General features: G+C 33.9%; 1 protein-coding gene across 4 annotated transcripts; it reads left to right on the forward strand.

Moving 5' to 3' along the window:
- Nucleotides 1-31,045: 31,045 nt before the first annotated feature.
- Nucleotides 31,046-44,183, forward strand: LOC105794440 (putative 1-phosphatidylinositol-3-phosphate 5-kinase FAB1C). Of its 4 annotated transcripts, none has more exons than XM_012623613.2 (13): nt 31,046-31,238; nt 31,604-31,658; nt 37,703-37,984; nt 38,145-38,945; nt 39,060-39,213; nt 39,314-39,658; nt 39,967-40,701; nt 40,787-41,118; nt 41,200-41,326; nt 41,411-41,560; nt 41,668-43,131; nt 43,245-43,511; nt 43,619-44,183. In XM_012623613.2, the coding sequence occupies exons 1-13, from the start codon at nt 31,229-31,231 to the stop codon at nt 43,871-43,873; spliced, it is 4,977 nt and encodes a 1,658-aa protein (XP_012479067.1). In that variant the 5' UTR covers nt 31,046-31,228; the 3' UTR covers nt 43,874-44,183. The 4 variants fall into 4 exon arrangements, with proteins under 4 accessions (XP_012479067.1, XP_052484385.1, XP_052484386.1 ...); XM_052628425.1 differs by having other exon boundaries at nt 37,754-37,984; XM_052628426.1 differs by having other exon boundaries at nt 37,763-37,984.
- The last annotated feature ends 27,906 nt before the right edge of the window (nt 44,184-72,089 follow it).

The following is a 72,089-nucleotide window of genomic DNA, read 5'->3' on the forward strand; positions in this document are numbered from 1 at the left end:
TGAGGTAAGTTTGTATAGATTATGGTATTAATGATAGTTTGATTTGATTATCGGTTATATCGTGTTAGTTATAAACTGACTTGAAAATGCATGTATAACGATGCTTTGAGTAATTAACGAATAACGAATCCCGTTTGAAGCTTAAGAATTCTTAGGATACAAATGACATGTCATAAGGGATTTCATGTTTCGGGTGCTGGTCTTGAATGTCCTACCAATGGTTGAAGTCCTGCATTTGTTGCAGATTCTCCACAACTTGTGTGAGCAACATCGTGTAGCTAACATTCTGACCCGCAACTCGAGTGAGAAGACCCATTTCACAGCTCGTGTGAGCACTATTGAAAAGAAAATGTTACGGTTATATGGAAAGGCACACTATGTGTGAGCATTCCCGAGTATCCGATGCAATTCTAGATGGTTCAACAGGTAAGTAAAGGAAATGACATGGTATGTATACAATTGAAATGGTTCATGATATTATGAAAAGTTTGACGAGTTAAATGATGTGTATATGAAATCTACTAATGATATGATTGAATGCATATGTATCATGTAGAAACTTACTAACTTGTGAGTTTGATGATGCTTGTATAGGATTTTATTAAGCTTATGGTCTTGGTAATGATATTATGCTTATTCTATAAATTGTGCTAAAGAAATGGTAAGTTATGTTTGAGTTTATATGAGCTTACTAAGCACTGGTTGCTTACGAAGTTACTTTCCTTTGTTTCATAGATTATTGGAAGCTTGACCGGTTGGAGGCTTGTCGAAAATCTATCACACTATCCAACAACCAATTCGATAGTTTTTGAGTATTTTAACTAAGGTTATAAATGACATGTATAGGACGTTTTATAATGATAGTTTTTTTATTGTGTTAATGGTCAATTTGGTATGTATTTGGTTTTGATGTCCATGTTTTGTTGATGGACTTTAATGTCTTGACAAGTTAAGTTATTTTAGTCACTTTTAGGTATTAGTTATATATGTTCCTTTTGATATGCTTGTAATGATATGTAAATGGTTATATGTGATGTTATTTGGTAGTTAAAGGAACTAGGTTTTATGCTTGAAATATGGCTATATTGCTTTGATTTGATTAATAATGTTTTGGTATAAATGTATGCTTAAGTTTATTGAAAGTGTGCACAAATGGAGTGGTTGAGTAGGTATGTTTTGTCCTTGAAATGACTTGATTTTAGGGTTAAATTATGGAGCACACGGCCTGGGACACAGGTTGTCACATGGTCTTGTGACACACCCGGCTTGATGACATGGCCATGTGTCACTTGTTAATTTTAGTGTATCAAGTCAGTGTGTTACACAGCCTAGTGCATGGCATGTGACACGACCGTGTGTTACAAGTCAAAGAGTTACACGGTCTGGCACATGGCCTGCGACACGACCGTGTGACCCAACTCAGTGAGTTACACAGGTTGAGACACGGGCTGGGACACGACTGCGTGTCCTTTTGTTAGATTGTTACACGGCCTAGGCTATGTCACACGGCCTGCGACACGATCGTGTGACCCAACTCACGGGTTGAGAGAAGACCAATGTCCTTTTGTTCGATTGTTACACGATCTGGGATATGTCACACGGCCGTGTGACCCTTGTTTTCAAAATTTGCAACTACTTCTCAAATCTTCTGATTTGTTTCAAATTAGTCCTGAATTACTTCTAAACTATTTTTAAGGTTTCGAAGGCTCGATTTAGGATCCAAATGCATATGTTTGATAGGTTTTTAATGAGATTTATTTAATTAATGTTAAATGATTTTATTAAGATGTTTTGATGTTAAATGTTGTTCTGATTGTTCGGTAATGCTCCGTAACCTTAATATGACGACAGAGATGGGTTAGGAGTGTTACTGACTAAGCCTGATATAATAGATTGGCACAAAGCCTACTAGGCACAATGCCTGATATAATACACCGGTACAAAGCCTGTTGGGCTCAAGGCCTGATACACTATCTCCAGTACAACTCAATTTCATTATTAGTTTTCATCAACCAATATTCAATAATTACAAACATCACAATTGATAGAATAAAACAAATCTCAAGGAATTTAATATGATATATTACATATAATACGAACTTACTTGAACTCATAAACGATTTCTAACACGAACCGATCACTATTCCACTACTTTGACTTTTCCGCCATTTGTATCCATTCAAGTTGTTTCCTGATCTAAATAAATATTTTTATTCAATTAATCCCATTCCAAAATTTAAAATAATTAATTCAAGCCTAAAACTCTTATCCTTGTGAATTTACTAAATTACCCTAATATTTTAACATTTATGCGCTTTTGTCTTAAATCCAAAAAATTGATGAATTATCCACATTTAATCAAAATACTAGCCATCCAAATTTCATATAATTTATAATTAGCCTATATCTATTATCGTTTCCCAATATTTACATAAAATTTTACTAATTTAAAAATAATTCCTTAAACTTAAAATCATCAAAATTACTTAACAAAATATGTCTATTTAACAACAAAGCTTAACAATCTATCATAAAACTTCAAAAATATATCAAATTCATCCACGACATAATCTATAACACTTAACAATTTTACAAAATAGTCCCTAAGCTAGCTAGATTAAGCTACAACGATCTCAAAAATATAAAATTTACTAAAAGCAGTGCTCAAAATTACTCACATGCAAGATGAATAGCTTGACCAAAAATTGGAGCTTCAAAAATGGCAATTTCGATTGATGAAGAAGAAGAATGAAAGTGGAAATACGTTGTTTTCTTATTTTAACTTATTTTATTATTAACTTAATAATATTATAACATATAAAACCTTTAAAATTTTAGGTACTAACCATCCAACTATATAAAAGTAGTTTAATTATCCTTTAGACCCTCAAAAAACTATTAATTATGCATTTTAATTAATATAAAAACAATATTGATTAACTTTTGTAACTTTACGATTTAGTCCTTTTTTACTTAATTAACTATCTAAATATTAAAATTTCTTAACCAAATTTTAATATAACCCTAATAACACTCCATAACTATTTAATAAAATATTTACGGGCTCGGTTTATAGAAACGAGGTCCTAATACTTCATTTTCTAAAACCACTTGAATTTAGGGACATACCACTTGAACCTAATTATTTATTCAAGTAACATAAATTATCAAATCAAAATTTATTATAATGCTATATTGGACTCGTAAATCTTAAATAGTAATATTTACGGATTCGTCGGATTTGTGGCCCCGAAACCACTTTTTCTGACACCATTGAAAATTGGGTTGTTACATTGACCAACCCCTTCCAAAAGTCATTTAGAATTTTCTCTACCTTGCGAAGTGAAAAGCATGTGGAAATAATCAACAAAAATTTTCTCCAATACCCTCTATTACTCATGTGCATAGCCAAGTGCATCCTCTAACCTGTCAATTCTATTCCACATTTTCCTTGAACTCACAAAATCATGAAAGAAAGTTGTATTTGTCTCCGTTTCAAATCTAGTTCACCCGTGCTCGTTGTTCCCAATAATACCCAGATTTATTATCCCCAAGATTCGGTTATAATTTTAGGTATGTTATTTTCCCATAACTATCCTCATGTAGATTACCTTCACAAAGTTCAGAAAACCATCGCTAAGGATGTCTTGCCTTTGAACCCTCTGCTAATCTTCTATTACAAGCAGGGGCGAAACTAGAGGGGTTGGTAGGGGCCCTAGGCCCTTCTAAAATAGAAAATTTTCCATTTAGGCCCTTTAAATTTTTAAAATTTTTACCCCTTAAAAATACAAAGATTTGATTTAATCCTTTAAAAATTATAAAGATATAGGCTATTAAAATGGTGAAATTGCATTTTTGCTATCGTAAAAATTACAATTAAATTTTGGCCCCCCTAAAAAAAATTTAGTTTCGCCCCTGATTCCAAGCCCAACCATGTTGAAGCTTATTAACCAAAATAAGTTTCTCCGAAACCAATCCAACGACAAAGGCTCATGTCCTCTTTATCTCCTCTTCACAACTAGGTTCCAGAAGCTAATGAACCTCAAATTGATACTAGTGAATCTTGCGATCCCTACTTTGACCTCCACCTCCCATTTCTACAAGAAATGAGTAATGATAAAAAAATTGGAATGTCACAAATATTTAACTTTATGAACTGAAAATAAATCAGTCTAACTCAGATTTGCAACACATATATCTAAATGTTCTTTGATGTTATTTTCTAGTAACCTGCCACGCTCCCAAGTAAAACAAGGACCTTAGAAGCCTAGATCAACCAACCAACAATCACCTAGAGCTGCTCGAAAATCTGACATGCACCTTTCATTACAAGTCCAACTCACGCACTTCTCAAAAGAGTAAGCAATTTCGTTAAAATCCCTATAAACTAACTATCACATATCTATATTTTAGTAAATTTATCTTAACAGATCCCATGACTCCCTACGACGATGCTCATCTGAGGCACCACAAAACTCTATCAATCATCCAAATCTGCTCGAAAATCCACCATGCACCTTTCATTATAAATTTGACCCCTGCGTTTCTCAAAAGAGTAAGCAATTTCGTTAGAATCCCCAAAACTAACCACGACTTATCTAAATTTTAGCAAAGTCATCTTAACAAATCCCATGACTACCCACGATGATGCTCCTCCGGGGTACCATAAAACTCTATCAATCTCTAACTACATTAATCTTCATGTATATCAACATCGATATGACCATGTGAGAAACTCCTCAAAGTAATCTGGTAATTTTGTTTCCAAGCCAAATATAAACCACCTCTACTACAACTGAACTTACATTAAAACCATTAATATAGTCACACTTTCTCCTAAACTTTTCCATCCTTGTAGCCTATAGCTTAGTTCCTATCAAGAACATTATAGTGGGTTGACATGCCTGAGTAAAAATTGAAGTTGACGGATTGTCATAAGATTCCCCAATCCCTGGACATTCTAGCTAAGGGCCTTCATGGAGTTTAGTTAGTTTAGCTCTCCGGACCTACCTATAACTCATTATGATGTGCAAAAGATTGCCAATTGGATGCTACAGTTGAAGCATCTTTATTGGCCCTTGAAAAAATACAAGTCGAGACCCTTAACTACTTTTTCCCATCAACAATCTCTATAGGCCTATCTTTCGAATCAAGGCCCATTTTTTGGTTCCGACCCATCTCAGCCCCATCCTTATCTATCTCCTTACTATCTCCACATTTAAGATGACCCCCTAAATTTAATCCTAGATTGATGCTAACTTCATGCATAAAATTTCATTTTGGAAAAACCTCTTTGATCTTCTCTTCAGTCAATTTTATCCCCCAAAATCTAGGAGCAATCTGTCTACTTTCCTCTCGCAACCAACAACTAGATAGCAAGGTAGCTCTCTAACTTTAAGCCCTTAATGAGATATCCTATTTGAAAATTGCTCTTTTGGCTTGATACATTTTGGGCAAAAATTTCCTCGTGTCCAAGACAACCACGCACAAAGCAAAACAAAGTAAATCTTTTATATTGAAAGTTGAGATAGACCTCTTAAGTTTGTGAAAATGCAATCTTCTTCTTTCTCTTTAGCGAAAGACATACATCCACATGAACTTGAACTCCCATATACTTGCGATACCCAGAGCTTATAGATTTCAAATCATAACCGATAAAAAGTACCAAAAGGTCTTGAAATTGAACCCAAAAAACAACAAGAAATAACGAAACTCTTAAATGATCTTCATGCTTTTCAACCTTCTAAACCAACAAAAGGTGATTATTGAAAGTCCAAGACCCCCTTCCATAATCCTATTGATAACAAAATCATAATAAAACTTTTCTCCTCGAGATTCGATTTTGAAACACCACCCCCCCGAATGTCACAAATTAACCAATGTGTTCCTCATAGACTTAAAATGAATAACACTAGCCGTAAGAAAGCGCCCTACAAAGCAACAGTCAAGATCCTGATTAATATCTTCACCATCATATCAGTTTGTCAAGCCTTATCCTCTCCTTCTTTGATCAACAATCATGCAAGAGCAACCTCTATCATGAAGACAACAAGATCCCAAAAAGAGAAAAACCCAACAAAATGACAAAAAGAAGAGAAAATGGAAAAAAGTGTGCCACAAAAATAGATAAAAAAATGTACCACAAGAGAAAACGGAGAAAATATGTCACAAGAGTAGACTCTAATATTTAAAATTATATAATAACTACTCATTCATTGTTTTTATCCAACCTAAGTAATAAACTTACTTTATTATTTAAAAATTAAAATTAAATTAAAATTTATATTTTTTAATAAATTGAAATTCAACCTTGAAATATTTATGTTGAGTGGTGAGAATGAAATTAGATTGAAAACCTAAAATGTTAACAGATATATAAAGGAATTTACATAAATGGTTACAAGTGCCTTAATAGTCCACACCACTGTTTTATCATCTGGGATTTGGAAAAATCACAAATATAGTAATTTGACCCCATCACGCAATCATCAAATTTAATGAAAGAGTGATTCTAGAGACCCTTCCCATTGTAATTTACCCATTAAATTGCTGGTTGCTTACTCTAGTCATAGCATTTCGGTTCCTATGATCCAAATCTCGTCAGCTTTGAGTTGGCATTTGATTTACTTTTTGATTCAAAGCATGGAATTTGGGTTATGAATTTATGAGTCTATCAACAAAGGAGGCAGCAGAAAGAGAAAGGAAAGTGGAGATTTTAGCCAACACCACCACCGCCCAATCACTATTCTATAACAAGGCTTTATTCTTTTGTTTGTTCTAACACGTAATTTCTTCCTACCAAAGCAATTAGGCTGATTATTAGGATTTTTTCTTTTTTTTGTTGGGGTGGGGCGCACTGACTCCACTAATACGGTTAGAGGTAGTTTTCCTTTAAATAATAATAAAATTGTAAATTAATATACGATAAAATTATTTTAATTTATTAAATATAAAAAAATTATTTAATCCTTTAAAAATAATGAAATTATATCATATTGCACTTTGGTATCCTCTAAATAAGAAAAAATCTATCTAGTCCCTTTAAAATAACAAAATTATAAATTAATACATGATAAAATTACATTTGAATCTCTTAAAATTTTCATAATTCAATTATGAATCCTTAATTTTTTTTTTGAGAAAATTATATTCAAACTCAAATTATGGTTTGCACCTAATGACTCGTTTACCGTTCATCTATTATAAAATATTAAATAATTATTTTTATATTTTTATAATTAAACTTAAATAAAAATTTAAAATTATTTTAGTTGATTTCAGACCAGACCAAGCCGAAGTCAAGAGCCTAGCTTACTCTACTACTAGATCAGGTGGTCAGCTAAGACTTAATCTTAACCTCAAAAGTGTGATCAGTTACAATTCTAATCTAACCTAAACAAAATTTATATCTTTTTAATTTTTTTGTCACAATTATTTTTAAAATTGAAGACAAGCAATATTCTTTTGTGTTAATGAAAATTTCAATCCATATCAGTCATATCAGTCGGTACATGAAGTGTGTTTATTCTCATATTTAATGGAACATTTTAATTTTTTAAATATTGATAAATTTGAAACAAGACATCAAAACAAATCATTACTAGTACATATCGGTTCCGATAGAAAACAATACATCCAAGATAAAATTACTTTTAGTAAATATGAAACAAGAAATATCAAGAAGCTCATAATTGAGTAAGTAATTACAAAAATTGAACTATTATTATTTTATATATAATATTAAAGATATACAACTTAAAGTCATATTAAATGGAACATATGACAACAACTTGAACTATAAATTTAAAATATTTCCATTACCTAGTTTAAATTTTAAATCAGCTTTAAAATCAAAATCGTAAAATCAATCCGAGGCCACTAAATAATAGCATAACCATTGACTTTTATGTTATTATTTCATGATCCTTATTAAGCTAAGCCATTAAGGTCTCACGTGATGTTGTGTACTTTAAAGGGCTCTTTGCCGGCTGCCATTATTCTCACTCATGCCAAACTGACTTGCTTTTCAATGGCTTACTAATCGTAATTTGACTTTTTTTGCCTTTTTCACTAATGGATCACACGATTTCACTAAGAACTTAATTACTCGAATACAAAATGAGATTAAGACATTTTAACCACAGGTAGATAAACTTCGTCAAACCACCACTTTGCTGAAGTTACTTAAAACCACGAATGTAGAAAATTTTTTGGAGAGGTGGAAATAAAATTATAATTTTTTAAAGTTTAAAATATAATTTAATTATATATTAATTTATGGTTTTATTTTTTGAAGAGGTTAAATAAAAAATTTATTTTAAGGGAGGGGCAAAGTGGAATTTTATCATATATTAATGGGTAACTACATAGTTAGTAGTAACTCTAACTAGGGGTTGTTAATATTTTGGTCATTCAAAAAAGAAATTGATCAAATTGGTCATTCCACCATTAAATGGTAATGGAAGACTAATGGTGCATTTGTATAAAAAAATTTTGAGGTGACCAAACTAGGAATTACCCCTATTTATAGTGACTAACAAGTAATTTTTCCTAATTTTAAAGTGACTAACGTGAAAATACACTATTAGACTTCCGCTACCATTTAACACTGAAGTGATCAAATTAAAAAAAATTAGAGTGACCAAAATAGGAATGATCCCTATTTAAAGTGACTAACGAGATAATTCACCCTATATTAATTTATAATTTCATCATTATTAAAGGAATTGAGTTACAAATTTTTCATTTTGGGAGGGCAACGAACCCTGCTTACATTGCCTTCTATTTGTCTCTGGCTTTACTTCGCCAGAGAACATGATTGTGCCAAGGTGGCAAACCTCGCCAAACTATTGATATGTATGAAATGAGGTGGTAAATGTAATGGTATGAAATGTTGATATGCTTGGATGATCATATTAGATTGATTAAGCAAAATTGGTAGGTTTTGATGTTCAAATAAAGACATGTTGGATAGAATGAATTGAAATGCTGTAAGGTCTTTGGTAAGAATTATGGAACGTTTTTAGATGTGCTAATAAGCACCAAATGTGCTAATGATGTGGCTTGACATGGAGTAGGTACCAAATGACCTATTTTTGCTCCAAACAAAATTCTTGTCCCGATGTTAAACTTCCCTCAACACGATAGCAGCCAATAATTTGTGATGTCCCGACGTCAAGTGGTTCGACGTCGTGACGTGACACGCTATTTTGGTTGTGGCATCCTATAGTTTGTACTCGACAGTCGAGTTGGGCAAAGTGTGTTAAGATCAGGCACACAAAATTCCAACTTTGATATCCATGCAAACCAATACGAAGATTAGAGACAAAATCCCCAATATCAAACTCAAATTGCCTATGACCAACCTTGTTAATCCTACTAGCAACACACATGCCACCTATATGATCCGTGCAATCCATACAATCCACATTATCCATTTTATGTTGCATATTCAAGCTACCCCTACCCAAGTATTAACCTGCATACCTGAACCAACAATCGTATCCCCCTTCGGCTCAATCTCACCTTTATTCCACCCTTGAGGAGTAAACCCCCTTCCCCCCTAAAAAAATTCCAAACACTAGCTCCTAACAATTTATGAAAGTGTAAGAGAAAATGAAAATTCTTGAAGAACAACTTTTAACTTAGCAGAAAGAAATAAACCAACAAAATAAAAAATATATATATTAGAGGGTTGTAAGCAAACCAGAATCCTCGACTACAAGCTTGACAACCGGAAAAACAACATAAAGAAACTACCCAATCATTTCCTTTTAGACAAAGAAACCCAAGAGCACATACCAGCCTTAAATGATAGACCCTCAGGAATATGGAAATTCTTTTAAGACCGGTGCAAGTCTTGAGAAAGAAAATGCAACTTTTCCCATAAGTCGAAGGCAACAGAAATTGAATAGGACTACTCTAACTAGTCATTGTCCGCAAAAATAATACCTAAGTGTACATCTCCAACTTGTAAGTTACCTAAAAACAGACGTATGATGGCCAAAAGGACCCTCAAGACCATCTTATCCAATATAACAACCGCATGAATATTCTAGGTGCTTCTGATGCCCTAAAATGCAAAGCCAATAATTACGAAGATGGCATCACCTTAAACTGCCAGTTTTTTTTTTATCAATGTTGTCATTCTTTACTTCCTTTTTACGCAAAAAGCATCTGAACAAGGTCATCTAATGATAGTTCCCAACGAATCTAGCTTTCTCTTTTCACTCGTCAAAAAACTAAATTAAAAGCGAAACTCAAAAGAACAAAATTAAAACCACTACAACTTAAAAAAAAAAAAACAGTGTGATTAAACAGAACCAAAACTAAACTAAATCTACCCCAACTTTCAGAGAAAATATAATGAACTTTTATTTATTTACATACTTGCACTTGATGGTGCTCAACAAATTTCTTCTGCCATGGGAACTACCAGAAAAGTGGCTGGACACAAGATTCCTTATATTTTCTCAATAATAAATTTTATTTTGTTATTTTATCTTTTTTCACAATTTAATATTTTAAAAAATGTAAGTTGATATATTTTAGGACGTATTTTCTAATATTGATAATTTATTATTATAAATTTTTGCCAAGAATTATAAATTTTAATTAATTAAATCTTACGGTTAAAACTCTTTATTACACTTGAAAGGCTTCCCAAAATTGTAAGTACTAAAAATTATAGATTAATCTATAAATTGATATCTAAATTATATTATTTTTTAGTTTGATACGTATACTTTTTGACAAAAGTAATATTTAAAGTATTTTCTTCCAAGTTGATACATCCATTAATCAATCGCTAAGTTTGTAAAAAAGGAAAGAAAAAAAACATAACTAATTAAGAACTACCATGCGACAGAAGAAGACAAACCGTTCATCATCGTTAACCATTGTTGCCGGCCATCGTTGTTGATCACCATTTGCATTGCGTTCTCAATATTCTTTTAATTAATCTGTTGGATCTAGTTACTTTATAAATTCTTCATTCTTGGTAGTTTTGGATTGTATATATACACAATATCTCATATTTGAGTTTACAAATCTACATCTTTATATTAGATAGTTAGTTTGTTCAACTGTTCAAGTACTCGACGATGTCATAGCTCAAACACTTTATGCTTGGTGGCCAACTTTGTATTTTGAAGAGACATCTCAGCAACTTGAAGGGACCCCATGTTGACGAAAAATATTGCCGAAGAGAACCGATACAATCCCTCATGTGTGTGGCCTCGGAGAAAAATTTCCTGAGTCTATATATCCTTTATAAGACAATGAAAATGGTGAAACTCGAAAAGACATTATTATCTCGAGCAAATTGAGAAACCGAGAGAAAATTTTTCTGAATCTTAGGTACATGTAACACATTTGTTAAATACAACCATTTACAGGATGTAGAAATTGTGCTATGACCCAAATTCTCAATATTGACACTCGTACCATCACCCATAAGCAAAGGAATATTACCTGAATATTTAATTAAAGAATTTAATACCGAGGACTCTTGCACATGATTGATGGCATCCGAGTCAGGGTACCAAGTGGATGACTCAATAGATGGATGGGGAAATGAAGAATTCGACCCAATAGAAAATTCAACAGGGAAACCGGGCCTAGTGGAGTGAGCATTTAGTGGCCCAAAAATAGTCCCAAACCCAAAAGTATTCGGTGGCCCAGCAGAATGAAACACAGATGAAGTATCAATTTGATGCAGCGTATACCCAGCCTAAAATGACATTGCAACATTATTACACGAACACTCCCACACAATGGCCTAATCGAAGAACTAAACGAGGCACGCCCAAGTGAATACCCAGCAAACTAAAGACCAAATGATCCATCATGCACAGATTGAGACAACCCAAAACCAAAGACATTTGAGTGAGGCAAATAAGTGACCTGATTGGCCACTAGGCCTGAAGTTGGAATCGAGCCGGATTGAAACCTATTAGTGTAACAGTTTGTTTTTAGTGATATCAGAATAGTAGTTTTGAGACCACAAATCTGACGAGCAAATTATTATTTTAATGTTTACGAGATTTTATTAAGGTCATATTAAAATTTTGTTAAAAAATTTTAATGTTTAAATGGTTAATTAAGTAAAAAGAACTAAATTATAAAAATGTAAAAGTGGAGTTTTATTAGTTAAAAGGGTCAAATGGCTATGAAACCTTAAACTAAAGGACTTGAGCGGTAAATATACCAATTGAGGTGATAGTGGATGTTTATGGACATGGTTTTGATGAAATTATTAAAGTTTTTTAAAGGTTAAAATGGTAATTTGGTAAATTAAACTTAAACTGAAATAGGTAAAAATTGGTATCATCTTGTACATTGTTTTTTCTCCACCTAAATTAGGGAAAGAGGAAGCCACTTTTACATTTTGAAGGTTTGGTCAAGTTTGTTTATTGCATGAAAGTGATTTTGAGCCTCGTTTTTAATATTTTTTTATATTTTTGAGTCTGTTTTAGCTTAATCTAGCTAGCCCGGGGATCAATTTGTAAAAATTTTAAAGGTTGAGGGTTATGCCATGAATTTTCTTGAATGTTTTTTTATGTTAAATGGTAGATTATGAATCCTTGTTGAAAAATAAACAAGTTTTGTTAAGTGATTTTTGTTGAATTTTAGAATTTGGGACTGATTTGTTTAAGGTATAAATTTAGGGTTTTATTATGAAATAATGATAAATATGAGTTGTTTCAAGGTCCCTTGTGTGTTTTATTCACATGGATTTTGATTAAAATGGTTATGTATTAAGTTATAAGCTTAAGGACTAAATTGTGAAAAGTTAAAATGTTAGGGGCAAAGTAGTAATTACATAAATAAGAAATGTGGATTAAATTGGATACTATAAGTATTAAATTGATTGAAATTGAGTATTTATATCAAGATAAACTATGTACGAACCTAGATCGAGGTAAAACAAAAGCTTCGGATTAGCTCGATTTAACCTTCATGCCCTTAGTTGTCGAGGTAAGTTCGTATAAACGATTATCGTATTAATGATATTTAAATTGTATATTAATATGTTATTTATATTTTTAATTGAATGATGTATAAACAAATCAATGCTATGACGGTTATTGAGTCCCGGTTGAACTTTAGGAATTCGTAGAATACAAATTACATGTCTTTAGGGATTTCATGTTTCGGGTGCTGATCTTGAATGTCCTACCAATGGCTAAGGTCCTGCATTTGTTACGAATCCTCTACAGCTCGTGTGAGCAGCATCTTGTAGCTTACTTTCCGACCCATAGCTCGTGTAAGCAATGATGTAAAGAAAAGGTTACAGTTATATGTAAAGGCACACTTCGTGTGAGCTTTTCCGAGTATCCGATGAAATTCTAGATGGTTCAACTAGACCTGTTCATGGGTTAGGCCAGTCGGGAAGGGCTTAAGGCCCGCTCGAAATGTGGGAGGGTTTGGGTAAAAATATAGGCCCAGAAAATGGGCTTGGATAAAAAAATAATGCCCATTTAAAAAACGAGCTGGGCCTCGAGTAAGGCATTTTGGCCCGGGCCCGACCCAAATTCACTAAAGGATAAAAAAATACTTTTTTTTGTTTTTTAATATTATTTTCTTGTTGTTCTCTCCCTATTTTGCTACCATTTTACTATTATGTTACTACTATTTTGTTGTTATTGTTTAGATATTGTATAAAACATATTTTATTGTTAATTTTGTTATTATTTTAAATACATTTGTTAATTTTGTTATTATTTCAGAGGCATTTGCTTTTTAAATTGCATCTATCTTAGTGTTATTTAAGTATACATATTTTTTAAAATTTATTTTCAATTTGTTGGGAAATATTTATTTTGATGTTTTTAGTATTTTTGATGTATTATATATATTTTATAATTATATAAAACATAATATAAAAATTAATATGGGTAGGCTGGGTTGGGTTTTAGCATTTTTATCCGGGTCGGGCTTGGATAAAATTTTAAGCCCATTTTTTGGGTCGGGCTAAGCCCAGGCCTAGCAAACAGGCCTGAATTTTTAGTTGAGCTTGGCCCAAACTCGGTCTGGCCCGACCCATACACACCTCTAGGTTCAACGGGCAAAAAAAGGGATTGAAAACATAAGTATTCAAATGGAATCAAGCACGATCTTATGGAAAGAATGCATGGACTAATTGATGTATTTCATATGGAAAATGACTTATATCATGGTTCATTCATTTGAGTTATGTGCAAGTGTGCTAACTTGTGTATTGATGATGATATATAGGCTTGTGCCAAGCTTGTGGTTTGAGTTATATTATACTTATACTTTATGTTATGTAAATGAAATGGTAAGTTATGTTTTATTTTCTACTAACTTACTAAACATTAATTGCTTACATAGTTTCTTCTTATGTTTCATAGATTATCAGAAGCTCGATCGGCTTGAAAGCTCGTCGGAGATCCATCACACTATCCAGCATAAATATCGGTAGTTTTTGAATGTTTTGGCCAAGATTACAATGGCATGTATAGGGTGAATTGTAATGGCATTTTGTTGAATGTTTAGTTGGTGAATTGGCATGTATAATTTGTGTAAGTTAACTTTGTTGGTACCATTTGATGCCTCACTAGATTGTGTTATTTTGGTTATCTTATGATGCATGTTTTGAATGGCTCATATGGTATGTTTTGAATTGGTATGATTATAGAGAAGTTATGGCATGTTTTGGAAAGTATTGAACTAGAATTTGAGGTTTGGAATTTGGTAAAATTGACATGTTTAGGTAAATGTTGATGAATGCATTTGATGTGTCTTTGAATGACATATTGGTTAGTTAAATTAGGATTCTTGAAATAGCAATTATATGTAGGTTTTGATAGGATTTTGGTGCCTTGAAAATGTGCACAAAAGACCTAAATGTTTGTGCATGAAATAGTATTGGAAATGGCTTGATTTTAAGTAAATTTGGGTCTATACGACCTGAGACACGGGCGTGTGACTCAACCGTGTATGGCACACAGCTTGGCGACACGACCATAGGTCATTTGAGAGTTCTCTTGTATGCAAGTCAGTGAGTTACACGGCCTAGCACACGGCCTGGCACACGGGCATGTGACACGGTCGTGTAACCCTACTTAAAGAGTTACATGAATGAAGACACGGACTGGGACACGGTCGTGTGTCCTTAGTCCGAAGGTTACACGGCTTAAGACTTGGGCATGTGTCTCGGTTTTGTGACTCTATTTCCAAAATTTTGTGACTTTTTCCTAGACTTTCTAAATGATTTCAGTTTAGTTCCAAATAGTTTCTAAGGTATTTTTAGGGCTCGATGGCTCGATTTAGGGATGGTATGTATGTATATGTTTGGTTTATGATTTGTTTATTTTATTGAAGAAAGTTAAGTTTAAATGTTTTTTATTATACGATAATGCTTCGTAACCCTGATTTGGCGATAGATACGAGTTAGGGGTGTTACAATTAGAGTGAGAAGACATCGTATTAGCAGAACCATGAAACCTTTGGCAATCAGAATCCTCATTTGTAGCCACCGAAAATTCTCGAGAAGAGCCAGAGGGGAAAGCCACTAAAGGTTCGTCGAATGACCGGTCAAACTGATAAAAACATCGTTGAGCAAGATGTCCAATAGTTTACAAATCTGACATTGAGGTCTGCCCCAATTCCTCCGATCACGACCATGATAAGATCTTAAAAATCGAGGCTCAGACGCAAGACTTGAAAGAGATGCCATTGTTGGAGCATACATCGAAGGTAAGTGTTGTGCCATATTTACCTGAATCGGGATCTCCAAGACAAACCGGTGCTGTCATCATTCAAACTCTAACAGTATATCCACAAGGCAGTCCATGGCCAGAGGCTTTGCTAAGAAAGATGTAATGGTGAACACAGGCTCAAATTTAGCTGAAAGACCAACAATAACAATCTCGGCTTGCTCCTCAGTGGAAATGTGTGACCAAAGGCACGAAAAAAATCACAGGTAGCTTTAATTTTTGCCAAATACTCTTCGATAGATAAATGCCTTTTTTTGATCGAGTGTAAATCATGTTTCAGGCGAGAGACTTTAGCACAAGAAACTGCACCAAACAATTGACAAGCATTGGTTTAGATTTCACGAGCAAAGGTGGTTATTGTAAAACACGATAGAAGATCAATGCTAATAGTGGATAAAATCCAAGAAGCAAAAAGCTTATCTTGCTAATGATACACTACAAAATCAGGATTGGGAACCAATTTCCTTTCGCTATCGGCCACAAATCTAGACGGGATCGGAAGTGTACCAAGAATGTAACTCGTAAGATCATACCCTTCAATGATAAGCTTAAACTGATGCTGCCATTGAACATATATTTCCTCTTTAAGTTTTACGACTTCATACCTAAGAAAAGACTGTACCACACGAGCGGGGCGAGTACTGATGGACAAGGCGAGGAGGAGCTGTAAATCAGAGCTGGAGACTCATAAGGGAAAGAAGTAACCATCAAGCGCAATAAATTGTAATGTTGTTGTTGATGCTAATAAATTGCGGTATGTTTGTTCTGTTTGTTAACAAAGGAAGTCACACAAATTACCGTTTTTGGATTCCACCATTATGTATCATCATCCATTTGATTTGGTTGTTTTGGATTTGTAGGGACTCACTTCTGTTAATTGTGGGCCCTAGTTGATATTACATTTCTTTTGTTGATGTTTGTAGCCAGTTTACTTAGTTGTTTCTTATTCAAAAGAAGACTCAAGTTATTGACTGTTTTGTTTAGTTTTAGAAAATGGTTAAAGTTCAGTTTGGCAAAGATATCAAGCAATTTCAGAGTGACTAGGGTGGTGAATTTTGCACATTCTCATCTTTGTTGGCTCAGCATGGAATCTTTCTTTGTATTCTGTGCCCTCATACATCCGAATAGAATGAGATTGTCGAAAGGAAACATCATCATATAGTGGAAGTTGGGCTCACATTACTTGCTCAAACACATTTACCGATGAAATATTAGGGCTATGCTTTTTCATGTGTTGTTCATTTAATAAATCGGTTGCCCACTTTGGTTCTTCAACATTAGTCTTCGTGTTTGGTTCTTTATGGTGCTCCTTCGACATATGACCATATTTGTGTTTTAGGGTATTGTTGTTACCCGTATCTGAGGCCATTTAATCAACACAAGTTGGAATTCTGATCTTAACCGTGTACTTTCCTTGGTTATAGTTCCCAACACAAAGGTTACCAATGTCTTGCTCCGAATGATCGGGTGTGTAATGCCCCAAAAATATGAATTTCTGTTTGTTAATTTTGCCATTATTAAGTATCTGTATCATTGGTTAAGTGTCTTAATTGTGTGTTTGAGGTCATGGGTTTAGGTCTTACTTTTGGGGAAAATTCAATTATTTTTTGTTCTATGTTTATCTCTGTTGTTTAGCTTAAGTAATATTTTTGTTCAATATGTGACAATAATGAGCCTATTGGTTTGGTAGTAAGGTGCTTGTGAGCGTACCTATTGTCTTGAGTTTGTATCCCAGTGTGAACAAGTTGGGTTATTTTTGCTTGTTCGTATGTGTGCTGATTTTTTTTGGAGTTTTAGTAAGTTTTGAACTTTGGTAGTTGTTTGTTGAGGGAAAAGTAATGGGGTGGTGGTTTGATAGGATTAGGTTGTTGGGATTGTTTTAATATATTATTGTATTTTATTTGAAATAATCAAGACATTTTCTTCTTTTTCTCAAAAATATTTTTCCCAATTTTTACATTCTTTTTTCTCTCTTAATCCTCATGTTTCATTTTCTTTTTTTTTCTATGTTAGTTTCTTACTCTTCATTATTTTGTTTTTCTTCTATTTTTATTTTCTTCATCGGGTTTTGTGCTTCGGTAGTGAAAGTTGATTGAATAGTGGAAATTAGATTGGTGTGTAAGTAATGTCTTCCATCTTTTTCGTTTCGGAGAGTTTCCTTTCTTGGAAGTTTAGTTTTATTGATAAGTGATTTTGTGTTTAATCGTGTTTATTGATTATTTTATTTAGGGAAAACTTAGGAAGTGAATAATTCATCGGCGAGTTAAGGTTTGGGGAAGTACTGTTCGTTCGAAGGTAGATGTTTTTGTCAATTTGGGACTGTTTTGGCTGTTTAGGGGTTAATCGATTGTGGTTGGGTTAGTATTTTAGGAGAATTGAAGTTGTTAATCACTTAATCATTGCACGGTTGAGGTTTGATTTGCTAAATATTTGATGTTTCTAGGTGTTGGGATACTAAATTTTTAGACTTGCATCAAAATTGGGTCAGGTGTGTAACGAGAAACCCGAAAATTAGCGAATGGAAAAAGCCAAAAAAATGTTCTGTTGATGTCCTATGGTCGTGTGTTGGACCGCGTGAGACACACAATTTAGGCTATTTGGGCCGTGTGGGCCACACTGGCATGCGTGAGATTGTGTGGGCTATGCGGGCTAGCCATTTAGGTCATGTGGGCCACACGGACGTATTGGCCCAAAATTCTAAATTTTTTCCTAGGGTCGTATAAATCATTTGGATCGAATGTAGGCCTTCCGTTGGGTCCATATATTATTAAATAAACAATAAAACATGATTTTCTGATTATTTGTTAGCATAAAATTGATATAAGTATGGTTTAAATTGTGCATGTTTAACGTGCAAGTATTATAAATAGAATTTATGAAACGATATGAAAGATTTGTAATAAGATATATATATATGACTTGTATGTGTTATATGAGTATGTATGATATGCATAATTTGGACATTTGAAATTCTGTATGTGCATTGGGTGGAGATTATGTATTGGAGGAAGTGTGTGCAGTTTGATTAATTGTCGTAACTAATGGCACAACCACATCTATTTCTATAAATGGTGATGATTTGCCTATTGATTTGGCAGTTAAGCTGCAAATACTCTGAAAAGTGCCATACCGACACTAAGTGATGTGTAGAGCTAGATGGGTGTTTCATACCTCATATGGTGAGTTGGGATGGTCGGAGTTGGTGTGTAGCAGATGGAGGTAGAATCATATTTTTGCATCTGTATTGTTTTGATATGATAAGCTTCTGATATATTTGTCTGATTAATTAATGTTGTTCAAATTATATGTTATACACTGAATCTCAAAAACTCGATCTCTGATTGTCTATCACTTTTAGGTAACCCTTAAACTTAGGATGGGTTAATGTGGTGGAAGCTCGGTTAAACTTTTATTTTAATTACGCTATTTTTCATAATTTTCTTATTTTGGTTTTTATGGACTGTTTGGACATTTTGGGACTGTTCTGTTTTGTATTTTGTTTCATTTTTTGTTTGAAATTATTTAAACTTTTTTATTAACGACATTCATTTTATCCGTAAAATGCTAAATTTTCAAACAACAAATTGTGTTTTCCAAAATTTAACATGCTAAAGATTTCTGCTGCAAACCTATTTGTTTTAGAAAACTTAATCATGAAACAGTTTCACAAAGTAGTAAAGAAAGACATGTTTTCAAAAAAAAAATATTTTTACATAACAAAAGGTAATAACGAAATCTTTTCAAAACCAATGAATTTTGGGTTTTCAAGTGATTTGCGGTAACATTTCCAGATCTGACTATAATGTCTAGGCCGGGTTTGGAGTGTTACATTTGGCAGGTGTTTGTTTCTCGACATGTGGTATTTGATGAGGATCAATTTTTGTTCTCTTCTAGTGCCCCTCTTTCTCTTTGGCATCTGACCGAGTCACCACTTCTCTTCTTCTCGTGCACTCCACTTTGTCACACACAATGCCCTCGAATGATCCTCTTTTGGATTGTTTTCTCACTTTTCCTACTGAATCTACTTTGGATTCCACTTGTTCTAGTGAAAATAATGCTAGCCTAGGTCATGAATATGACACTTCCACTCCCACACCAGTACTTATTATTGTTCTAGTTGATCTTCCACCACAACTTGGTAATATTCATTCTATGGTCACTCGGTCGAAGGCTAGAATTTTTAAACCACGGGTGCTAACAGTTAAGCTCGCTGAACATGAGCCACGTATTATTGAAAAAGCTTTTGCTAGTAAGGAATGGACGCTGGCTGATCAGGAGGAATATGATACTTTGATCTACAATCAGACATGAAATCTAGTTCCCTTACCTCCAAGTCGAAAGGCAATTGGTTGCAAATGAATTTTTAAAATCAAAAGGAATTCTGATGGTACTGCTACCCGTCGAAAAGGCCAGTTGGTCGGAAAAGGATGTTCGCAAGTCCCTAGGTGTGATTTACGTGAAACATTCAATCTCGTCGCCAAACCGGCTACAATTCGCACCATTCTGTCTATTATTGTCACCAAATGGTGGTTATTAAGGAAAATTGATGTTAATAATGCCTTTCTCGATAGTGATTTAACTGAAGAGGTATATATGCCACAACCTCCCAGTTATGTTCAAACCGATGCAAATGGGAAACCCCTTATATATCGGCTAAACAAAGCGTTGTACGGATTTCATCAAGCTCTGAGGGCATGGTTTGATAAGCTGAAGACGTTTCTTGTCTCTATTGGTTTTGAGCTTTCCAAATCCAATGCCTCTTTATTCATACGTGTCACTAATTAGTTTCATATGTATGTCTTGGTTTATGTTGATGACATTATTATAGGTGACTCACTTGTTGAGATTAATACGTTTGTTCACCGAATTCACATTGAGTTTTCACTTAAAGACATGGAGTCCCTTCACTATTTTTTGGGTGTTGAGGTGACTCATTCATCAACTGGTGCTTTTCATATTTGTCAACGAATGTACATTCTTGATCTCTTAGAACATTGTTATATGGATAAAGCTAAAGGTGTCCATACACCCATGATTAGCTCGTGCTATTTCTCCAAACATATGAGAACTCCTCCTGATGAACCTCATGAATATCGGAGTATTGCCAGGGTGTTACAATATGTGGTTCAGACTCGACCCAACATCTTATATGTTGTTAATGGTACCTGTCAATTTATGCACGCCCCAACCGGTGTCTATTTCGTGGCAATCAAACACATCTTGTCCTACCTTGGTGCCACCATTGACTATGGGTTGTATATTTGGCTTTCCAAGAGGTTACCTCTAGTCGGATATGCTGATGCAAATTGGGGATTAGACTTTGATGATCGTCAATCCACCACTGGGTATTATGTGTATTTTGGTGGGAATCCTATCTCGTGGTGCTCCAAGAAATAGCAGGTTGTTTCTCGGTCGACAATTGAGGCAAAGTATCTAGGTTTAGTTTTTATAGCTGTTGACATCACATGGTTAGAGTCATTATTACGGGAACTTTGGTTTTCCTCTAATGATTCCTTGACCATCTGGTGCGATAACTCCAACATCGTGGCGGTTGCGGCCAATCTCGTCCTTTATTTAAAATTTAAGCATGTTGAGCTTGACTTGTTTTTTGTTTGGGAGAAAGTTGCTAATGGGTCTCTCATTGTTGGTGAGGTACCTGCTTGTGATCAGGTTGCCGATATCCTCACCAAACCGTTGTCTTCTTCTTATTTTTGCTGTTTTCGAGAGCAACTTTGGGTTTCGGTAATTGGGTGAATATTAGTCAGTTAGTTTGTTCAACTGTTCAACTAAATTTGTTAGTTGTTAGTAACAGTTTCTTCCTCTAGTATGTGTATATATTCACCTATCAAAATCAAGCAATAATTCACAAGTTCTTTCACTAAGATAATATAGTTGGATTTTTCTATTCTTTACTCTTCTTGTATATAATTATTTCACTTTATGTTAAGGCTAAATTAGAATCTATTTCAACTAATAATAGATTGTTACCTTGGATAGGAAAGCATAATTTATTCAATAAAATAATTATTGAGAAAAATATTTTATACTCATTTGAGAAACACTACGGAAGTAGATGTTTTCAAACTTTCTTCTTCTGCTATATCACTGACAAGATTAGAAACCTTTTACTTATATTTTAGAGGGAAAAAGTATGATGTGTTTCTCTTAGATTTTTCGATTTACAGGCATTGTGGGATTCATATTTGCTGCCTTGTGAGTCATTTCTTTTCGTACATCATTGCTAAGGATGGAGAGAAAACATGGGGGAAAAAGAACAAATCATCCCCAATTAATTTGTTTATACTACTCATATTGTTCACAAGTGTTGCTACATAATAACCCAAACTTGAAACTTTAATGTCTATGATTTTGTACAGCGTTTACATAACTTTATATAATTAAATAAGTTTTCATAAATACACTTTTTATTTTAAATTTTGAATTACTTAAATTTTATATAATTCATATACTATAAAATACATTTTCATATTAATATACAACTTTTAAACTTTTATTTTGAAAATTTTATTATATGTAAAGAAAATTCAAAAAAATCAAACAAAAGTTGAGCGATCAATGACAGTAACGTTAAGTTAATGTTAATGAGTCACTAATTAACGCGAAGTGCTTATGTGGCTTGCTATTCAATAAGTCGTTACGTAATTGAACCGCATCACTATTGGTTAATGATTAACTGACGGTTGATCAATGAATATAAAAATTTAGGAAAAATATTTTAAGTATCACTTTTAGAAAATAAAATTTAGATAACAAAATGAAAAATGATATAATATGAATTTGTGAGTTAAGGAAAAAGAATTTATTGAACTCGTTCTAAACAAATGAATGGGCAAAAAAGTAATTACACTTTGAAAAGAAAGAAACAAATACTCAATCTAGAGTAGAAGGCTTTAGAATTAAGCAAATATCTTAAAAATAAAATTACAATTATGACGTTAGATAATAGAGATTTAAGAAAAAAGGAGGAAAATTAATTGAAAACAAAGGCCAAAATACCAGAAAAAGCCAATTTTTTTTTTAAATTTATCGAAATGGGCCCAGTATTTTATTATTTACCGGAATGGGCCCTTTTCCCCTAAATCGCGTCCACGTCAGCGCGATGTCAGGGGATATGTCAGCAAATCGCTTCCACATCAGCGCGATTTGCTGACATGGGAACAAAGCGAGGCCTTGAAAGCGCGATTTGTGTCCATGTCAGCAAAGTGCGCTAACGTGGACGCGATTTCGCGGTGTTTCCCACGTTAGGTTTTTTAGGGTTTTTCATATTTTTAGGGCTTTAGAGAGAAATTAATTAATTAATTAAAATTAAATTATGTGGACGTGAAGAATTTGTGAAATCGTGCCCTCCTAGACACGCTTTTGCTGCAGTTGGTCTTGGAAGAAATAATTTCGAGTTGACGTTTCTGAGAAAATAGTATAAAATCGCTTCTACCAGGATACTTTATGAGAAGAATTTGTTAAATCGCGCCCACGTGGACCCGCTTTTGCTACAGTAGGTCCTGAAAAAATTATTTCGAGTTAACGTTTTTGAGTAAATAGTATTAAAAACGCTTCAAGCAGGATGCTATTTGAGAAGAATTTCTAAAATCGCGCCCTCGTGGACTCGCTTTTGCTACAGTTGGTCTTGGAAGAAATAATTTCGAGTTGACGTTTCTGAGCAAATAGTATAAAATCGCTTCTACCAGGATGCTTTATGAGAAGAATTTAGAAATCGCTACCACGGTATGCGCTTTTGCTACAGTAGCATGTTTGGGCTGAGGCTATAAATGAGGCAAAAAATGTTCTCAGAATGTATAAGTCACAGCAGAAACAATTTAGAGAGGCTAAGAAGGTTAGAGTTTCAAATATGAGTGAACGTATTAGTGCTGTTATTTACTACGATGGTGAGGTTTGCCACACCGAGAATGGTGTTGTTTTTTTGTCGGAGAATACGGTGCGACTGGTTTTTAACCAGAACATAGATTTGACAGAACTTCGTAAAAGAATTAGGCGTAAAATTTTCGGAACGACGCCAATGAAAGTTCTGTCTATCACGTATCGATTTTGTTCTTCTGTTGATCCGGTGACATATGACTCGTTCGACATAAAAGGTGCTCGTAGCTTGGAGGCAATAGTGCAGACTCATCTTGCTAGTGGAGCACCTTATATTGAGTTATATGTACAATTTACATCGCCAAATGATGTACTTGCGACCGGTGTTCGAGATGTATACACAACCCCTGGCCGACACTCAGTTAGCAGGTTACAAAATACAGAGCCCATGTTTGGTAGAGGTGTCGAATGCACATCCCCTGTAAAACACTCTGTCGGTGGATGGGACATGTACGTCAGTTGCTCGATGTTTGATGCTGGAAATACGTACTGGGGAACGGCATCAAGTTCTAGTGGGTGGCAATTTACATCCAATTGGGGACGTTATCAAATGCCTAGAAGAAGGGATGATGTACTCTCTACGATGTCAACCGGTGAGGGGACCTCGTATGCTGCAGATGATTGTGGGTTAGAAGATGACTCCGATGTGGATCCACCTCGAGAGCTCGGGCTGGATGGTGCAGAAGTTGGCTTATTTTCTGAACCGGAACCTATTCCAACAGAACCTGAAGATGTTAAAAGGAGTTCAGATAAAGAAGAAAATCCACGATTCAGAGCATACTCACCTCCAGCCCACATGCATAATGTCGATCTGTCTGCAGATGATGCGTTAGAGTTTCTAGATCTACCACACTGGTTACGTGATCGTACAAGTTCGGGGGTAGATTCCGGTGAATTTGAAGTTGGTAATCAGTTTACCAACAAGGATAGTTTTATTGGTGCTTTGAAACAATATAGCATCAAAAACGGCGTTAACTACCACGTTGTTAAATCCAAATATGATAAGTTTGAGGCGAAGTGTGCGGTCCAAGACGGCACATGTTCATGGAAAATCTACGCCTCGTTAAGGAAAATGATAGGGTTGTGGGAGATTAAAAAGTACAAAGGTTCACATACATGTGCTGCAGGTATAGTATTGACGGTTTCTGAATAATACTTTTATTATGCAATGTTGCATTATTTAATGTACTCGGTTTATAGGTGTTTCACAAGATCATCCCAAGATGGATTCAGCTATGTTAGTTAGCTTGATACTGCCTACGGTTAAAGCAGATCCCAGGACTTCAGTGCTAGTGTTAATTGCTAATATTTGTAGCCAAATGGGGTACACGCCCTCTTACTGCAAGGCTTGGATAGCTAAGCAAAAGGCATTGGAGAAGATGCATAGTGGGTGGGACGCCTCATATAATGAAATATGGCAGTGGTGTCAGGTGCTAGAGAGATATGTCCCAGGTGCCATCACAGACCTTGAAACAGAACATGCATACTACAACGGCCGATTGCTACGTGGATGCCAAGTGTTCAAACGCCTGTTTTGGACCTTTAAGCAATGCCGAGACGCATTTCCATACTGCAAGCTGTTGGTACAAATTGACGGTACCTTTATGTTCGGTAGGTATACTCATCGGCTATTGCTTGTAGTGGCACAGGATGACGGTGGGAGAATTCTTCCAATTGCATTTACAATAACACCGAAGGAGTCATCTGATGATTGAGATTTCTTTCTTTTTAGGTTAAGGTGGCATGTGTGCCCCAACCTGATATCTGTGTTATTTCAGATCGGGGCGTCGGTATACTAGCTGCATTTGATCGACAGGGAAGCTAATGACAGCGCACACACCATAGATATTGCCTAAGACACGTTGCTTCGAACTACTACAGGTAATATCCATCTAAGAGCGAACGACAACAAGTGACCAACATAGGTATTTAGTCTATATCTGTGTTATTTCGTTTGTCAATTTGAATTAGTTTTATTGGTAGAAGTGGTATAAATTATTCGCTATGATCTTATATTGGCAGGGTATGAAATAAATAAAGACTATTTTCAAGAGATGTTGGCAATTTTACGTTCAATTAACGGAGAAGGGGCGAACTACCTTTACAACATACGTTTCGAATAGTGGGCACAAGCATACGACGGCGGCCTATGATATGGTCATATGACGTTGAACCTGGCTGAATGCATAAATTATGTTCTTAAAGGAACTCGCCATCTACCGATAACATTGGTTGTGTGAGAGACATATTTTCGTTTGGCGGCGCTATTTCCAAAGTGAGCAGCAAGTTATGCAGGCCAGATGCAGGGAGGCCATGTATGGTGCAGTAAGGTAGTTCAAGAAATTAACAAGGCCAAGGCGAGGGCAAACACCATGCACATAGTGTGTCACGATCGAGACAATTTATGGTTTCGCGTGACAGAGTTTGACAGACCACACCAAGGTGTTGTTGGCGGGCAATATCGTGTACACTTGCGAAATAGGACTTGTGACTGTGGGATGTTTGATGCACTTTGTTATCCATGCGCTCATGTTATTGCAGCTTGTCAGGATCTCCGTCCGGATCCGATGAGCTATGTGGACGAAGTGTACAAATTAGAAAACATGTACAGCGTCTGGAGATACGTTTTCCCACCAGTCCCAGATGAACATAAGTGGCTGCCCGTATCTCTTGCTCCTTTTAAGCTGTTACCGGATAGAGAATTGCATTGTAAACCAAAGGGTCAACCTTACTCAACTAGAATACGTGACAATATGGATATCCGAGAAACAGCCAGTCAACAGAAGTTGTGCGGATGGTGTAGGAATCCAGGCCACACAAGCCGATCATGCCCTAATCAAAATAGTTGAATGTAATTGTAAATAAATTATATTTTTTCAATTATTTATTGATAATTGTATTAATTGTTAGTAACAGTCAAAACATTTTTTCAAATCTAACATTATGTGAATGTAAAAATATTAACTGATAATTGTATTAATGGTTAGTAGAATTCTCAAATAATATCAAAATATTCAAAATATTTGTACAAATTAATTAAGCTCATGTTATTACATCAAATAATATCAAAATAACTCAAAAAAATTTCTATTTTATTACATAAAATAATATCAAAATATTCAAAATATTTGAACAAATAAATTTAAATACGGCAATCAATATCTATGCTTGGGGGATTCAGTGCCACATGGTTGCCGTCGACGGTTACGCGCTGGATTCCTCTTTTGTCTAGCTTTCGGCGGCGGTTGTTGTTCCTCCGGCGGGGATTCTGGTTCTTCCGGTACGGCATCAGGTTGTCGAACTTGGGACGATGATCCACCTTCAAAGAATAGTGTATGTGGAGGTGTTTGCATCATGAACGGTGACGGTGTTTGAAACTCATACGTTGGTGGAGATTGGTAAAAAGGAGAGCTCCCCGACAGCCCCTCTTGCGATCCCTCGTTCACCGCTGGCCTATACATCGGCGGTCCACTCAGCATAACAGAAAATGGAGATGAACCGGACATTTGGCTCCAACCTGCCATAGGACTCGAAAAATGATACATATAAGGGTTAGGACATATATAAGGGTTAGGAAACGCACCTGGCATCATCTAAAAAGGCGGTTGCGTCGGTATCATCGGTTGAACTGCTGCGTTGGGTGACTGTGTCGGTGCTCTTGTTGGGCCTGGTGATTGCATGGCCGCTGATAATGAGTCGGGTGAATGTCTGGGCCTCGTTGAGGGGCTGCCTTCGTCGTCTTGGATTTAGAGGCCCGCGCCTTTCCCTTAGAACACGTATTTGCCGCTGCCTCTCCTCTGGCTTTAGTAAATACGTCTTGCCATGGATCCTAAATCATGGCATGTATTCCGGAACGCATGCTAACTCCGGAACGATGATTGGTTCCCGAGTAGGTATATATTCATACCGATCTTCCCACATTTCCATATACTCGGACCAGTATCTCGGCCAATCCGTATTCAATTGCCGATTGTCGACTTTGTGTTGATCGTCAAACACCTCAGGATCCACGGGAATCGGTTGTCTACATCCAAACTATCGTAGCACTCTGTCTGACTGGTGCAGCTCCATGGTTGTATAGTTGATCAACATGACTTTCATGTACCAAGCTAGTTTGTAAGAACCCATTCGGAATTACTGCCCGAATTGCCGGATCCTCGTATGGTGTCCCTTGAAACTATATGAACATTACAGAAATATTAGTTATATACATAATACTAAATACTAATTACTAACTACCAATCGACTAGCAAATGATGGAAATATCAATTTTATTTAATACTTACATGTGCTTCCGACTGTTGGTGTAATAGAAGCCGTATATCTTCAAGTTCCGTAGGTAATCGAGCATGACTTACCGGATGGTTCCACCTAATTAAATAAACTTTTAGCATACTTTTATTTTTAAATATCTACATAATAATTGTAAACTCTAATATAAAATTTGCCTCATTCTGAGTGGAAATGTATATGGGCGGTCCACTTGAGGACGTAGAAATGGAAAGCGAAACCGTGCCCATTACTGCAGTAGTGACAGGCAGCCTCCAATTTTTGCTCTCCTCGATCGCGTCGCCCCGCACATCTCCCAATATAATGTGGCTAAGACGGTAGACCCTCAACTCAATTCACTGGCTGCTCTAAAATCAACGAGTTTCAGCAGCCATCTTAGATGTACGCGGCTTCGTGACAAGTCCAGCATCAGATAACCTCCAATTAACAGAAGAATGTATGCCCGAGCATATTGGATTCTTTCTATTTCGGTTGAATCTTCATCCGGATCAGGAAATGTGTCTCGCAACCAGTCCATCTCAATCTTACCTCCGTCCATTTTCTCCGGAATAGCGCCCAGAAGCTCGTAGCACACCGCTGGTCAATCGCTAGATTGGGCAGACCCCGTGACTGGGTACCCGTCCACCGGCAATCCCAATTGCAGGCTGACGTTTTCCAAAATGACAGTGCACTCTCCACATGGAAGATGGAATGTGTGCGTCTCGGGTCTCCACCTCTCGATCAATGCACTGATTAGTTTCGGGTCCACCTTGCATCCCAGGCCTACCGTTGCCATGTGCCAAAAACCCGCTTCCCGCAGGTAGTTCTCTACCAACGGTGATGGAGGAGCATGCATATTCCGGATATTGCATTCCAATACCCGATCTACAGACTTTTATAACAAATAATAAATTAATAATTATCTAAAAATGCATAAATAAAAAATTCTTAAATAATATTTAACACTTACCATTTTCATTTGTTCCACCGATATGTGATGATTATCATGACGAGTCAATTCTCCGACCATTGCTGAAATCGTACAAAATTTTACGGTATAAAAAATTTAAAAAAATAATTTTTTAAAATTATTTAAAAATAGAGATTTAAGAGAAATTTAAGAAGAACTTGAGAGCAAACTGAAATTAAATATGGATTTGAGAGAAATTTTGAAGGAATTTGAGAGGAAATTGAGAGGAAATTTGAGAGAGGATTAGTTTGTGAAAAAAACAAAAGGGTGGGGGTATTTATAGTTTTTTTTTTACCGTTGGGAGAGGGCAACGGTAAAAAATTTGACCGTTGCACTGTTCACGCACGGGTCAGATCGCGTCACGTCGGTAGCGCTTTCGTCGACGTTGACACAAATCGTGCTCCAGAGGACGCGATTGTTGCCATGTCAGCAAAGCGCGCTGACGTGGCCGCGATTTCCTGAAACGTTCCCTAACATCGCGTTGACGTGGACGCGATTTCGGAGAAAAGGGCTCATTCCGATAAATAATAAAATACTGGGCCCATTTCGATAAATTTAAAAAAAAATAAGTTTTTTTTGGTAAATTACCCGAAAACAAAACCTTATTTTTGTTTATAGTTAGATTTGACATCACATCATCCAATAAAAAGGCCATATATCTCTAGTCCCTTTCTCATTAGCAGTGTGATGATATATTATTAATTGAAAATTAATTTATGAAAAGTTTTTAAAACATATCAAAGAATAAATGATTCATGACTTGTGATGTCGCTGGGTTGATGAAGGGAATCATATTTGCAAATACACATATTGACCATCTAATATTAAAAAAAGTAATTATGTATTCTTTCTAATTTCTTTGAACAAATCATTGATACGAAAGCACAACATTTTACTTCAAATTTATGAACCATTCTATTGATGTATACCAAAAGGGTAATGTTTTCACTTTGGGACTAATTATTTCATCATAAAAGTGAATGATGACACCATAACATCGTGCCAATGCTTCCTTAGGAGTTCAACTTGTTGTTACACATCGGATCAAATAAAATTCGAACCGTCTGATAAATTTTAAATGGAGTAAATTTTATTTTTCAAAAGGTAAATGTGGAATGGAATAGGGTAGATTTTTTTCTCTTGGATGATGGGTATAGAGTAAATATGGTAAATATGAAATTATCATTTTATCTTTATATATATAATTATTAAAAGCGTAAAATTGTAATAACATTTTATAAAAAATTATATATTTTATGCTTAAATATTTACTTAACTTTAACCGATTGAAATATTAAAGATAACTAGCAAAATTTAAATTGAAGGGAAACAGGATGAGACGAGATAGATTTATCTAACATCCATGGAGGTGATATTAGTTTTTAAGATTATACATTCATATTGGAGTGGGATGGGTAGTGAAGCAGAACATGCCAACTGTAGAATGATGGTGAATTTAGTAATATTTACTTGTATAATTTAATTATTTTAGATAAATTTATATTAATTTTTTTAATTTGAATATTTTTTTAAAATTCTTTCAAGTTTGAATTATTTCTTTTTACTTTATTTTTCATTCCATGTTCCAAAAGAAAAATAAAAAAATTATCAAAACATAGTAGGGTTAATTTAGGGTTTTGGGGTTTTTTTCTTTTAATATTTTCCCTGTCACTAAATTTCAAATTTTAGAATAAAGGAAATGCAGAAGTGGGGCATTTATTGTCTTGATTTGAGAAGAATAATATTTTAATAGATGGGCATGGGTTCTTACACCAGCCATTGCAAAAGTGAAATCAACCCATGTAGTTATGATGATGGTGATGAAGAAAAATGTGAAGGGTGGGCGGCTTACTCGACTCTTATCCTTTTGCTTTTAAGTGACTATACTTGTATAAACATGATGTAATTGGAGGGGAATCTACTTACTCATTATCACCTTCTAATTTGGCCTCATTATTTTGTACCATGATCATTTTTCAATAATTTTCTATTTAAGTTTTGAATCTATAAAAAAAACACTTCAGCTTTTTAATATTCAACATTATATAAAAAGCACCCAAAGAAAATGCCAACAGCATAATTAATATTATAAAGAATGCAGAAAAAATTGAAAAAAGTAGGGAGGAGAGAAAGCAACATTTATAGGCAGAGGCAGGACATAGTCATACACACCTTTGCAGATGTAATCTTCTCACCAAACCAAATGCTACCAAACCCACCTTACCTGTAATAAACTGAATCTGTTTTTTGGGTTCTTCACTTCTTCCTTTAAGGCTGCTACCATTTAGAAAGAGAGAAGCAATGATCGTGGCAACCCATCATACTATAGTTGTCCCTAACCTCAGTCCAATCTATGATAATAGGTATTGTTTACATAACTTCAACCTTCGTTCAAACCTATACTTTGATCTAAACCGGTTTTCATTGCATGCTTCATTTATTCCTTCTTCTCTGGCAATATCTCTGTTGAGTTCTTTCTCTTTTTTGTTTCTTTTCTTAAGGTGAGCTCTTCTTGAGTTAATGCTTGTTTTCCAAGTTTGGGGTTGTGCCGAAATCAATTAGAGGAATTTTGTATCAAATTTCAAAGTTCCCTTTCTTCCTTCTTCTTGTTATTTGGTGTTTCGATTCTCCCTAAGATTTGTTTCCGCATTGCCTGCACTAATGAATTGATTTAATTTGCTATGGGGAAGTGAAATTGTTTTTTGTTTCTTCCATTCAACTTTTACAGGGGTTGATAAAGAACTCTTTCAGGGGTTGATCAACTGTTTGGATCTAATTTTGAGGTTAGTTAAAGTAAAATATATATATTTTTTGTTATCTAAACCTAGAGATATCATGGTAAAGTTGACAAGTTTGATAATAAAAGATGGATTCGTTCTAAAAATTATTAGCCTACCCGAATGTTGGACTGAATTAAGTGAAAAAATTTTGAGTTAATCGAGTTGAATCTAACTCGATTTTTTTTTTTTTGAATTAAGTTGAGTGAAATGAAATTTAAGTTAAGTCAAACAGTGTGAAATTGTTCGAGTTAAATTAAAAATAAAAAAGATACTTTAGTATGATAAACTTGAATCATTAATTAACCTATATAGGTCCCAAAATTATTATTTTAGAAAAAAATTAAAATTTTAACTTTCTTTATATATATTTTAGAATTTTTTAAAAAATTAGAATTTTTATAAATATTTTGAATTTTAAAATTATTTTGAATTATTTTGTAAATTTTGTTGAGAGACCAATTTGCTCATTTTCAAAATTAATAGGGACCAAAAGGATATTTGCATCAATTTGTTATTCAAATTATTCATGTTATTCAAATTGTAAAATTTAAACTCGATTCGAATTCGAAACTAGAATTATTTATTCAAATTTACTCAAATAACTCGAATTTATTTTTTATTTTCTAAATCAAATTTTACCCACCCATAAGTCTTAGCAAATAAAACATGATATCCGTCTATAATTTATAGCTTGAGCTATCTGGGTCTAGAGGTGCTCATGGGTTGAGCTGGGCTGGGCTCAACTAAAAATTCAGGTCCATTTACTAGGCCCGGGCCCAGCCTAAAAAATAGGCCTAAAATTTTACCTAAACTTGACCCGGATAAAAATGTTAAAACCCGGGCCCTACCCGGCTCGCCCTTATTAATTTTTTATATTATATATATATATATATAATACATCAAAAATACTAAAAACATTAAAATAAATATTTCCCAACAAATTGAAAATAAATTTTAAAAAATATGTAAACTTAAATAACACTAAGATAAATGTAACTTAACAAGTAAATGCCTCTAAAATAATAACAAAATTAACAAATGCCTTTAAAATAATAATAAAATTAACAATAAAATAAGTTTGATACAATATCCAAACAATAACAACAAAATACTAGCAACATAATAATAAAATGGTAGCAAAATAGGGAGAAAACAATAAAAAAATAACATTCAAAAACAGAAAAAAGAGTAATTTTTTTATCCTTTAGTGAATTCGGGTCGGGTCGGGCTGGGCCCAAACAAAAAATATCTTACCCGAGGCCTAACCCGTTTTTTAAAAGGGCCTTCGGGCCGAACCGGTGACTCGACCCATGATCAGGTCTATCTCAATTATCACTCTAGTTAACATTAAATTGATCTCACCAGATCCATGATTAGAGTGGTACAAAACAATAATAATGATGCTTTTGTATAACTAGGTCCGAGGATCAGTAAAATTTACCAATCACACCATACTAATGATGGTTTTATTATTTAAAAAATATCATTCCCATAAGCAACAATTTATGTAGCTTGCTCGGTAGGAAAGTACTAAAAAATCAATTTTAAAAAATTAATAAATATTATTTGAATTATTTTTGTTTTTTTATATTTTCATATAAAGTATATAAGAAAAATACAATTTAATCCCAAAATAAAATCACATATGATAAACATTTGAATTTAACAAATAAAAATTTCAAATCTGCAACCTTACCTAAATAAAATTTTATATAAAATTTACACATAAAATTTGTTTTCCACCCTGTATAATAATCTAATAAACTTTAAATCTAAATAAAATTAATCTTTTACTAAATAAATATTTTCTATTTAAAAAGCTTGTTATACAAACATTAAGGATACATTTGGAAAATCACCGTAATTGAATTTTGGTACAATTGTTTGTAATTACACATTATTTATAATTACACATGTATGACATGTTTAGGTAACCATTGTATTTAATGAGTTTCGATGAATTGAGTGCAATTGGAGCATCTCAAATACACATGTGTTACATGTTTAGATAATTATATATTATTTTATTGGTATCATGTAAATAATCTGAATTTTTCTATTGATGAGAGATAATTTTTCATATATTTTGATCTACTAAATATTTAACTAAATTGTATACAATTTATTATAAATTATTTAAATTAATTTTAACTAAATTACATAGTATTTATTGTTAATTATTTAAATTTGATTAAGGACCAATCGATGATGACAATAAATGTATGTTTAATAGCAGAGAGAAAATAGTTTAACAAATATGGAATGCTAGAGTAATTAGATAAAATTGCATAGGATGTTTATTTTACTTTTTAATTTTATTAGTACTTATATTGTAGTATACTCCATTGCTCTAACATATTAGATATGATTAATGTACCTTTTTAACTTATGAACTTGGCAACTAAGTTCACTTTGGTATAAACTTTTTTTATTTATATTAGTCTTGAAACTTTATAGCTTTCTCAATTTGGTCCTTAAACTTGGATTTTGTTAAAGTGTGATGATGTGACCTTTTAGATTGTATCGCATCTTCACTTGAAAAATTTAAAAATATTTAGATTTTATATAATTTTTTAAAATTTTAGGTGACGACATAGTACAATCTTAGAGTGTTGCGTCCTCACACTTTAATGGACTCCAAGTTAATTCATGGAATAAATTGAAAAAAATTACCAAGTTCCAAAACTAACGTAGACAAGTATCAAAGTGGACGTAGTTGTCAAGTTAATGGGTCAAGAATTTACATCAACTCTATTATATATGATGTTTTGATTTTAAGCTTTGTTATTTGTTTAGAGAAAAAATTTCTCAAGTATTATTGATAATTTTATAATAATTAATATTCTTTTTAGAGTTTAAAATTATGTAGTTGTGTAATTATAATTTATACTATCAAATATGCCACAATAAATTACGATGTAATTAACCTCTCTTAGTTAAACACATCTAGGAAATTAGAAGTTATTATAATTATAAAAAGCCGTAATTACTAAATTTTTAATTACATTTTATTCAATTATTATGTGGTGTCTAAACATACCTTAAAAGATAAATTACTCTTTTTAAGAAGAAAGAAGAACTTTTATAAATGATTTGTAAAATTCAGATAAGTATCCTCTTAAAAGTAATTTTTATTGATAAAACTTAAAAGTAAATTACTTTATTCAATATTTTCAATATAGAGTTGGTATCACTTTTAACCGAGTCCCAACTAAGTTGTAAAATTACCAAAAGCTCAAAATTTTTATAAAGCAACAAATATAAGTTTTGAATTTATTTTTGTCTTTTATATAGAACTTGAAAAATACATGCACATAATGAGGTTTGAACCCAACCACATTTAATTTTCATATCAGTCTTTTATAGGTTTGTTACATAAATTTTTTTACCTAAATTATAAGTGTGTGAAGTCCCAAACAAGGGAGTCCTTTATGTTTGGTTGGCCAATAGGAATTGTAGAATTGATTCTATCTTCTTTTTAATCAAAAAGCTCATCGATCTTCCACTCACGATCTTCGGGACAAAGACTGGTCCATTTTTCTCTTAAAGGTGTCAAAGTGACTTCAGAAGTTGGCCGACGAAGGAGCCATTTATCATGCCATATTAGGATATTCGAACCATTTCTTACATCCCGTCTAGTGCCTAAGCTCAAAACTTAAATACCTTCGTATAAGCTTTACGATCCCCTTGATCCTTTCCGGGATTTTTTGCTTGAAGCAGTTCTTTGTTTGGGAAATAGACAAAAGTAAGGTTTCATACGGGTAGCCAATATCCTAGAAATGATCTTATAAGCATAGCAACAAAGGCTTATCGGCCTAAACTGCAACGCCATTTCGGGGGCTCTTTGTTCTGGTATTTGGACAATGCTGGTGCTATTAAGATCTTTTGGAAGTGTCCCTCTTGTTACCAATTTGAAAATATCTTCTGCAATTAAGTCCCAAAATTATTGAAAGAAGAGTTGGGGAAAACCATTCGGCCTTGGGGCTTTGTAAGCTCTCATCCCAAAAATGCCCTATTTAATTTCTCCTTCGAGCTAAGGTCATTGTTAGCCTCATCCATTATGACTTCACTTACGAATTTAAGAACTTCATCATCAATCACTGCACCTTAAAATAATTTTAGATACGGGCAGAAATTTCTTCTTGTTTTTCAACCCATCCACCGTTTTCAAATTTTTAATCTCTAGATTCTATTTCTTCGTTGATTGAAGACTGTAGTGGCATGGAAAATTTCACTGGTGCCAATGCATTTCCTCCTTTTTCCATCTTTTATCAAGATCCTCTTTGAGCTCTTCTAATTCTCCCCTTATCTCGCTAGTAATCAGGCTTTGTTATAGGGTGTTTATTCATTTACAAATATTATCTATTTCTTGGTTATTACGGAATTTATTAGAGCTCCAATTTTTAAGAGAGTTTCTTATGTTGTTGAGTATTTCCCAAACATTCTCAATAATATTGGCACAATCATTGCCCACAGACCATTTTGGTTCAACTCCAAACACCCTCTTTCCTTGTCAAAGCTCAAAATAGGTCGGATGCTATAGCAACCTCCGCTATTCCCGCCTCGTGTGGAAAGAGAACTCCAGTGCACGTTGCAAAGAATTCTACACTAATGAAGTTTTCTTCAATTCCATTGTCTGCCCAAGTAAACTCCCCTCCTTATATAGGGATCTTAGAGAAGTTGCAATCATCTTGCTCATTTTACTTGTTGGGATTGAATTCCGTTGAAATCGCCTAGGCAAGGGACTATTAGTTTAGGAGATTAGATATAAGTTGAATATATTTGTAAAAGGATACATAAGAGCAGAGGTGGGGTCAAAAAGACTGGCCAACCTGGCCCAGTAGAAATGTAGAATGGTCAATTTCTTCTGGACGAAGTTAAGGGAAGGGCGTTAAAGCTGGTTAATTAATCACTCAAATCCTGCTTTACCACCACAAGTCTTAATCCTTGTAATCCATAGACTTTAAAATACTAAATTCTATTAAATGATTGATTTTTTAGTGTGTTAATATAAATATGTAATTTTGAAAAAGTATTTGTACTAATGTTTTCAAATAACTGCATCATAACAGAGGGGCGAAATTCTAAAATAGAAAAATTTCCATATTTTAAATTAGTAAAGTTAAAATTGTACTTTGTCCCCTACAAATGATAAAAGTTTGATTTAACTTTTAAAAATTATAAAATAGAGACTACTAAAATGAAATTGTATTTTACTATGCCCTCCTAAAATAATTTCTAACTTAGCCTGCATAATAGTTCACTTACAACTAATAAATGCTATGTTAAGTTGTCTTTGTATTTTTAAAAATGTAATTTACTTAATTCATTTAATTTTAGTGAATGAAATTTTGTTGAATGGTAAAAAATACATTTTATTAGTAAAACATATAAAATATATTAAATATTAAAAGTTAAAATAATAATAGATAATAAAATGCATAAGAGTTGTACAACATTGAAGCTGACCAATGAAAAGAAAGCTTTTAGATAGAGGGTTTAAAATAAACAAAAAGGAAAAAAGAAAAGAAGGTATGGTAATGGTATTTAATATGATGGGCTAATCAGGAACCCTTTTTCTGAATAAAAATATAATACCCATAAAAATTCCTAATTAAATCAAAAATTAAAATAAAAGGATAAAAGAATAGAGAGAAATAATAATATTATAGTATTGAGAGAGAGAGCGAGGGAGAGAGTGGCAATAAGAAAGGAATGAGCTAAAGAGAATTATAGTAAGAAAGGGAACTGGTTATGGTAGTAGAAATAGTATTATAGTAAGCAAAGAGGAAAACAAAGAAAGTGATGCTGTTAATGTTGTTGCGATACAGAATTTTTGAGCTTATATTTGTTGTGGGAATTTCAATTTTTTTGTTTTATTATTGATATTATTTTTGTGAATTTGATGTGTAAATATTGATTTCATGATTAGTTTGTGTTGAAGTTGTTTGTTTCCTTAAGGAGAATATTTTGTATTTCTTTGGAGGATTTTAGTTTCATTTCCTTGTTGATCAATCATATAATGTGAAGATTAATATTTATTCTAGGATGATGAGTACTAAATTTTGCAAGTTTTGTTGTGATGGGGTTAACGTGAGGTGTGAAAGTAGAGGAATGAAGTACTGTGATAAAGTGCATCCCTCTCTCTGTGAGAGCTCGGAACCACCGTCCCCATGTTTTGTGAATCCCGAAACCATCAAAAGTGATAGTCTTGCCCCATATCTTGAAGCTTATGATTGTGAGTTTACAATGCAATCGGTAACAAGCAAGAGTATAACTTCTTTTAGTACTCATTCTTCTCCAGTATCTATTTGCCGATCTGCCTGCAGGTATGTATTGGTTTACATGACAATAAAGATGTTGAAACATTTTCCTTTTTTTATGTAAAATAGAAGAAACCCAATCCTCCTAAAGTTAGTTGTTTTTTTTTTACCTTATGCTTCATAATCTTTACCCTAGTAGTTAATGTGCTTATTTGTGTATTTACAGGTGTAGGAGTGATGAAGAAGATGCTCATGATTTTGGTAAGCATTTTTTGAGCCCTTCAACCAAATATTGTCAAGATGTTTCAAATGTAGATTCACATAGTCTTAGTGGTAGACATGACTTTTATAGTTGTAAGTCTGTGGGATCAAGTCCTTCAGTTAGCCCCTTTAGGAACAATTTTACTCCTTATAGAGTTGGGATTTCTCTACAGAAGAAGCAAGAAGGGAGCCCGATGGCTCAATATGTTGGTCCCTTTTATCAAGAAAACATGGATGCTTTAAGAAAGCCAAATATAGGGACCGAGGAACCTGATAATATTTATGATTACTCTGATGATTTTATTTTCCAAAATCAAAATGAAAAGTCACAAAAGCTTTTGGATTTTGAAAACAATGGCCTAATATGGTTTCCACCACCACCTGAGGATGAAAATGATGAGATAGAGAGTAACTTCTTCACATATGATGATGAAGATGATGATATTGGGGATTCTGGTGCAATGTTCTCATCAAGTAGTAGCCTTTCAAGTATGTTCCCAGCAAGGGAGAAACAAAATGAGGGAAACAAAGAGCCCCTTAGGGCTATAATACAAGGGCATTTTAGGGCTTTGGTGTTGCAGCTTTTACTAGGTGAGGGTATCAAAGTTGGTAAAGAGGATAATGCTGGGGATTGGCTTGACATTATCACAAGGATTGCATGGCAAGCTGCAAAATTTGTGAAACCAGATACCAGCAAAGGAGGCAGTATGGATCCTGGGGATTATGTAAAGGTTAAGTGCATAGCGTCAGGAAATCCCAGTGAAAGGTATTGGATGCTTTAACTATATAAAAATTTCTAAATTCAAATTGTTTTATTGTTGTCCCAATTTGGATTCCTATTATACAAGCTTTTAAATTGTGACTTCCATCATTCTCACAGCACCCTTGTCAAGGGAGTGGTATGTTCCAAAAATATAAAACACAAGCGCATGACCTCACAATACAAAAATCCTAGATTACTTCTTTTAGGAGGAGCCCTTGAATTTCAGAAAGTTCCAAATCAGCTGGCATCTTTTAGCACATTACTTCAACAGGTTTGTTAAAAAAAATTGATCCATTTATACAAGTCAATATTCAATAGAAGGTTTTTGTGTGATTAGCAATTGTATGTTGTAAATGTTTGTGACTTAACAGGAAAATGATCATCTCAAGATGATCATTGCAAAGATTAAGGCTCTTCACCCCAATGTTTTGCTTGTAGAAAAGAGTGTGTCTTCATATGCCCAAGAGTATCTGCTTGAAAAGGAAATATCATTAGTTCTCAATGTGAAAAGGCGATTATTAGAGCGTATAGCAAGGTGTAGTGGCGCTCTTGTTTGTCCATCGATTGATAATTTATCTATTGCACGATTGGGCCACTGCGAATTATTTCGAGTCAAGAAAGTATCAGAAGAACATGAGATTTCCAATCAATTGAACAAGAAACCATCAAAAACATTGATGTTCTTTGAAGGTTGTCCCAGACGCTTAGGTTGCACGGTAATATTTTCTTTTCATTCATATGGTTTATATGTTATGTCATTGTGGAAATTTTAAACCATGTAAGCTTCTATCTTCTTTTATAGATGTGAGATGGTATTCCTTATGTCTCCACATATTTCAATTTTGGGCATTTTGATGTTTTAATTGTTTCCATTCTTGGAACTCTAATGCATTTCCATTGTTTTGATTAATTTGTAAACATGTATTTATTAATCTGTAACTAGTGAATTGTATTAAATCTTGTCAGAATTTATAAAGGTGTTTAGCATGATTATTTAATCAAATCACTCTACTTCTCTTTATAGGTCTTGTTGAGAGGCAGATCTCGTGAAGAACTAAAAAAGGTTAAACATGTTGTCCAATACGCTATTTTTGCAGCTTATCACTTATCGCTTGAAACTTCCTTCCTTGCTGACGAAGGTGCTACTCTGCCTAAGATGAAAGTAAAACATTCAATTATTAGACCAGAGAAAATGCAGTCTGACAATGTCATTTTAGTTGCCCCTAGTTCCTTTTATCCTTCCAATTTCAATGCAATAGGCAATTCCTTTGCTCAAAATGATGCATCTCCAAGTCTTAATCCAAAGCAAGGAGGCTTAGAATCATTTCCTAATCAGGATGATCAAATTCATATTTCCCCATCTTTTGGTGGTTCTATTCTTGGTACATGCAATGATGATTTAACACCTATTGTTGATATGGATTTGTGTTCTTTGGAACAATTGAGTCGTTTACAAATGCCCCCTATGTTTCCCTGTGATATTAGAGATTTTCCCCAATCTGAAATGCGAGAAACTATGACTGAAGAGGAGAGGCATAATATGCATGAATTGGAAAAATCTGAAAAGATTATAGAAGATGAAGCTTCCAGTGGATGTTTTTTAGCCACTGACACACACCAGAGTATATTGGTTTCATTTTCAAGTCGGTGTGTTCTAAAAGGAACTGTGTGTGAACGTTCACGACTTTTTCGAATAAAGTTCTATGGGTCTTTTGATAAACCACTGGGAAGATACCTTCAAGATGACTTGTTTGATCAAGTAAGTCTTTACAAACTTTGAGTGTTTTTAGTTGGAAATACTAGTTCTATGTTTCAATTATAATTTAATATGTTTTTTTTTTCAGGCATTTTGTTGCCAATCATGCAATGAGCCGACTGAAGCTCATGTCATATGTTATACTCACCGGCAAGGAAACCTGACAATCAATGTAAGGCGCCTTTCCTCTCTTAAGCTACCCGGTGAACGAGATGGGAAGATATGGATGTGGCACAGATGCCTTAGGTGTGTTCATATTGATGGGGTTCCTCCAGCAACTCATAGAGTGGTTATGTCTGATGCTGCTTGGGGACTTTCTTTTGGAAAGTTTTTGGAGCTTAGTTTTTCAAATCATGCAACTGCTAATCGTGTTGCAACTTGTGGTCATTCCTTGCAGAGGGACTGCCTTCGTTTCTATGGGTAAATGTTGTAATGTTTTAAATCTTTATTCCTTTTTGAAGGTTAAGTATGATGCTTATACCTGTGAGTATGATTTTACAGATTTGGCAACATGATAGCAATTTTTCGCTATTCCCCAATTGATATACTATCAGTACATTTGCCGCCGTCAATGCTTGAGTTTAGTGGGGATATTCAACAAGAGTGGATAAGAAAAGAGGCAGCTGAGGTTTGTTATTTATTTCCACTTTGTTTTTATACTAGTGAAATCCATATATTCTGAACTTACTAACTATTTTGTCTCCTTCTATAGCTAATGGTCAAAGTGGAAATGTTATATGCGGAGGTACTGGATGTACTTGACAACATTGAACAAAAGAATAATTCATCAAATGCAAGTGACTTATCAAATCGTATTATGGAACTAAGAGATCAGATTCAAAAGGAGAGAAATGATTACATTGTAAGCGCATTGAATATTAGTTACTAAAACGATTGAGTGTATTTCTCTGATCAGTGTTGTTGAAAAATTAATTTTATTATTTGCTGACTATGGTTTTGTTTTTATAGAGTTTGTTACAACCAACTGTTATCGAGACATCACACCTTGATCTGACAGCTACGGACATCCTAGAACTGAATCGCTTAAAGCGTTCACTTCTAATTGGTTTGCATGTATGGGATCGACGACTTAATTCATTGGATTCCCATCTTAGGAAAGGTTCTGCATTCAAAGGTGAACTTGGTCTCTCCAAGGATGGGAAACTTGATGCTTATCAACAAAACACCTACAAATCCGCAGATTCACTGGAACCTCCTAAAAGTGACGCACGATTGGAGCAAAACTCTAGTTTGCCAACCTTTGAATCTGATGTGCCAAAAGAATTGGACCTTGCATTGTGTATTGAAAATAGAGAGGAGAATGAGGAAACAGATGAAAGCATCCATTATCCTACATCTACTTTATCTGAAAGAATAGATTCTGCTTGGACAAGTACTGATCTACTTACATTAAAAGTTCAATCTCCAGAAGCATTTCAGGGAAATGAGCTCCAAACTCGTTTGGTCAAGCCAACAAGTAAAATCGATAATCTTCCTTTGAGAAAGGTAGCTTCTCCAACGAGGGTTCATTCTTTTGATTCTGCATTGAGACTCCAAGCAAGAATTCAGAAAGGATTGCACCCCTCAACATTGCATTTATCAACACTTAAATCATTTCATGCTACTAGAGATTATAGGACTATGGTGAGAGATCCTGTTTCTAATGTGACAAGTACCTACTCTTATACATTTCCATTTGAGGCACAAAAGTTGAATTTGTTACTTCGATCCACACCCACGTTAATCAATTGTGCATCTCATGTGGCTGAAGGGGCTCGGCTACTTCTTGTGCAAAGGGGTCCTAGTGATATTGTTATTGCGGTTTATGACAATGATCCCGCAAGTATAATATCATATGCCCTTATTTCAAAAGAATATGAAGAATGGGTTGATGATAAGTCCATTAAAATAGGAGGAGGTTGGAGTGTTGCTGATAGGAGCAAAAAAGATTCTGCAACTTCCAGCTTTTCACCCTGGCAGTCATTTGGTTCACTTGACATGGATTATACACATTTTGGAAGTTTTGGCTCTGAAGATACTTCATCTTCCATTGGTGCCATGTTTACTAATACAAAAAGGTCTCCACATTTAACAGTTTGTTTTGAAGATGACTCTTATGTTGGTGGTGGCATGGTGAAGTTTTCTGTTACTTGTTATTTTGCAAAACAATTTGATTCTCTTAGAAGAAAATGTTGCCCTAATGAAGTGGATTTTGTACGTTCCTTAAGTCGCTGTCAGAAATGGAGTGCACAAGGAGGAAAGAGCAATGTGTTTTTTGCCAAATCGTTAGATGAGAGATTCATTATAAAGCAAGTACAAAAAACAGAGCTAGAATCTTTTAATGAATTTGCACCAGAGTACTTCAAGTATTTGTCTGATTCTCTTAGCTCAGGAAGCCCAACTTGCCTTGCCAAAATTCTTGGTATTTATCAGGTTTGCCCTCTTACTTTACCTTTTGAAAGCTTTGTTTTTATGTGTCCAATTGCTTTGTGGAGGGTTTGGTATGTCATTTTAATTGTAACTAATTTTGGCTGGCTTGATGATAGGTATCTGTAAAATACTTGAAAGGTGGGAAAGAAACAAAAATGGATCTTGTGGTGATGGAGAACTTATTTTTCAGAAGAAGTATATCTAGGACTTATGATCTCAAGGGCTCTGCAAGATCACGATATAATCCAGACACATTAGGAAGAAACAAAGTACTATTAGACATGAATTTGTTAGAAACATTGCGAACAGAGCCTATTTTTCTTGGAAGCAAGGCAAAGAGAATTCTCGAGAGAGCTATTTGGAATGACACGTCTTTTTTGGCAGTAAGTTTCTTTTTATCATAATATTATAAGAATGGGTTCTTACCATTAAGCATGTTATTCTATTTTTATTTTGATTCTAGTATTAATGTATTGAATGTTGTCTTCAGTCTATCGCAGTCATGGACTACTCGTTATTGGTTGGAGTGGATGAGGAGCACAAGGAGCTTGTATTAGGAATCATTGATTTCATGAGACAATATACCTGGGACAAGCACTTGGAGACATGGGTTAAAGCATCTGGGATACTAGGTGGGCCAAAAAATGCATCCCCAACAATTATTTCTCCCAAACAATACAAGAAAAGGTTCCGAAAAGCAATGACTACATATTTTCTCACAGTACCTGATCAATGGACTTTGTGATTTGTTTCATCATTGATTCATTGGTTCATTAATAAGGCTCAAGTAATTTTAATTGTTGATAAATTGATAAGGGGCCTCTATTCTCTCAATAGCTGTAGGTTTTTCTCATTTATCCTCTTCTTTTTCTTTGTGGGTACAATTTTCCTTCCATTTATGCATATGGAGAAGGAGCATAGTTTCTTTTAGGGGACTCTTTTTAATGACCTCTAAACGAAAGGAAGAGTTGAGGGGCTCCTTTGTAATTTGTATATTTTTTCTCTTTAATTTAGTGCATGTGCAAATAATAATCATAGGGTTCTTTTATCCATAACATGCTTCATTATAGTTGTATACATACATACATACATACGTACATACATACATATTACCTCTTTAGGGAAAGAAACAGGTGCTGAAGGAAGAACTTGGATCTTCAGATGGTCGTCATCCATGTGTGCTTGTAAATTTGACAAGAATTGTAAAGAAACTTTACTTTTAGGTTGTTAAAAGGTTTTGAAATGGTGTATAAAGGTTTTTTGACATTTTATTTTTTTGGTTTGGATTCATTGTTTCTGGCTTTGCCAAGATTATAGGTGAAGTTGTTAATATTGCAAGATGATAATTATGTGCGGGGGAATTGGAGGGAGATATGCGTTCATTTCTTCCTAATAATAGGTTGAACCTTTACGAACATGAATTTCAAGTAAAGATAAAAAAAAATTTTGAAGTAATCAAAAATTTCTATTCTTTAATAATAAACCCAAAACCCATGTCTTTAAAATGTAATTGAATAAAAAAATTACAAATTGAAGATGATTAAGATAGAAAGTGTCCTATAATTTCTTTTATTTTTATTAAAAGAAAATTTAGTTCAAAGCTAAAAAAAGGGAAATTTTAAGGAAAGTTGCTAAAAATTTGCTTATGAAGAAGTTTACTTAAAACCTAAACCATGGGAAATTTACTTAATTTAAAATGGGTTACTTAGAACCTTTCTAACACCCCTCGCCCAACCCGGTCGACGAGTCCAAGCTACAGGATGTCACATTTGTTGTCGAAGCAAGTATAGTCAAGTTTATAGTAAAACAATCATTTATAAAATCTAACATGAGTTAATCACCTTTAAATTATGATAAACAATCAAATTCGAGTTTCAATCGAGCTTATGAAAACTCTTTTGATAACTCGAGCATGAAATAGGACCAAATTGTAAAGTTTTAAAACTTTAGGGCCAACATCGTGATGTCATCAAAATAGTATGTCACATCATGACTTCAGGCCGCTCGACGTCACAACGTGACTCACTATTTTGGTTGACATTGCGATGATCTAAGTTACAAGTCGAGACATATACTTTGTTTTTTATAAAATTTGAGCCATTTAGTACCTATGATGCGTCGTTGAGAGCACAAAAAATATCCTATCCCTATAAAATAACGAAAAGAATAGTATAAGGGAAGTAGGGTCAAATCTTCAGGGACTGGATTTGCACAAGTTTCTGTTCCTCAAGATCCTAGGTAGAGTCGTGCCCAAGAAAAACGACGTGCCTGGAAAAAGAAAATAAAAAAACAAAATTAAAAGTTTGGTTGAATTGAGATTGCATAAATTGAAATTGAAATTGTAAAAATAAATAGAGTTGAGAAAAGAGAGTTTTTGATGGAGAGATTCCAGCCTTCGGTTATCTCGATCCTCTTTGGGTTAAATCCTAAGCTTTTAGGTGATCATTCTCGAACAGAATAAGCCAGTTATAGTGGAAGAGGATGCCTACGACCACCAGCTCCACTTAGATTTTAAGACTTACGATTTAGAGGAACCTGACTCTAGCCAACCGTCGCTTTTTTAGGACCGTCTTACACTAGATCATCACTTATCAATGGCGAACGCCACGCCGTTTTGTCTCTTGGGCTCGACAACCACTGATGTAGTAAGCTAACGAACCGACTGTGCAACCTTCCCAAAACATACAAAGCAACACAAGATGAAAAGATCACTTTTAAAGGGACATGGACGGAAGCGTTAGCCCCGTAATGCGAAGAAACAATGAATATTTGTTGAGAAGGCTAAGCGCGGATTCTAAGCCTCATGAACCCTTTTTGGAGAATCTCGACAACCTTTGGCTAGATGAATTTAGTGGCTCATGCTTTTTGAGAAAAAAGAAATAAACTTAATAAAAATTGATTTTTATTGAATAAATGAAAGGAACAAAAGATAGAAATTTTTAAGAGAGAGAGCTTTTACAGAAAAGATGAGTGAAATTTGTGTCACTCTATCCCCTATTTATAGTACTCAAAAAACCTAGTCTATTTCTATCTAAATTCTAAAAGATAAATAAAGATAAAAGCTAAAATTAAATCTAAATAATAATCTTAACAATAATCCTAATATAATTAAAATTTAAATAGAGTCTTGTGTTTATAAAATCTCTTCTTTGCATTTTTGCCCCCAAGTCTTCCACACTTTGCATTTTCGGCACCTCTTCTTTCCTATTTCGCATGCTGGCCCATTTTATCTTTAAATTTATGCTTTTTGCCCCTAAATTTCCTTTTGCCTTCAATTTAGTCTCTACAAGAAAAAAAACCATAAATAGCTCAAATTAGTAAGATCATACTCAAAATAAATATGTAATTAATACATAAAAATATGTCAATCCAAAGTATTATCAAATTTCCCCCTACTTAGCCTATGCTTGTCCTCAAGTATGGTTCTTATCCACTGTGAAATTTAGTTTTTACCATGAAAGAAATATCACCCTAAAGTTTTATAAAAATTAGGTATAATGACATGAAAAATAAAGAGAACCTTTAGCTTGCTTTAAGTAAATCTGAAAAAGTATTCCAATTTAATCACACAAAAATCAAAATCGACTTGGATTATTTCATGAAAATTAGGTAATTTACTAAACTTATCAAGACACTCTATTTGTTTCCACCTTTAGTCTCTAAATGCAATTTTATTATTAATACATCTATTTTTTCTTTTTCTTTTTCTTTTTTGCTTAAGAATATATTGAACCTTTTAACTCGAAGAGAGATGACAGCCAAGCACCCCATCCTGGTTACTCAGCCCAACATACTCCTGATTTATTATATTTAGATATGTTTTTTTCTTAAGAATATATTAAACCTTTTGATGTGAAGATAGATGACAGCCAAGCACCCCACCTCAATTACTCAGCCTAACACATTCCTAAAATTTTTTTAAATTCCGGTTAGCGGAGTTTTACGTAACAAATCACACAACCTTTTGACGCGAAGTAGGATGACAACTCAAGCACCCTACCCTGGTTACTCAGCTAGTCATGTTTTTAAGCTGCACTCATAACCATAGAGACATCAAAATTTATTATTATCATGAAACAAAATTTTAATTTTGGAGGACTAGAAAAAACAATCAAGTGTCAAAAATAAGTTTCAGCAACCACCTAATAGTCATGAATATAATTTTAGCATGCAATTGTATTAAGTGACCTCTTTGCATTTAGACTTAATCGATTTTACTATAAGCAAGATAGGGTTAACTCTATTAATCATAATTATTTTAGCCTAATAGAAATAAAACAGTGGAGATGAAATCAATATAGCAAAATCGTAACTAACTCAGTATACAGGAATCATGCTCGCAAGTCAAACAATGGGCAATTTCTGGTTAAAATCTTGGGCATGAAAAGAGGCAAAATATTCTTAAAAAATAAATGTGGGTAGAAACGAGCTCAAGGTAGTAGCAGCAGTGACACAACAATAAAAGTAGCGGATAAAATGATTGAAATAATGAGGAATGCCTCCCCCTACTTAAAACACATTGTCCTCGATGTGAAAGAAAAAAGAAAACAAATATTTGAAAGAAAAAGGTTTTAAAAAAACTCCCCATGTAGTTACTGTCGTTCATGCATAGCCGCAAGGAGGAGAAGGTTCGACGTCGCGTGGAGAAGAAGGAGAGGAAGGCGTTCGTTGGCTAGGTTGACGTGTTGGGGCACTGAGAATCGAAGTTGGCGACTGTTGACAGTGAAAGAGGGTTCGACGACGGCACAACTTCTGGTCCTAACCATGGTGGTGGGAAAAATCAGTGGTGAGGGTGAGGGAGAAGGAGGACGGTGGCTGGAGGGTTATTTGGGTGAAAATGGGGAAAAGTTTAAGGTTTAAAAGTGTAGAAGAAATGGTGTTTGGCTGTAGGGTGGGTGTTTGGATACAAGTTTTGGGTAAGTATAAAGCAGGGATGCACTATTCCTACTTGGAATAGGGATAGAATAAGGGATGTTTGTGAAAGCATGCCAATTCTTAAGTTTTTTCCTCGCCGGTTTACCTAGACAGAAGAAGAGAAATTTATTAATATCCAAACAAGATAAAGTAATAAATTAATAAATAATAAATAATAAAATAAAATAAAAATAAAGAAAAATAAAAATTGGGTTGCCTCCCAACAAGCGCTTGTTTAACGTCGTTAGCTTGACGCCCTAACTAGTATTGGGGTTGTTCTAGCTGAATTCTTTCGTTCGTATGGGCTTGGAAATTCTCATTTTTTACCACATCCACCATATTTAGGTTCAATCGTCCTTGTGCCTCTTTCTTTGGTTTCGTATTTTCCTCCAAGAAAATTTATGTGTGCCTTTCAAAGGGTTAATCCCTTCGAAGTCGGAATGGTCTCATCATTCTCCAAAAATGTGAATTTAATATGCTGAGGAAGTGGTTTTAATTTTAAATCTAGTGCCTACACAAAAGAAGGTAGAAGTTTAGTATTCGTAGGAACCAATAATTCATTAACAGATTCACAAATAGATCCTGAATCAAAATTATCATAAAACAATGTTTCAAGTTTATCTCCATAAGATGACTCAAAAGTTTCTTCTACTAATGAGTCAATTATGTCGACACAGTTTACGTTCAAGATTTCACTTGGGTGACTAATAGCGTCGTAAACATTAAACTTCACGATCTCCCCGTCAAATTCCATCGTGAGAGTTTCGCTATGCACGTCAATCTTAGTGCTAGTGATACTAAGGAAAGGTCGGCCCCGCAAGATGTCTGAAGATCCAGGAGTGTTATCCTCTTCTATTTTTATCACATAAAAGTTTGTAGGGAGGATAAGCCCGTTGACTTTCACTAATACGTCCTTAAGGACTCCTTTGGGATGCACAATAGACCTTCCTGCTAACTGAATGATAACACTTGTTTTCATCAAAACATCTGCGTTAAGTGATTCATAAATAGAAAAATGCATTACATTTATGGAGGCCCCTAAATCACACATAGCTTTTTTAATTCCTAAGTGGTCTATTTTGCATGGTATTGCGAACATGCCTTTATCTTTGCATTCTACTGGCATCTACCGCTATAACACTGTGGATACATTCTCACCAACGCTTACCCTTTTATTACCAGTTAATTTTCGCTTCTTGGTGCAGAGCTCTTTAAGGACCTTGGCATATAGTAGAATTTGTTTGATGGCATCCAACAATGGCATGTTGGTCTCGATATTTCTAAATGTTTTGAGGATCTCTTTGTCCTCTTTACCTTTCCAATGTTGGTTCAACCGTCCTAGAAATATAGGTTGAATTTTGGGCAATGGAGGTTTCGTTCGGACCTGTTCATCGTTCTCGCGCTTCTCTTGGGCAGAATCTTGGCCAAGATTTTTACTAGGAATTGGTTCCAGTTCTCTTCCACTTCACAACGTCATTGCATTTACGTTTTGTCTTGAGTTAGGTTCACAAATCGTAACGTCACTGCATTTGCATTTTGTATTGGGTTAGGTTCCATTTGTGACGGCAGCTTCCCTTGAGAGCTCATTATCTCAACTGATGTGGTCAACTCTCTTATAGTCACCTCGGTTTTCTATTGAAAATCAAGCATATTAGCTGCTAATTTATTAAGCATGGTTTCCAAAGAAGTACCTGAATCTCGCGGTTATTGTGGAAACTAATTTTGGTATGGCTGGTTATACAGTGGGTTAGCTCCATAACTCAAGTTGGGATGATCTTTCCACCCTAGGTTATAGGTATTAGCATAAGGGTCATATTGTCTTTGGGGTGGTCTAGGAAAATTTCCCACAACATCTAAATGGGCCATAGTATCATCACACAAACTAGGGCATGCATCAGTTGTATGTTCGGGTGTTGCCAAAATTTCACACAATCGGGTTGGTCTTGTTTTTATTGCAAAAAGAGAATTCATGATATTAGTAAGTCGATCAACTTTATCTTCTAAAGCTGAAATACTTAACTGGTGAACCCCTCTGGTGGGTTCAATATTGGCTCGAAATCACTGAGTATTTGTAGCCATCGTGGATATTAAGTCCTTTGCCTGTTGGGGAGTCGTGTTGACCATGGCTCCTCCACTGGCAGCATCCACCATATTCATCTCTATGGGTTTTAAACCCTCATAAAAGTATTGGAACAAAGACTATTCTGTTATCCCATGTTATGGGTAACTTGCACACAATTTCTTGAATTGCTCTCAATTGTCGTAAATAGACTCCACATCTTTTTGCCTTATCCCAACAATCTCCCTTCTTAACTCAGCTGCACACGATGCTGGAAAAAACTTGTTAAGAAACAAATGGGAAAGATCAGTCCAAGTTGTAATAGATCCAGGAGGTAGGTAAAATAACCATTCCTTAGTAGAATCTGCTAAGGAAAAAGGGAAATCACGTAATTTGATTTGATCCTCAGTTACACCCTGAGGTTTCATACTAAGACAAACCATATGAAACTCTTTTAGATGTTTGTGTGGATTTTCATTTTGTAATCTGAGGAAAGTTGGCAGTAACTAGATTAATTCTAACTTCAGTTCAAAATTAGTATCCATAGTAGGATACGCAATGCATAACGACGGTTGTTCTGCAAGAGCTTCGGCCAATTGTCGAATTGTTTCAACCATAGGTTGATGTGCTAGATTCGAGTTTTCACTAACCCTAATGTTAAACACTTCTTCTGGTGGATCGAATCCTATTCTTTCGTTCTCCAATGTTTGAGTAAGGTTTTGTTAACCCTAGACTCAAATTCGTCGCCTGTTTCTATTTCCGGTTGTGGGTTACCCTGAGTCCCTACCACCTCTAACTGATTTTTTCATAGCTTTGTTTCCTTGTGATTAGCTTTCGCAATCTTCTCTATTTGTGAATCGAACGTAAGATTTCCTAGAGCAAATCTAGTCATAAGAAACAAAAGAAACAAGATTAGTACGTTACCAGTCCCTGACAACGGCGCCAAAATTTGATGCGTCGTTAAGAGTACAAAAAATATCCTATCCCTATGAAATAATGAAAAGAATAGTATAAGGGAAGTAGGGCAAAATCCTCAGGGACTGGGTTTGTACAAGTTCATGTTCCTCAAGTTCTTGGGTAGAGTCGTGCCCAAGAAAAACGACGTACCTGGAAAAAAATAAAAAAATAGAATTAAAAGTTTGGTTGAATTGAGATTGCGTAATTTGAAATTGAAATTGTAACAATAAACAAAGTTGAGAAAATAGAGTTTTTTATGGAGAGATTCCAGCCTCCGGTTATCACGATCCTTCTTGGGTCAATCCTAAGCTTTTAGGTGATCCTTCTCGAACAGAATAAGCCAGTTATAGTGGAAGATGATGCCTACGACCACTAGCGTCACTTAGATTTTAAGACTTACTATTTAGAGGAACCTGACTCGAGCCAACCATCGCTTTTGTATACACTAGATCATCACTTCTCAATGGTGAATGCCACGCCATTTTGTCTTTTAGGCTCGACAACCACTGACGCAGTAAGCTAACAAATCGACTGTGCAACCTTCCCAAAACAAACAAAGCGGCTGTCTTTGCACAAGATGAAAAGAGCACTTTTAAGGGGATATGGACCGAAGCGTCAACCCCGTAATGAAGAGAAACGATGAATATTTGTTGAGAAGGCTAAGCGCGGATTCTAAGCCTCATGAACCTTTTTTGGGGAATCTCGACAACCTTTGGTTAGATGAATTTAGTGGCTCACGCTTTTTGAGAAAAAAGAATAAACTTAATAAAAATGAAATTTTATTGAATAAATGAAATGAACAAAAGCTAGAGCTTTTTGGAAGAGGGAGCTTTTACAGAAAAGATGAGTGAAATTTGTGTCACTCCATCCCTTATTTGTAGTACTCAGACAACCTAGTCTATCCCTATCTAAATTCTAAAAGAAAAATAAAGATAAAAGCTAAAATTAAATCTAAATAATAATCTTAACAATAATCCTAATATAATTAAAATTTAAATAGAGTCTTCCATACTTTGCATTTTTGCCCCCAAGTCTTCCATACTTTGCATTTTCGGTACCACTTCTTTCCTATTTCGCATGCTGACCCATTTTATCTTTAAATTCACGTTTTTGCCCCTAAATTTCTTTTTTCCTTCAATTTAGTCCCTAAAAGATAAAAAATCATAAATAGCTCAAATTAGTAGGATCATACTCAAAATAAATATGTAATTAATACATAAAAATATGTCATTCTAGAGTATAATCAACCTTTTTTAAGCTTCCACACAAACTTATTATTTTCTGCATAAATGACTAACTTCTCCTGCACTGAAATACTTCAAAACACATACCAAAGCAAGTACAAATAACACAACCAACTTCCTATCAGTTTATATCACCTAATCAACTAGTAGACATATCATCTTATTACCATGCCATATATATATCAAACAATCACCTAAATACAAACTTTTCAACACCAATTCATATTCAAATATGCCAACTCAATTTCCACATACACATCTCAAACCATTTACCAAAACATACCATTTCATCAAGACATTAACATTGCCAAAATTGTGTATTAGGTTGATTTTAACTATGTTCAACATTCAAAGTTAACATATACAAAACACCTATGTACATGCCACAAATTCGTACCTAAAACGATAAAAATCTACTGATTCAAAAATGGGATAGTGTGAGCTCCAAACAATCTGCTTGACATTTTTTCATAAGGTGAAATCTACAAGGAAAGGGAAAACAAGGGGATAAGCATAATGAATGCTTAGTAAGTTCATATGAAATTTACATAACTTACCTTAATAATTCAATAAGCTAATTGGCTATTAATATGACATTCTTTGGCATATGTTGGCTAATGCATAACACCATATACAACCAATATGTTAGTATAATTTTCATATCAATAACATGTAACAATGATCATATACAACAACTAAATTTAGAAGCATGTACCATTAAATTTATATGCAAACCATTTTAATTTTTTCAATTTCATTAGGTTAAGTTTTACCCGGGAGAACCTTAGTAAATCGAACTTGGATACACAGGACTATTTTGCTTACACAAGCTGTCATCGATCAAGATTTCTCACACAAGATGACATTTTATGAATTGTCTCACACAAGTTGACATCGTATCAAGGTTACCAGTTCAGACTAAACCAACGATATATATAAATCGAGAATCCGTAACAAATTTTGGATCTCATATCATCATGTAAATCCTTGATCAATTTCGTATTTAATCCTAATGACATGTTATACGTATCCTAATCTTTTATTAAGTTCACATGGGCATCGTTATCGTAATTGTATCATTTCAATCCTATATCAGTAAACACATGTCATACATATCCTGTAAACATTTAACATTTATATTGGTACTTTGTACCCTTTCGTAATAGTCAATAATTATGTTTTACAATTCAGTCCAAAATAAGCCAATTATGCCAATTTCACCAATTTCATTTGGGACTAAACATGTCAATAGAATAAATACAATACTATATAACATAAAAAATTGTAAGTTTCATATGAACTTACTCGCAAAACAACAAGCAAATTGTATCTTTAAGGACTATTTCACAATTTTGTATTTTCCCGATTATTTTCGATTTGGTTCAATTCTGATCTATACAATTATTCAATTCAATTTATCAATACCAAAAATTTTTATATCATTCCATAATATCCATGAACCAATTTAATTTCATTTTTTGAATGCCTCTAAATTTTTACATTTTATTTAATTTAGTCGTTAAACCGAAATAACAATATCTTTCAATTTTGAGCTTCAGGTTTCATAATCAATCTCAATCACATCCTTCTAAGACCCTCTATTATCTATTATTATAGAAATTTCTCAACAATTATACAATTTATACACTTTGGTCCTTTTGAACAAAACTAACATTTAAACTTTACAATTTAGTTTTTTTTTCACATCTAGGCCTAAAATCTATCAATTTAACACCAAATTTTTAAGAAATCAACAATGACAACTTTCAAAAACTTTAACAATTTTGCAAATACATGTGCTAGCTAAATCAAGCTCCCATGACCTCATAAACATAAAATTTACAAGAAAATGACTTAATTGAGCTTACTAGTTTTCACAATCGTTGGAGAAGAAGATGAATAGAAAATGACTTGTTTTTCTTTGAATTTTAACTTATATACTTTATTTAAACTAAACTAATCATAATTAATTTAATTAAACTATAATTAAATAATCCTTAATCATAATTAACTAAATTTAGTGGGACCTTACATCATTTTCCACTATATGATGAAGCCAATTGGTTTAAATCTCTTTGCAATTTAAAATCTATAGTGGTAATACTTTTACAAATTAGTCTTTGTACCTTAATTAACTATTAATTCAACAAAATTATGGACCAACGTTAATATATTTCTATAATAGCCTCGTAAATATTAAATATTAATATTTACAAACTCGGATTCTGAAAATGAGATTTTAAAACCACATTTTCAAACCACTAAAAATCAAGTTGCTACAGCCTTAATGAATCTTTAAGAAATAATGAGAAAGTTAATTCCAACCTTAATCGGTATTTAACAAATATTGTAATTCCAAAATCATGAGAAAATTACATAATTTTTAAATGCTACATGAAACGTTAAAAGAGTCTTTAAGAAAAAAAGTAATCTGGCAAATTCACTTAATTTATTAAGAGTTACTTAAAACCTTAAAGGCTGTTAAGAAATTACGTAATTCCTAAATAATGAGAAAATTGCATAATATCATCATAAAAGTTACTTAAAACCTTAAAATGAGTTTAAGAAATTAAGTAACTCCTAAATCATGAAAAACTTACTTTCTTAATGCTTATTTAAAACCTTAAATTGCATTTCCTTTTAAAAGAACCCTTAAAGTGTATTTAAGAATTTAAGTAATTTCTAAACCACAGGAAAGTACTTAATTTTTAAAGGTTACGTAAATCCTTAAAGGGTCTTTAATAAATTATGTTATTCCTAAATCAAGGGAAATTATTTAATTTCTTAAATGTTACTTAAAACCTTAAAAGTGTAACTAAGAATTCAAGTAATTCCTAAATCATAGGAAAGTTACTTCAAACCTTAAAAAGTCTTTAAGAAATTATGTTATTCTTAAATCAAGAGAAATTACTTAATTTATTAAAGGATAATTAAGAAAATAAATAATTTCTAAACCATGAGAAAATTAATTAATTTCTTAAATGTTACTTACAATATTAAATTGCATTAAAGAAACTAAGTAATTCTTAGATGTTAGGTAAATTACTCTATTTATTAAACGTTATTTAAAACAGGAATTTTAAGAAATTAATAATTTAAAAATCATGTGAAAATAATTTAATTTTTAAACGTTACTGTTACTTAAAACATTAAAGAGCTTTAAAAATTAAGTAATTCAAAAATCATTGGAAAATTAAATCTTAGATAAATTACTTAATTTCTTAATCGTTCCTTACAACATTAAAGAGCTTTTAAGGAATTAAGCAACTCTTAAATCTAGGGTAAGTTAATTTTTAAGCGTTACTTAAAATATTAAAGAGATTTTAAAATTTTAAAGAATTAGAAAATCACAGAAAAATCTATTAATTTTTATACCTCACTTAAAACATTAAACGACTTTTAAAAATTAAAAGAATTCGAAAATCATAGAAAAATCAATTAATTTCTTAAATGTTACTTAAAATATTAAAGAGCTTTAAACAAATTAAGTAACTCCTAGATCTTGGGTAAATTATTCAATTTCTTAAAGGTTAACATTAATGCACTTTTAATAAATTAAGTAATTCAACATTATTTAGTTTCTTAAAGATTACTTAAAATATTGTTTTTAAGAAATTATGTAATTCTTAATCATACAAATTTATTTGGATTGCATTTGTTTTCTCACGCCTCAAAATATAGGGAGTTAATTGTAATAGATAGATAAAAAAATGTATAGGATTGAGTGGTTAAGTGTTTACTGTCCTCCCTAAAGACTCAAGTTTGAGCTCCCTTCCTCCCATTTCCTTTATTTACGGTAAACTAGGGTAAAGTCACACATTGAAATAAATTTATACAGTTAAGAAATAAAATTAAGAAATTAGTTTGAGAGGTCCCAAGTTCAAACCCCTCATTTTCCTTTTAGTTTTGTGATTTCAACGAATACACCCCAAAACGTATATATGATTAAGTGTCTAAAATAAGATATAGGTTGAATGGTTAAGGTGTTAGTGCCTCCTCCTTAAAAGCCATGGTTTGAGCCCCTCCTTCCCCTTTTATTTGGAATTTTTTGAAGTCTCCAGAAAAAAAAAAGTACAATTAAATGTCAAAAACAATAGTAGTAGGCTAAATGGTTAGGGCGTCATCCTCTTTAGAAGCTAAAGTTCAAGCCCCCCCTCCCACCATTCATTTTAATTTCAACAATTTCGACAAGGATAGGGGAAATTTGCAAATTGCAGCCCCTTGCTCCTAATTTGGGTAACTTGCATATGACGTCCCTAGGGTTTACAAACACTAGATGTTTAACCAATTTTTTTTCTAATTGGAATTTATATCTTGCAATTCCTCAAAATTCCAATAAAAAATAGAGTTCGTCATATTTTTCTCTTCTTTTCCTAATTAGATTTTCATATTGCCCCTTTTTAAATCCTAATAGAATTTGTTCTCCATCTTTCTATTTATTGTCTTTTTATTTTCTTTCCCTCTTATTTACATTATATTTTCATCTTTCTTGCTATTGATTTATTTTGCTTTTTCGAATTAAAACATCATTGTAACACCTCAAACCCTACCTAGACGTTACGGTCAGATTATGAGGGTTACAACCTTGCGTAAAAATATCACATTTATTTTTCGTAAAAACTTGATTTTAAATTCAGAAAAATAAAGTTATCAAATTTATCAAAACCATAAATATTCAAATGATCGTGTGAAAACACCTTGTCGAAAACCATATTATACCCAATTTTACCAAAGCAATCCTGTATACTTGACCAATTGAGTTGTAAAACATTATATCAGATTTCAAAGATTTTGCAACGAAGAAATATTTTAGAATTTTGTCTTTTAAAATCATAGTATATTTTCGATTATGCCATCTTGATTAAAATTCTGATTACGAATAACACGTTTGCAAATTAAATACCAAAAACCAATAATAATTTCCTAAAAAATATTAAAAGTTTGAAAAGTCCGTAAAAAGGTCCAAGACATACTAAACTAATAAAGTGCAAACCGAGCTCTAAAGTTGTAGTCCAATCCTAAGCATAAGGATCACCTAAAATGAAACAAAACAGACAGGTGAGCTAGAAGTCCAGTATGTGACTTGGCCCACAACAGAATTTACTTACGGAGTTTGCAAACAAAAATAAACAGTTTGAAATTTTCATATCATATAACATATCAGACATATCCTACCCCTATTTGCTACAAAATACCATCACTGTTAAACTCTGAAGTAGTCTTATCATCATCAATCTACTGAACCTGACTGATTAAAGACTCATTCAGAAGCTGCTTACTCTTAATCTTATCCAACCAAGATAGTTTAACTTGCAACTTAGCCAGCATCCCACCATCATCAAACAAACTTAGGCGAGCAAACATCGCCCTCAACTCGGACATAGATCTTCAATTAAGAGCATCGACCACCACATTGGCCTTACCAGGATAATACTCAATCGAACAATCATAGTCCTTAAGCAACTCGATCTAATGACGCTGCCTAAGATTCAACTTCTTCTGAGTGAGGAAATACTTAACGCTCTAATGATCAGTATAGATGATGCACCTTTCACCTTACAAGTAATTCCTTCAAATCTTAAGTTCAAAGACAACTGCGACAAGCTCAAGGTCATGCGTTGGATAATTATCCTCGTGCTGCTTAAGTTGTCTAGATGCATACGCTACCACCTTACCCTGTTGCATCAGCACACAACCTAAATCGGTATGAGACGCATCACTATACGCAACGAACTCCTTCCTAGATTCTGGCTGAATTAGAAAGGGTGCCTGAGTCAAAACCGATTTGAGCTTTTCAAAGCTCGATTGCTACTTAACAACCCAAACAAACGAACCACTCTTACATAAAAACTTAGTCAAAGAAGCTATTATCAGTGAGAACCCCTCGGCAAATCTCCGATAGTAACCTGCCAATCCAAGGAAACTCCAAAACTCAGTCACATTTCTAGGCTGCTGCCAATCCAGAATAACCTCTATCTTTTTAGGGTTCACTCTTATACGCTCAGCAGAAATCACATGCCCTAGAAACATAACCTCACCCAACCAAATTTCACATTTACTCAACTTAGCATAAAGTTCCTTCTCAAGGAGAATCTGAAGAACTACTCTAAGATGCTTATCATGCTCATCCTCGGTCTTAGAGTATATCAAGATATCGTCAATAAACATGATGAAAAACTGATCCACATATGGCTGAAAAACCCGACTCATAAGATCTATGAATGCAACTGGAGTATTATTCAAACCGAGTGGCATGACAAGGAATTCATAATGCCCATAGTGAGTTCTAAAGGTAGTCTTATGCACATCGGCCTCCTTAACCTTCAACCAATGATTCCCCGAATAAATATTAATCTTCGAAAACATAGACGCCCCACGAAACTGATCAAATAGGTTATCGATCCTTGAAAGTGTATACTTATTCTTTACTGTCAATTTGTTTAAGTGACCATAATTCACACAAATTCTCATAGAGTTGTCCTTCTTTTTGATAAAGAGGACCGGTGCTCCCTACGGGGACACACTAGGTCGAATAAACCCCCAATCAAGAAGTTCATGAAGCTGCAACTTTAATTCCTTCAGCTCCTTCGGTGCCATTCGATATGGGGCGATAGACACCAGAGTTATCCTTAGTAAAACCTCAATTTTGAACTCAACCTCTCTATTTGGAGGTAAACCCGATAACTCTTCAGGAACGACGTTAGGAAAGTCCTTAATAGTGTGAATACCTTCGACAGTCGAACCCACAATTCTCATACCATACACATATGCTAAATATGCATCACATCCTTTACAAACCAACTTTTCGGCTACCAGAGAATAGATCATATTAGAGAGGTACTCTCGACACTTGCCGACCATCACAACCTCCTTACCATCTCCAACCCTAAAAGTTACCCTCTTAGGTTCACAGTCTAATCCAACCCGATGCTTTGCCAACCAATCCATTCCTAGTATCAAATTGAACTCTTGGAAGGGCAAGTCCATTAAATTAGCAGGGAATACAAAGCCTTGAATCTCAAGCAAAAACCTCCTGAACACTTTACTAACTTGAAGAGATTGTCCTAAAGGGCTCACTATAGAAAGCTCACTACTAGTGTTCACAGCAAAAATCCCCAGATTACCCGATACACTACAAGGTCTGTAAGAATGCATAGAACCACAACCAATTAATGCAAAATAAGGAATTGAATGCATAAAAAACATACCGGCAATCATATCGGTCGTATCGAAATTCTTTCGGTGCCTCACCGCATAAACTAAGGCTAGCTGTCTAGCCGCCGCACCTCTGCCTGGAGCCTTTTGACCACGTCCACCACCATTACTTCCTCTCATCTGACCACGACACCTAGCAGGCTATTGCACAATCCTCTAAGGTTGAATCTGACACTAAATCAGTGGCTGAACTAGATTAACCATCAAGGAAACTCACTAATCTTATGCTAAATGGACCCACACCTATAGCAAGCCCCAATCCTCCTCCAACACTCGCCCGGATGACGTCTATTATAAAACCCACAGATCGATACCTGCTCAACTCTAGCAACAGGCTCAACTCTGACAACTAGCTCTGCCTCTTGAGGTATCTCGTACCTAGCCCATTTCATAGGTCACTAAGAAGAACTAGAAGGACCTGAATCCTTCTTATTCTTGTTCTGACTCTTCTCTTTCTCTTTTTTCTCACGCTTAGCGCAATTAACCTCTTTGGTAATTTTTGCCTTCTCTACTAAGGCTTCCAAGACTAGCTCCCACTGGGGAGCTATCAGAACCTTAAGGTCGTACCTTAACCCTTCCTCAAATCAAATACTCTTATCGTAATCAGTCTCCACCAATCCACGAGCATACTTACTCAACCTCAGAAATTCACCCTCGTACTCGGCCACAAATCTATCACCCTGAGTCAGCCCCATAAACTCGCGTCTACGGGCCTCAACATACCTCGCCTCTACATACTTATTCTAAAAGGTATTCCAGAAGTAAGCCCAAGTCAACTGCTTAAGTTGCGTGCCCTCCTCCACAGTCATCCACCATTGATAAGCCTTGTTACGAAGCAAGGATACTGCACCCTTTAATTTTTGCTCGGGGTGCAATCAAGATTATTCATAATTCTCTCTATGGCTACCAACCAATACTCAGCCATGATCAAGGCAACCCCAGCGACACCCTTGAACAATTCAACCCTATTGGACTAGAGTCGTTCAGTTATTGACTCTCAGCTCCCAAATCCAGTATGGGTCTCCACGACCCTATCCAAAGCCCTCAACATAGCTTGGGACAGTGTGTCATCCCCAGCAGTCTGAGCCCTAGACTCAGTCTCAGCAGTTGGAGTTCCTACAATTTCACTTGTGTCTAATTAGGGTATACTGCCCATAAAAAATAGCTCAGCTCGAGCCCCTCGATGGCGACCACCGCACCCTTAGGTACCACGTCTTCGAGGTCTATGAGTGCTCATTTTCTTATCTACAATTTTAAAATTTTATGAATCAGTTGAAGTTTTAATATCTTAATTTTTAAAGTTTTATCGAAAATACTTATCAGAACCTAGAGAGTGTATTATTGTACTACAGTTTCTAAAGGCAAATATTTATACTAAAGTATCTTATGTAGAAATATCTAAAGCATAACTAATGTTCAAAATTTTTACTTAGATTGGCGCAGGAGTCTCGGTTTGACTTTCTGAAAATAAAAAAATTATATTTTAATGGGATTTTTATTTAAAACCAAAATTTATCTTTCCAAATTTTTTTTACACAAAATACACAACCCAAGTTTTGAAACCTGTCTCTGATACCACCAAATGTAACACCCCAAGCTCAGCCTAGACGTTACGGTCAAATTATAAGGGTTACATCCTTACGTAAAACATTCACATTTATTTTTCGTAAAAATTAATTTTAAAATAAAAAAACTAAAGTTATCAAATTTATCAAAAACATAAATATTCAAATGATCACGTGAAAACACCTTGTCAAAAACCTTGTTATACCCAAGTTTACAAAAGCAATCCCGTATACTTGACCAATTGAGTTGTAAAACATTATATCAGATTTCAAAGATTTTGCAGCAGAGAAACATTTTAGAATTTTTTCTTTTAAAACCATAGTATATTGTTGGTTGCACCATCTTGATTAAAATTCTGATTATGAATAGCACATTTGAAAAATAAATACCAAAAACAAATAATAACGTCCCAAAAAAAAATTAAAAGTCCATAAAAAGGTCCAAAACATACTAAACTAATAAAGTACAAACCGAACTCCAAAGTCGTCATCCAATCCTAAGCATGAAGATCACCTAAAATTGAACAAAACAGACGGGTGAGCTAGAAACCCAATGTGTGTGACTTGGCCCACAAGAAAATTTACTTACAGAGTTTGAAAACACGAATAAACAGTTCGAAATTTTCATATCATATAATATATCGAAACCATATTGTTTAACAAATCAAAATTATATCATATAGCATATGAAACATATCATACCCTCATCTGCTACACATCATTTCTGACCAACCAATCACACCAATATGTGGCGGTATGCCACTCATAATTATGCAGCTAAGCTTCCTGACAGAAATTATGGTTTAATCGCCATAAGTGCAGTAAAACTGCCATATTACACATCCTCCATCATAACATAACCTGTCCCAATGCATAGGTATAATCATAATCATAGTATCATACATACATATATCGTAAGTCGTATGGCATGCATACCTAAACACATATATATTTATTTACCGAGATATAGCATAGAACATAATTTTAAAAAATAGAACTTACTTAACATACTTCTAAGCTTACCCATTTGTATATATACTAAAAATTACGCTTTTCCCATGCTTATATAATGCCCACGGACCTAACTTTTGAGTCCCTTTATCATCCCTTAATCGAGCCTGAGAATTTGTGAAAAGGCCCAGAAGACCCAATAAGCCAGCTCGTGTTGTCCGCATGGCTAACCTGTTCAGGCTGTGCAATCACACACAGTCGTGTGCTCCATACAGCCTGGCACACGACCAACTATACGACCATGTGGTGCACAAGGTCTGTCAAACGACCTGCCACACGGCCGTGTAATGTTGGGCAGTTTTGAAAATGTCTTATGTTTCGATTTAATCAATAAAGGAAGAAAACCCAAGGAAAAAAGAAAGAAAAACATTAAAGAGCAAGAAGGAGGGAAAAGAAAGTCGACAAACTTGGGGAAAGAAAGAAAGAGAAAAAAACATGCAATAGGTAGGAGGTTTGGACGGTTGAAAGTAGGAGAGAAACTAGCAATTTGATAAATTCAAAAATAAAAATATTTTATTTTAATCCAAATCCTAACCTATCAGATTTTAAAGAATTCAAATGAAACTCTACTTCCCAACAAAAGCTGAAGTAAAAAATATTTCACATTTGCGCACCACGAGATTCTAACACAAGAACAAATAGTAAGCTAACAAACACCTTACCATTAAACTAGTAGGCTCATTTTGCCTTAATTTGCATGGAAATAAGATTTAAGTTAAAATAATAGGGATAGAAATTGAGCTAAAAATTAAAAAAAAAATTCAAGGGAAGGACTCAAACCCAAAACCTCACACACACCACCACAACACTCAACCACTGAACCAAATTAAATTATTTGCTATAATTTAACATTCCATACTAAAGAAAATTTAAGGTGTTACAATCCTCCATTCGATCATTCTTTCCATCGGGTTTATCTTTGCTGTCAAAAGCATCCATATTCTTGACAAGAAACGAACAGATTTTAGGTGCGCCAAACCAGAATCGAGTGTAAGGAACGTCAATTTGACTCTCAGTGAAAGGTTTGTGTTCTTTACTAAGTGAACCGAGGCAAATCGTGTCTAGGATTAGGGCCACACAGTCTCCCACACAGGTGTATGGACCACACAGCCACCATACGGCCATACGCCACTGTTACATTAGGGTACATCATTTTACACACAACCTGCCACACAATCGTGTCTCCCTTGTAGGTTAATTTTTGCATTTGCCACTTGACCACAGTCTATTATAGGGCTAGCCACACGATTGTGTAACCCTTCCACACGGCCGTATGACCTATGTTTTACAATATTGCCCAAAAATTCATGTTATGTTCACTTTAGTCCTTGTATATTCCTTGAATTGTTTTTAGAGTTTTTATTTGCTTAATTAAGTCCCAGATATTGTGTTAATTCTGGAATCTATGATTTAATTCCTAAATTTTTTTTGTTACATCGCATGATATGCAAATATTATATGCTTTATGTTAAAGTAAAACTGATAAACTACTAGTGAAAATATTGTTACTGCCCTATTGAGAACATGATAAGCATGTCTACTGTTAATGATGAATTGAGTACATGTTAAACATGTCTACTGTTAGTGAAGAATTGAGTACATGTTATACATGTCTACTTCTAATGTTGAAATTTTCTATTACAAAGCATGACAAACTATATTGCATGGGGTGGGACGGTATGTACAGAAGAAGAATTGGTAGTTTATCTACAAATTTGTCGTGTACCCACAACCTAGTGGTAGTTTTCATCTGCGAAATTTTGCTGTGTATCAGAGTTCTGGGGAGCTCTTACTGTGGTGTGTAGTAGAGTTGGGTAGGATCTTTTCTGTTAAAGTAAAACTGCATTGCATTCATAAGCATGATATTGTGTTGAGTTTATCTGAAATAACGATATTTTGAATTGTTATTCGATTGTGATTATTCTATGTATTGTTATTCAGTATATTTTATCTATTGTTTGTACTGTTTTTTTGTGATTGAACTCAGACCGAGCTTTATAGGCTCATTGCCCCATTATTTCTATATTTATAGATAACCTACTAGGTTAGGATGCAGACTCGACATTTGGAGGATCTCTTCTCGGAACATTTTTTTTATTTAAAGTGCTTTAGGTTTATTATCCACATTTTTTATTATTCAAGACACTATATTTTTTTATGATTAAGTTGTGGCATGGGACTTAGGTTTTGGTTTTATATAGCATGAATGACATTTAATTTGGTTTTAAAATGATGAAATATGAATTTTAATTATTTGTGCTTGACATATAATTTTTATTAAAACTAAGTTAAATATCATTTTTCCGTTGCTAGACTATAAACAAATTTTGAGTAATTAATAAATTAGAAATGAACTAAGTTTTCAAAAGTAGTCATCGTTACAAGAAAAGTATTTTACTTAACCAGAGTTTTGTTAACTCGTGAGATTTTCTAAAAATAAGTTAAGTATTTTTCTAAGATAAACAAATGTTTTAAAATGATTGGTTTATAAACTTCGATAGCTTATTGGGTCATTTCGGTGGTAGATGTAATCTTTCAATTTCGGGTCTAACCTCTAGGCTGAGTTTGGAGTGTTACATGTTTTATTAAAAACAACTTCCATAAAATGATTTTGGGAAAATGTATTTTTTTTTAAAACTTATATTTTTGGTGTTTGGATGATTCTGCGTAAAATATTTTCTTTTGTTTGGAAAAGCTTCTAGAAATCATATTCCAAAAGTTGTTTTAGTGAAATAAATACAACAAAAATATATTTGTTACTTAAAAATTATAGTAGCATTTCCTTTTGACAAGAGAAATTCATTTTATAATAAGATAATATAATAATTAATATTGTTAAAATTAAGTGACCCAAATCCTTATTTAAATTAAATATTATGTTAAAATAAAATAAAAGAAGTATAATAAGGTTTTTTAAACCTTATTAAACTCCATCTATTTAATATTATTAGAATAAGGAGTTTCACTCCTATTAGAATAAGGTTTACAAGCCTATAGTAGGTATAGTCTACTCCTCTTGTAATTAAATTCGAATTCGACATAGTGAATTTTCTTCTCCTCTGCCCGTGGTTTTTTCCCAAAAGGGTTTCCACGTAAAATCTGTGTGTACTTTATTTTTTTATTTCTTTTTCTTTGTGATATATTGTCATTACCGACATTATATTTTTCTCAAATTGGTATCAGAGCTTCCGGGTTGTTCATCTCAAATCACAGTGATGACGTATTTGAAGTACGAAATTCTGCTGTTGGATCGCAACACCAGATTTGCGTTGTGGCAGATAAAGATGCAGGCAGTTCTTGCACAGATGGACTTAGAGGAAGCCCTGCTAAGGGTAGATAAGATGCCTTCAACATTGACGGAGGAAGAGAAGAAGCACAAGGATCGAAAGACGTTAACACAGTTACATCTACATTTGTCTAATGAAATTTTGCAGGATGTGATGAATGAGAAGACCACCGCTGGATTATGGAAGAGGTTGGAACAAATATATATGTCGAAAAATCTAACTAGCAAGCTGCATATGAAACAGTGTCTTTATGCTCATCGTGGAATGCATATTTAATGACAAGATTGGAATGCTGATGATGATTGTGGAAGGACACAGGAACCGAATCCTCGCAGTAAATCTAAAGGTAGATCGAAGTCTTCAAACAGAGGTAAAACTTGTAACTTTTGCAAGAAGAAAGGGCACATTAAATCTGAGTGCTATAAGCTACAGAATAAGATCAAAACGAAGGCCGCGAATCAAAATGGAAAACAACTAGAAAATTCTGGTAAAGCTGATGTTGTAGAAGATTACAGCGATGGTGAACTTCTAGTCGCTTCTGTCAACAATTCTAAAGTGAGCGAGGAGTGGATCCTTGATTCGGGTTGCACCTTCCACATGAGTCCCAATCGGGATTGGTTTACAACTTACGAGACAGTGTCTGAAGGTATTGTGTTGGTGGGAAATAATGCTTCATGTAGAATTACAGGTGTCGGAACAATTAGAGTTAAGATGTTTGATGGAGTTGTCAGAACACTTAGTGACGTACGACATGTTCCAGAATAAAAGAGAAATTTAATTTTGTTGAGTACTCTTGATTCAAAAGGGTACAAATACACAGCTAAAAGTGGGGTTTTGAAGATTTCCAAAGGTTCCCTCATTGTGATGAAAGGGCAGAGAAAGACTCCAAGTTATATATTTTGCAGGGTTCTATTGTTACTGGTGATGCAACTGTCTCATCCTCTTCCTTGTCAGATGATGATATTATTAAACTTTGGCATATGCGCCTAGGGCATATGAGTGAGAATGGCATGGCAGAATTGAGAAAAAGAGGACTTCTTGATGGGCAAGGAATTTGCAAACTGAAGTTCTGTGAGCACTGCATTTTTGGGAAGCAAAAGAGAGTTCGATTCACCAAAGGAATACATAACACGAAGGGAACATTGGAGTATATTCATTCTGATCTCTAGGGGCCATCTAGAGTGCCTTCGAGAGGTGGAGCTAATTATATGCTAACTTTTATTGATGATTTTTCCAGAAAAGTGTGGGCATTCTTTCTGAAGCAGAAAAGCGATGTGTTTTTTGCATTTAAGTCTTGGAAAACCATGAATGAAAAACAGACGGGAAAGCAAATAAAATACCTCCTCACAGACAATGGCTTAGAGTTCTGTTCTAATGAGTTTAATAAATTGTGCAAGTCAGTAGGGATCGTGAGACACTTGATAGTTCGTCATACTCCACAGCAAAATGATGTTGCAGAACGAATGAACAGAGCGATCATGGAGAACGTTCGATGTATGTTGTCAAATGCTAACTTACCAAAGTCATTTTGGGTCGAAGCAGCCTCTACTGCATTTTTTTTATCAATCGATCTCCATCTGTTGCCAATAAGAAAAAGACTCCACAAGAGGTATGGTCTGGTAATCATGTTGACTATTCCGATTTAAAGATTTTTGGTTGTCCTGCGTATGCTCATGTTTATAATGGAAAATTGGAACCAAGATCTATTAAATGTGTTTTTCTTGGTTATAAAGCTGGTGTAAAAGGGTATAAGTTATGGTGTCCTGAAAATAGAACAGTTGTGATTAGCAGAGATGTTGTTTTTGATGAAACTGCTATGCTACCTAACTTATCTCTTAAAGACTCTTCCAATAAAGAAAATCAAAAGCAGGTGGAGCATCAGATTAATCTAGAATCTACAACAGAATCAACTACTAAAGCCAGTACAAAAATTCAAAATAGAGTTGCTTCTTCGCCACAATACTCTATTGCCAAAAATAGAACTAGAAGAGAAATTAAACCTCCAAAGAAGTATGCAGAGGCTGATCTAGTTGCTTATGCTTTAAATGTGGCTAAAGATATAAATGCAAACCAATAGCCATCTAATTATTCTAAGGCGGTTAGTTGTGAAGACTCAGAAAAGTGGATGTTTGCTATGCAAGAGGAGATGGAATCACTACACAAAAATAAAACATGAGATCTTGTGAAACTTCCTAAAGGTAAAAAGGTTGTTCGTTGTAAATGAGTGTTTAAGAAGAAAGAAGGGACTCTAAGAGTTGAAGAACCCAGATATAAAGCAAGGCTTGTTGCAAAGGGTTACAGTTAAATTCCAAGAGTGGACTTCACAGATGTGTTCTCTTCAGTTGTGAAACATAGTTCAATTCGAGCTTTGCTTGATATTTTGGCCATGCATGATTTAGAGCTTGAGCAATTATATGTAAAAACTGTATTTTTGCATGGAGAACTTGAGGAGGATATTTACATGCAAAAACTAGAGGGTTTTACAGTCTCAAAAAAAGAGGACTATGTTTGATTGCTGAAAAAGTCCCTTTACAGTTTGAAACAATCACCAAGACAGTGGTATAAGAGGTTTGATTCCTTTATGACTTCTCATGATTTTAAAAGAAGTAGCTTTGACAGTTGTGTTTACTTTAAGAAAAACAGTGATGGTTCTTTTGTGTATCTACTCCTTTATGTTGATGACATGTTGATAGCAGCGAAGGATAAATGAGAGATAAGAAAGGTCAAAGCCCAACTAAATGAAGAATTTGAGATGAAAGACTTGGGACTAGCAAAGAAGATACTTGGTATGGAGATTCTCAGAGATAGAAAAACAAGTAAATTGTACCTAAGTCAAAAGGGGTACATTGAGAAAGTTCTTTGCAGATTCAATATGCAGAATGCTAAGCCTCTTAGTACTCCTTTAGCAGCCCATTTCAGACTTTCATCAGCATTGTCTCCACAATCAGATGATGAGATTGAGTACATGTCACATGTTCTGTACTCTAGTGCAGTAGGATCTCTCATATATGCCATGGTTTGTTCACGTCCAGATTTATCATATGTAGTTAGTGCAGTTAGCAGATACATGGCGAATCCCGGTAAAGAACATTGGAAAGCAGTTCAGTGGATTTTAAGAAACTTATGAGGTACTACCGATGTTTGCTTACAGTTTGGAAGAACTAGAGATGGAGTTATTGGGGATGCTGATTTTGCTGGAGACCTCGATAGAAGAAGATCTTTCACAGGTTATGTCTTTACAATCGGAGGTTGTGCAATCAGTTGGAAAGCCACTTTGCAAACTACAGTCGCTTTGTCTACCACTGAAGCTGAGTACATGGCGATTACTGAGGCTTGTAAAGAAGCTATTTGGTTGAAGGGACTCTTTAGTGAACTCAATGAAGACCTTCAAATCAATACAGTATTTTGTGACAGTCAGAGTGCCATCTTCCTTACAAAAGATCAAATGTTTCATGAGAGAACAAAACACATTGATGTTTGGTATCATTTTGTTCGTGATATTATTGCTCGTGGTAATATTGTTGTGAGCAAAATTAGTACTCATGAAAATCCTGCGGATATGATGACCAAGTCACTTCCTATAACTAAGTTTGAGCAGTGCTTAGACCTGGTTGGTATTCATTGTTGAAAATAAACCCTTAAGGGGTTTTATGGAAGAGGTGGGGAAACTTGTTCGTTTAGAGTTTGTGTCAAGGTGAAGATTGTTAGAATTAAGTGACCCAAATCCTTATTTAAATTAAATATTGTGGTAAAATAAAATAAAAGTAAAATCCCTATAGAATTATACTTCTTTTATTTTATTTTAGAATAAGGTTTTTTAAACCTTATTAAACTCCATCTATTTGATATTATTAGAATAAGGAGTTTCACTCCTATTAGAATAAGGTTTACAAGCCTATAAATAGGCATAGTCTACTCCTCTTGTAATTAAATTCGAATTCGACATAGTAAATTTTCTTCTCCTCTGCCTGTGGTTTTTTCCCAAAAGGGTTTCCACGTAAAATTTGTGTGTACTTTATTTTTCTATTTCTTTTTCTTTGCGATATATTGTCATTACCGACATTATATTTTTCTCAAATATCATATATAAACTTAATAATAAAATGCCAAATTGAAACTTAATTTAAATGATAATATTTATTTAAGCGTAATCTAAAAAAATATTCATATTTATATAATTAAAATATTTGAACATTACTATAAACATTTATAATATGAAATATTAGTAAATTTTAATATAAATATATTTATTTTAAAATATTAATATAAATATTTTAAATAATATATTAAGAATATTATTTTAAAATTTATTATTAAAATAAAATTTTAATATTATATAATTTATCATATTATTAAGTATACATATTTATATAATTATTTATATTTAATAATAGTCCTTAGGATCTGAGGATTGAGTGAATGGAAGTCGTAATAAAATTTGAGAAATAAAATTTGAAAACTTAAAATGAAACTTAAATTTGATTTGCTTGAAAATAGAAATTTTGAAAAACAAAATAGTTTCAAAGCGATGAATATTTATGAAACAAATTTTTGATCTCTCTATTGAGTGTTTGAAGTCATGTCTTTTATTACAAATCTGAGAGCCTTTTATAGAGGGCTCTTGCCTCTTTGCAACATTTTTCTTGGGGAATTCAATCCGTTACATTATTGCAAAGATTGCATAATATATGCTTTTTAGATTATTAGTATAATTTGCAGAGAATATATTTTCTGATTACAATATTTTTTGCAGGGAATCTCACTATTCATTCTTGGTAGGGAATAACTCCTATTCATTTTTGTTTTTGCTCTGCAGGGAATCACTCTTGTTCATTTCTGTCTTTACTCTACAGGGAATCTCATTGTTCATTCTTGGTTGCTTTTGGTAGGGAATCACTTTTGTTCATCTTTTATTTTTTCCTTCATTCATCTCCTAGCTTTGCAAAATTATCATAATTTTTTCTTAGTTCTGGTGATAGTTACTGAGGTAGTATCGTCTGCAAGATCCATTGTTTTAATTGAAGACGTTGTAAATTTCTCGTCTTTTGAACTAGAATCCATTGAGTTGAGCATTTCAGCCATGAGTTTTTTATATTCCTTCTTGGTCTTGGCATGAACTAACATTGCACTAGCAGTTGATTTTGCTTGAATGAATTTTGTTGTAATTTGATTCGAGACCGCGTACTTACATAATCTTGGATTTTTATTGAAGAAATTATCCAAATAAATGGAATCATAATTTTCAACATCAAAATTTTCCAACTATTTCGTTCTGAAATTTAGAACTAATAGTGGAAATCCAACACGTAGATCTTGTTCATAAGCATAATTCCAAGACACAATTGAATAAATGCACAATTTTGAGAAAAAAAAGAATTGTTCAATAGATGTGATTTTGGTCTATTTAGGTTGGAATTTGTCAAAGAGTTTGGGTCATAAATTTTGAATTTTTTCTAGTAGGATTTCGAAAGATGATGGTCCATACCAGTTCCACCATTATTGGAACCAATTTGGGAATTTGAATTGGGTACCATATTTGGAATATATGAGTCAGGAATGTCTCATATGTTAATTGTTCATTAGGAAGGCATTGTATCAGGCCGTTTGGTAATCCCAATATGTGAAATATGGATGGTGGTTTATTTTGGTGGTAAATTTGGCTGAAAATTTCTTTGGAGAATTTGGGTTTTCACCCAATATCTTGGTCGAAGAATTTTAATTATTTAGGCTATTGAATGGGTGATAATTTTTAAATCTTTTGGGTTTGTGTAGTGTTTGAACAATACTGATCCAGTTTGAACCGGTATGTTTTCATAATACTACTGAGGTTTTTGAGAATCTGGTGGCTTAAAATGTCATCCATTAAAAAGTTCTTTTACAAGTATATGTGGAGGTTTTTCTGAAAATTCTTCCTTCATAATAAGAATTTTTTTCAAAATACTTATTTGGAAAATATTGTGAGGTTTTTTGGGTAGCAGTCTGTGCAGACACTACTACTTTTTAGAAAACATCCTGGAGAGATGTTTCTTTTAAAATATTTTTGAAATATTTTTGTTTGTGTAAAAGAATCTCTTTCTGTTTTGAAATCTTTGTTGTTTCACGAGCAATTTGTTTGAGAAGAATTTCCTATTTTAATTGAGAAAAGACTAATACCACTTTTGGGGATTAAGAAAGGGATTCAATCCATTTTTTTTATTTGTGAACCAATTCCATTTGGATCTTGTGCATCCTGATGGGATGCATTTTTGGAGGATTTTGATGAGGATGAAAATCTTTTATTTTCTTCCTCAAGACAAATTTCATACCACAACTTAATTTGTTTAGAGGAAATTTGGGTTTTTCAAGAAGGTTCCCCTATTTTTCCTTTTCCTTTGTCTCTGAGTTTGGGTGACATTTTTGAAGAAACTCTCTAGTGAGAAAATCAGACAAAGAAGTAGTTTCTCTGATGTATTTAATATCAAAATCAAATATGCTTAAAATTGTCTGCCATTTTGCAAAAAATATATTTTTAAGCAATATTTTGAACATCTTTTTGTAAAACTTCTTTTGCTGATTTGCAATCAATTTGTAAAAGAGATTTTTGATTTAATAAATCACTTTGAAATTTTTTAATGCATAAAAAAATTGATAAAATTTCTTTTTGAATAGTACTATAATTTTGTTGAGTTGGATTCCAATGTCTAGAGGTAAACAAAACTATTTGCTCTTT

Source organism: Gossypium raimondii, chromosome 3, assembly GCF_025698545.1.
Source record: "Gossypium raimondii isolate GPD5lz chromosome 3, ASM2569854v1, whole genome shotgun sequence".
NCBI lineage: Eukaryota > Viridiplantae > Streptophyta > Magnoliopsida > Malvales > Malvaceae > Gossypium > Gossypium raimondii.

Bases quoted from the DNA above. Each gene is read 5' to 3' on its own strand.
- LOC105794440 (XM_012623613.2), top strand. The intron at 31,659-37,702 runs GTTAGTTAAAGT...TATTTATTCTAG, and splicing joins TGTTTGGATCTAATTTTGAG to GATGATGAGTACTAAATTTT. The intron at 41,119-41,199 runs GTAAATGTTGTA...ATGATTTTACAG, and splicing joins GACTGCCTTCGTTTCTATGG to ATTTGGCAACATGATAGCAA.